General features: G+C 42.7%; 2 protein-coding genes across 3 annotated transcripts in view; both read left to right on the top strand.

Annotated features, from left to right (window-relative positions):
- The first annotated feature begins 14,425 nt into the window (after window positions 1-14,425).
- On the top strand, window positions 14,426-71,004 carry LOC139376140 (solute carrier family 22 member 23-like). 2 transcript variants are annotated; one of them, XM_071118380.1, is made up of 10 exons: window positions 14,426-15,206; window positions 32,753-32,856; window positions 33,058-33,212; window positions 48,852-49,020; window positions 52,233-52,360; window positions 60,938-61,040; window positions 62,003-62,241; window positions 62,934-62,966; window positions 64,863-64,986; window positions 66,134-71,004. In XM_071118380.1, exons 1-10 carry the CDS (start codon window positions 14,760-14,762, stop codon window positions 67,833-67,835), a joined length of 3,204 nt encoding a protein of 1,067 aa, XP_070974481.1. In that variant the 5' UTR covers window positions 14,426-14,759; the 3' UTR covers window positions 67,836-71,004. The 2 variants fall into 2 exon arrangements, with proteins under 2 accessions (XP_070974481.1, XP_070974482.1); XM_071118381.1 differs by lacking the exon at window positions 14,426-15,206 and adding an exon at window positions 16,020-16,043.
- A 962-nt stretch (window positions 71,005-71,966) lies between these two features.
- Window positions 71,967-72,089, top strand: part of LOC139376139 (tubulin beta-2A chain-like) — a 9,418-nt gene continuing 9,295 nt past the window's right edge. The window contains exon 1 of the mRNA XM_071118379.1: window positions 71,967-72,089. This exon is cut by the window's right edge and continues 37 nt beyond it. Coding sequence (XP_070974480.1) covers window positions 72,070-72,089 — 20 coding nt within the window. The 5' untranslated portion in view covers window positions 71,967-72,069.

Here is a 72,089-nt window from a genome sequence, read left to right as displayed (position 1 = left end):
GTATTCTATACCATCTACTGCATCTTGCCTATGCCGCACGCAATCGCTCATCCAGATATTTATTTGTACATATTCTATTCATCCCTTTACATTTGTGTTTATTTGTGTGTAAAAGGTAGGTGTTGTGAATTTGTTAGATTTCTTGTTAGATATTACTGCACAGTCAGAACTTGAGGCACAAGCATTTCGCTACACTCGCATTAACATCTGCTAACCATGTGTATGTGACCAATAACATTTGATTTGATTTGATTTTAAGATACAGATACGAATGTCCATCAATTTGGAAAATTTCAAGAACTTTGAACGTTTCTTCAAGTGCAGCAGCAAAAACCATCAAGCGCTATGATGAAACTGGCTCTCACGAGGACCGTACACAGGAAAGGAATACCCAGAGTTACCTCTGCTGCAGAGGATAAGTTCATTAGACTTAACTGCACCTCAGAAATTGCAGCCCAAATAAATGCTTCACAGAGTTCAAGTAACAGACACATCTCAACATCAACTGTTCAGAGGAGACTGTGTGAAGCAGGTCTTCATGGTCGAATTGATGCAAAGAAACAACTACTCAAGGACACCAATAATAAGAAGAGACTTGCTTGGGTCAAGAAACACGAGCAATTGACATTAGACCAATAGAACTCTGTCCTTTGATCTGATGAGTCCAAATTTGAGATTTTTGATTTCAACCGCTGTGTCTTTGTGAGACACAGAGTAGGTGAACGGATAATCTCTGCATGTGTGGTGCCCACCGTTGAAGCATGGAGGAGGAGGTGTGATGGTGTGGGGGTGCTTTGCTGGTGACACTGTCTGTGATTTATTTAGAATTCAATGCACACTTAACCAGCATAGCTACCACAGCATTCTGCAGCAATATGCCATCCCATCTGGTTTGCCCTTAGTGGGACTATCATTTGTTTTTCAACAGGACAATGACCCAACACCAGGCTGTGTAAGGGCTATTTGACCAAGAAGGAGAGTGATGGAGTGCTGCATCAGATGACCTGGCCTCCGCAATCACCTGACCTCAACCCAATTGAGATGGTTTGGGATGATTTGGACCGCAGAGTGAAGGAAAATCAGCAAACAAGTGCTGTGGGAACTCCTTCAACACTGTTGGAAAAGCATTCCAGGTGAAGCTGGTTGAGAGAATGCCAAGAGTGTGCAAAGCTGTCATCAAGGCAAAGGGTGGCTGCTTTGAAGAATCTAAAATATATGTAGATTTGTTTAACACTTTTTTGGGTTGCTGCACGATTCCATATGTGTTATTTCATACTTTGGATGTCTTCACTATTATTCTGCAATGTAGAAAATAGTCAAAATAAAGAAAAACCCTTGAATGAGTAGGTGTGTCAAACTTTTGAATTGTAATGTACATAAATATTTTGGGGGTAAGCCTGTTTTGCATGTTTTTTTGGCATTAATTCATGTCACATATCAGTTTGTAAACAATATTTTTTTTCCATTGAGTTATTAAAGCCGCATGCAAACATGGTCTCTTTTTTGCTTTCTTGAGGAAGACAGCTCGAAAATGCCGGTGTTTCAGCCTAACTCATTGTTTTCTGTGGTGGAGCAGTCACCAGAAAATACAGAACACAGGGGTTGGTAATGTTTTCTAGTTGCGACATGATTAGCTCAGTATTCTGTCACTCATGGAGACACTACGTCACCGCAAAATCTATGGGGAGAGCTCGAAAATTCAAGCCCCTTGGGTGGGGCCATAGAGTTACATTAGAAGTGCCCATCCAAGAAGACTCAAGATCATTGGACACAGATAAAATGACTAAAAAAACTGTTATATTTACTGTAGCTTTGATTGGACTTGTCAACATCATACTTTCAAAATCTTAGCTAGAAACCTAGCAATTATCGACATGAATCAAGTCGACAATCTACTGGCAAATCCTTTTTAACCCTTGTAAGAAGTTATGAAGATAAATTATAGCTAAAAGGTTTTGGGTGCATACACATTTCCAGTTGGAAATCGCAAATTCAACAATGAGTGGTTTGGAAGGAATCAGTGGCTTACTGCAAGCATTGCAAAGCAATCACTAGCGTGCTATTCAGTGGAGTGGGTGTGTGGTCTTTAATGGTCTATTTTCAAAGCTTAAAATTGTAAACATTCAACATTGACTTCTGCTGTGTTCAAAACAACTGGAAACTCAGAACTGTGAAATCTCAGACTTCAGTGAGTTCAAGACAACTGGAAACTCAGAACTGTGAAATCTCAGACTTCAGTGAGTTCAAGACAACTGGGAAAATACGCTTTGAACGGTCATCCAACTCAGAATTCCAAGTCGGGAACTCAAGCCTCTTTATAGAGCTCCGACCTGAAGATGACTGACGTCATGATTCAACCTTGTTTTTTTTCAGAGTTCCCAGTTGTCTTGAAAACACCATAAATCCATAGAATGCCAGACTTTGATAACACATTTTGATGACAAAATTTGCCTACAAGAAGGATCCCACACCTCCTTCCTGTTCAAGCGAGTACAGCACAACAAGGTAAGTCCAGAAAAGTATTGTATGCTGCTTTATAAATTATGCAATTTACCAGGGAGATATGTATACTGTAGATAAGAAAGTAATACTAAGTATATTTTGTGTAATAAGCTGTTAGTAGCCCATGTGCCTCACCCTAATATTTTGGTCCCTTTCCCCCTCACAACTTGGCCTACTCTTCTGACTACAGTAGGTGGTGCACATGTAGTCTATAGCCTGTTTTAGATAAATGTCATCATCGAAAATTGTAAGAGCTTTCATTGTCTGCTGATAAGCCCCCATTATATCCTATGGTTCTGACTTGGTGTACAGGGAGAATACTGTAAGAACAGCCCATGTTCTTAATTCTGTCACTTTACATTTCAAGAGTGCCAAACAAATAAACTCAGCAAAAAAAGAAACGTCTTCTCACTGTCAACTGCATTAATTATCAGAAAACTTAACATGTGTAAATATTTGTATGAACAACTGAGACATAAACTGAACAAGTTCCACAGACATGTGACTGACATAATGTGTCCCATAATGTGTCCCTCAACAAAGGGGGGGTCAAAATAAAAAGTAACAGTCAGTATCTGCTGTGGCCACCAGCTGCATTAAGTACTGCAGTGCATCTCCTCCTCATGGACTGCACCAGATCTTGCTGTGAGATGTTACCCCACTCTTCCACCAAGGCACCTGCAAGTTCCCAGACATTTCTGGGGAGAATGGCCTAGCCCTCACCCTCCAATCCAACAGGTCCAAGACGTTCTCAATGGGATTGAGATCCGGGGTCTTCGATGGCCATGGCAGAACACTGACATTCATGTCTTGCAGGAAATCACACACAGAACGAGCAGTATGGCTGGTGGCATTGTCATGCTGGAGGGTCATGTCAGGATGAGCCTGCAGGAAGGGTACCACATGAGGGAGGAGAATGTCTTCCCTGTAACGCACAGCTTTGAGATTGTCAGTCCGATGATGCTGTGACACACCGCCCCAGACCATGATAGACCCTCCACCTCCAAATCGATCCCACCCCAGAGTACAGGCCTCGGTGTAACGCTCATACCTCACCCCTGGTGAGACAAAACCGTGACTCGTCAGTGAAGAGCACTTTTTGCCAGTCCTGTCTGGTCCAGCGGCGGTGGGTTTGTGCCCATAGGTGACGTTGTTGCCAGTGATGTCTGGTGAGGACCTGCCATACAACAGGCCTACAAGCCCTCAGTCCAGCCTCTCTCAGCCTATTGCGGACAGTCTGAGCACTGATTGAGGGATTGTGCGTTCCTGGTGTAACTCGGCAGTTGTTGTTGCCATCCTGTACCTATCCCACAGGTGTGATGTTTTGAATGTTCCAATCCTGTGCAGGTGTTACATGTAGTCTGCCACTGTGAGGATGGTCAGCTGTCCGTCCTGTCTCCATGTAGTGCTGTCTTAGGCGTCTCTAGGTACGGATATTGCCATTTGTTTCCCTGGACACATCTGCAGTCCTCATGCCTCCTTGCAGCATGCCTGAGCCACGTTCACACAGATGAGCAGGGACCCTTGGCATCTTTCTTTTGGTGTTTATCAGAGTCAGTAGAAAAGCCTCTTTAGTGTCCTAAGTTTTCATAACTGTGACCTTAATCTCCTACCGTCTGTAAGCTGTTAGTGTCACAGATGCATGTTCATAAATTGTTTATTGTTTATGGTTCATTGAACAAGCATAGGAAACAGTGTTTAAGAAGATCTGTGAAGTTATTTGGATTTTTACCAATTATCTTTGAAAGACAGGGTCCTGAAATAAAGTGTATTTTTTTGCTGAGTTTAGTTATATTGACTCTGTCCGTCCTAGCTCGCTCATAGATGTCTTAATTGAAATTACGGATTGCCTCTTATCCGCTAGTCGTGCCCTTATACTATAGTTCCTACATCTCAATTGTCAGGAGAAACCACATTTGTTTAAACAAGTCAGCCATAACAGCTATGTTTTTTTTAAAGGTAGTAAATGACGCTGAATTAACTGTTTTGCTCCCAGACAAGGCTCCGCTGATTGCAGCAGGCCTACAATGGTAAGGTTTTGGCACTGCTGTTGGGACAGATTTATATAAGCCCTTATAGCTTGTGGGCATCGTTTGCCACCGTTATAATGTATTCTTTAGTGTTGTGTTGTGTTGTGCAGTGCCTTGCTGGCACGCATCTACAAAAATTGGGGGGAGTTTGCCCCACAAAGATTTACATGCTGAAATCACCACTGTGTATACTGTACATTACATCTGGAATGTCTATGATACTGTAGTCTTTTTTCCAATAAATCACCCATGTACCCATTAAATCAAAGGTAACGGAACTAAATGACTATCGCCCCGTAGCACTCACTTATGTCATCATGAAGTGTTTTGAGAGGCTAGTTAAGGATCATATCCACTCTACCTTAAAACTCTTAGGGCTAGGGGGCAGTGTTCGGAAGTTCGGATGAATGACGTACCCAAAGTAAACTGCCTGTTACTGGTAGCGTTGGATAAAAACACTCTGAAGTTTCTAAAATTGTTAAAATAATGTCTGTGAGTATAACAGAACTGATATGGCAGGCGAACAAATGGTTGAACCCCGCCCTGTGCAACTGGGTCCTGGACTTCCTGACGGGCTGCCCCCAGGTGGTGAAGGTAGGAAACAACACCTCCAATTCGCTGATCCTCAATACAGGGGCCCCAGAAGAGTGCGTGCTCAGCGCCCTCCTGTACTCCCTGTTCACTCATGACTGCGTGGCCAAGCAGGCCTCCAACTCAATCATCAAATTTGCAGACGACACAACAGTAGTAGGCCTGACTACCAACAATGATGAGACAGCCTACAGAAAAGAGGTGAGGGCCCTGGGAGTGTGGTGCGAGGAAAATAACCTCTCATTCAATGTAGACAAAACAAAGGAGCTGATCGTGGACTTCAGGAAACAGCAGAGGGAGCATGCATCTATCCACATCAACGAGACGACAATGGAGCATGTGGAAAGCTTCAAGTTCCTTGGCGTACACATCACTGACGATCTGAAATGGTCCACCCACACAGACAGTGTGGTTAAGAATGTGCAACAGCGCCTCTTCAACCTCAGGAGACTGAAGAAATTTGGCTTGGCACCTAAAACCCTCACAAACCGTTACAGATTACTTTTACAAACTTGCACAATTGAGAGCATCCTGTCGAGCTGTATCACCACCTGGTACGGCAACTGCACCACCCCCAACCGCAGGGCTCTCCAGAGGATGGTGCGGTCTTCCCAACGCATCATTGGGGGCAAACTATCATCCAGAAGGCAAGGTCAGTACAGGTGCATCAAAGCTGGATGAGAGACTGAAAAACAGCTTCTATCTCAAGAACATCAGACTGTTAAATAGCCATCACTAGGCAGCCCCATATACATAGACTTGAAATCACTGGCCACTTAATAATGTAACACTAGTCATTTTAATAATGTTTACATATTTTTGCTTTACTCATCTCATATGTGCACTGTATATACTGTATTATATTCTACTGTATTTTAGTCTATGCCTCTCCGACATTAATTTCCTAATATGTATATATTCCTTATTTCCATTATTTTACTTTTAGGTTGTGCGTATTGTCAGATATTACTGCATTGTTGGAGCTAAAAACACAAAGCATTTCTCTACACCTGCAATAACATATGCTAACCATGTGCATGTGACAGATGAAATTGGATTTGATTTAATAACCTTATACCATTATAGCTTGGGGATTGGATTGGTTAGTAGATCTCTCTTCTGCCTTACACACCAATATCACCAACGCTCTAGCAAGATACACATCTGATGTATCTTTGTGTGTGTGTGTGTGCACATGCATGTGTGAGAGATGAGTTAAACCAATGTCAACACGTGTACATTGCTCTCACATGAACTCTGTATTCCAGAGTAGACACATGGCAATAAAGCCTTCTGAGTAATAATAAATGTGTTCATCTGCACCTCTCAGTTGGACTTTGAATTCAGTGATGCGCCTGGACACATCAAAGTGATACTCTGTATGTAAATCTCATACAGTGCCTTGCAAAAGTATCACCCCCTCGGCGTTTTACTACTTTATTGCATTACAACATGTAATTTAAATGGATTTTTATTTGAATTTCATGTCATGGACATAAGTGAAGTGAAAAGAAAAAATAACTTGTTTAAAAAATGTCTAAAAAATAAAAAACAGAAATGTGGTGATTGCATATGCATAAACCCCCTTTGCTATGAAGCCCCTAAATGGTGCAACCAATTACCTTCAGAAGTCACATAATGTGTGCAATCTAAGTGTCACATGATCTGCCACGTGATCTCAGTGTACATATACACCTGTTCTGAAAGGCCCCAGAGTCTGCAACACCACTAAGCAAGGAGCTGTCACATTTGTCATAACGAGGAGACCAAGGCCCAGCGTGATTGGAATACATTCTTCTTTTATTTAAAAAAGAACAATTAAACAAACTAACGTGACGTTATAAAAAACTAGTGCTGACATACAACTACACATAGACAATAACCCACAAAACCAAAATGGAAAATGGCAACCTAAATAGGATCCCCAATCAGAGACAACGATAAACAGCTGTCTCTGATTGGCAACCAATTCAGGCCACCATAGACCTACATATACCTAGACATACCAAATCCCCATAGATATACAAAAAACCCTAGACATGACAAAAACACACATACCACCCTCGTCACACCCTGACCTAACCAAAATAATGAAGAAAACAAAGATAACTAATGTCAGGGCGTGACAAGGGCACCACCAAGCAAGCGGCACTATGAAGACCAAACAAGTCAGGGACAAAGTTGTGGAGAAGTACAGATCAGGGTTGGGTTATATAAAAATATCAGAAACTTTGAACATCCCACAGAGCACCATTAAATCCATTATGAAGAAATTGAAAGAATATGGCACCACAACAAACCTGCTAAGAGAGGGCCGCCCACCAAAACTCACGGACCAGGCAAGGAGGGCATTAATCAGAGAGACAACAAAGAGATCAAAGATAACCCTGAAGGAGCTGTAAAGTTCCACAGCGGAGATTGGAGTATGTGTCCATAGGACCACCTTAAGCCGTACACTCCACAGAGCTGGGCTTTACGGAAGAGTGGCCAGAAAAAAGCCATTGCTTAAAGAAAAAAATGAGCAAACATATTTGGTGTTTGCCAAAAGGCATGTCGGAGGCTCTCCAAACATATGGAAGAAGGCACTCTGGTCAAATGAGACTAAAATGTAGCTTTTTGGCCATCAAGGGAAACGCTATGTCTGGCGCAAACCCAACACCTCTCATCACCCCAAGAATACCATCCCCACAGTGAAGCAGGATGGTGGCAGCATCATGCTGTGGTGTATGATATTTTTTAATCGACAGGGATGGGAAACTGGTCAGAATTGAAGGAATGAGGCACTAAATACAGGAAAATTCTTGAGAGAAACCTGTCTTTCAGAGATTTGAGACTGGGATGGAGGTTCACTTTCCAGCAGGACAATGACCCTAAGCATTCTGCTAAAGCAACACTTGAGTGGTTTAAGGGGAAAGATTTAAATGTCTTGGAATGGCCTAGTCAAAGCCCAGACCTCAATTCAATTGAGAATATGTGATATGACTTAAATATTGCTGTACACCAGCAGGACCCATTCAACATGAAGGAGCTGGAGCAGTTTTTCCTGGAAGAATGGGCAAAAATCCCAGTAGCTAGATGTGCCAAGCTTATGGAGACATACCCCAAGAGACTTGCAGCTGTAATTGCTGCAAAAGGTGCCTCTGCAAAGTATTGACTTTGATGGGGTGAATAGTTTGGGGGGTTTTATAGTTTTTGGGGTCTTATTTCTTGTTTGTTTCACGACAAAAAATATTTTACATGTTCAAAGTGGTAGGCATGTTGTATAAATCAAATGATACAACCCCCCCCCCAAAAAAAAATTTAATTCCAGGTTGTAAGGCAACAAAATAGGAAAAATGCCAAGGGGGGTGAATACTTTCGCCAAGCCACTGTACAGTCTGCATTGTCTTGGAGTCTTGCCTGGCACAGCTACAGTAGCAGGGTGTGGCACTGCTAGTATAACTCAGCAGACAGCTAGGATGGGAAATCCAGTTTAACAATGTCACATAAACACCTCAACTCACACTCTATGACCTAAAGGCAGACAGGGAAGAATTAAATAATTACTCATTCGTTTGAAAGGTGATTTTCTTGCAGCTTCTTCTGTGGGAAAACTATGAGTCTGGTATGTCTGTTTATCCTCTAGCAACTGACAGTTTTGGATCATTTTAAATAATTTGATTGATATGGAGCAATGATGGTGTGCTCACAAAGCTTTGATCATTAGATACAGTGAGACAGAAAAGGGGGAAATGTGTGTGTGTGTGTGTGTGTGTGTGTGTGTGTGTGTGTGTGTGTGCGTGTGTGTGGGCGGGGGTTATCTATTCATTCTATTCAAGTCCACACAAGGATAGTGAAACAAGGAAAATTCTCCCTCGTGGGGACATTTCCCACATTCCCATGAGGGGTTAGGTTTAGGGTTACAATTAGGGTTACAATTAGGGTAAGGGGTTAGTGGTTAGGTTTAGGGCTTGGGTTAAGGTTAAGGATATGGTAAGGGTTTGGGTTAGGGCTAGGTTTAGGGTTAGTGGTTAGGGAAAATAGGATTTTGAATGGAAATGTATTTTAGGTCCCCACGAGGATATAAGATCCTTAACATGTGTGTGTGTGTGTGTGTGTGTGTGTGCGCGTGTCTGTGTGCGAGCAAGAGAGAGAGTGTTCTACACAGCAAAGTTACAATTGACAGCACTGTTTAAGCCTGAGGCAAACCACCAGTGCTTTCCAGCCAAGCATTAATCACCAGCCTAGTGAGTGTTGACAGTTTCCGACGCACACACCTACACACATCTACGCACACACACACAAACACACACAGGTCAACCGATGCACATACGGTTTGGCTTCCCGCCACACCTGAGATTGTTGCCATGGTGACAAAGAAGCAGGTTTGAACAATAACAAACAGTATGGTGAGACAGGGCTTGTTTGAGTGGTAAGGCGAAAGCAACCGACTGTGGACGAAAGTCGAGGAGTGAAGTCGGGGGAGGTGCATCTGCTACAGCCGAAAGTCGGACATTGTTGTGGATTTCCAACAGCAAGGCTTAGATCATCATGGCAGTGTCAACATAGATTGTATTCTTTATAAAAGTCTTTCTAAATGTTTCTATACCCCCATATCACATACTCACAAACTGAAAACATAACGTGTGAAAAAATGTATTGGTTAGACTGGTCTCAAATAGCACTTTTCATTTGTTAAAGCTATCCCTTGTAGCTTTAGAATCGCCCAAAGTTTGGTTCCTGTTTCAGTCACGTATTTGGTCACATTCACGTGGGTCAAACAAAAAACACTCTAATGATTAGTTGACAAATAGTGCCTCGCATGATGCAGTTGGTGAGAAGCAACTGCAGCGACTTGAAGGCGACTTCATCAAAAACTGCATGACCTTTGATCAGTTCATGCAGTCGACATGTCAGGCAAGTCGTACAATTTGTATAACCATAATGCAACACGCTTTGAAAGGCGGTTCACAAAAGTGACCTATTCGAACGTGCCCACAGATAGTGTTGTGGTGTGAGGGCAGGTCAGGTTTTATTGGCAGACTCAACAAAGTGGGCAAAAACTGGTTGAATCAATATTGTTTCCATGATGATGTTGAATTAACGTAGAAAACGAATTGGATTTGCAAAGAGTCATCTACGTAAGGGAATTTTGTATTTTTTGACAACTCAACCAAATGTAAATCAAAACTAGACTTTGAACTGACGTCTGTACCCAGTGGGTTGTAACAGGCTACATTGACAGGACCAGGTTTTGTGGGAAAGGTTTGTGAGCATATTAGTGATATTGCACAATTATAAAAAGTTTCCCTGAAACATTACTGTTAACTCTGTTCAACTAGGACGGGAATAATTGTATTTTTGTAAATCAAATCAAATATTATGTGTCACATGCTTCGTAAACAACAGGTGTAGACCAACAATGCAGAGAGAAAGATAAATGTTTTTTTTATAGAAATAGTGACACAAGGAATAAATACACAGTAAATAACGAATAACAATAACGAGAAAATGTAACATGTATACAGGGACTACCAGTATCGAGTCGATGTGCAGGGGTACGAGGTAATTGAGGTAGCTATGTACATACAGGTAGGGGTAAAGTTACTAGGCAACAGGATAGATAATACACAGTAGCAGCAGCGTTTCTGTGGTGTGTAAGTGTAAGTGTGTTGGGGTGTCAGTGTAAGTATGTCTGAGTGTGTGTGCATAGAGTCAGTGCAGAAGAGTTAGTGCAAATAATTGTTTGTGTGTGTTGGGATGTGCATGTGTGTGTGTGTGTTGGGGTGTTAGTGTAAGTATGTCCAGTGTGTGTATGCATAGAGTCAGTTCAAACGAGTCCAATAAAGGGTCAATGCAGGTAGTCCAGGTAGCCATTTGCTTCGATATTTAGCAGTCTTATGGCTTGGGGGTAGAAGCTGTTCATGGTCCTGTTGGTTCGAGACTTGGTGCAGACACAATAAAGGTAGCCTAGCGGTTAGATCGTTGGGCCAGTAACCGAAAGGGTGCTGGTTCAAATACACAAGTTAATTAGTCAAAAGGTGAAAAATCTGTTGATGTGCCCTTGAGCAAGGCAATTTGCTCTAGGGGTGCTGTACTACTATGGTTGACCCTGTAAAACAATGCATATGACAATAAAAAACTTTCATATTTTTTTACACAATATCTTTTCATAACAACTATGCCCTAAGCCACATTGAGCGTAAGAATAGTACATTGAACAGTCAAATGCTACATGACAGTTACATTTGTAGATATATGTCTTTGATCTTTGCTAAGAGCTGTATAATTCCCACATCAAGGTTGTCAAGAGTTGTTATTCAGGTTTAGCAGTGCAGGTCAGCAGTGTGTCAGTTAAGACAATGGTAACAAGCTGGAACTGCTCCATGGTCTGTTAAGACTACAGTAGGTCTGTATTCTACAGTAGCGGAGAGGAGCTCGGAAACAGTCAGAGAGTTGCATCTTTGGTTGGGGCTGACTGTTACCAAATGGAGCCTATGCTAGTGGTGCTTATTGAAATGTCAAACAAGGAAATAAGTGACTGAGTTATGTGTCATTTGACTATTTTCCATTTACAATCTACATTAAAAATAAATACCTTGTAATTTCTGTACTGTAAAATAAAGTGGTACCAAAATAATAATTGAAAAACATCACATTTTGGGGACAGTTCAAATACCAACAAAACCTCTACCGACAATCCAAGGCCTATGTCAAGGCCTACGTCCTGTAGAATGACTGTTCACACTTTTTTGTGAAAACTAAAAATGGCAATGCTGTAGTGACACACTGTAACCAGCAGAGAGTGCCATTGCCACTAAATAGAAAGAAAAGAGGAAGGGGTGAAAGGGGTGAAACGTTAAATCAAATATATACCAGTCAAAAGTTTGGACACACCTACACATTCAAAGGTTTTTCTTTATTTTTACTATTTTCTACACTGTAGAATAATAGTGAAGACATCAAAACTATGAAATAACACATAGAATCATGTAGTAACCAAAAAAGGGTTAAACAAATTCAAATAGATTTGATATTCTTCAAAGTAGCCACCCGTTGCCTTGATGACAGCTTTACACACTCTTGGCTGGTTTTCCTTCACTCTGCAGTCCAACTCATCCCAAATACCTCGTTTTTTCCCACCCCTTTTTCGTGGTATACAATTGGTAGTAGTTAAAGTCTTGTCTCATCGCTGCAACTACGGACTCGGGAGAGGCGAAGGTCGAGAGCCATGCATCCTCCAAAACTCAACCCAACCAAGCCGGAAGCCAGCCACACCAATGTGTTGGAGGAAACACCGTACACCTGGCGACCTGGTCAGCGTGCACTGCGCCCGGCCCGACACAGGAGTAGCTAGTGCGCGATGAGACAAGGATATCTCTGCCGGACAAACCCTCCCCAACCCGGACGATTCTGGGCCAATTGTGTGCCGCCCCATGGGCCTCCCGGTCACGGCCGGCTACCAGAATCTCTGGTGGCACAGTTAGCACTGCGATGCAGTGTCTTAGACACCCGGGAGGCCATCCGGGAGGCCATCCCAAACTATCTCAATTGGGTGGAGGTTGGATGATTTTGGAGGCCAGGTCATCTGGTGCAGCACTCCATCACTCTCCTTCTTGGTTATATAGTCCTTACACAGCCTGAAGGTGTGTTGGGTTATTGGCCTGTTGAAAAACAAATGATAGTCCCACTAAGCCCAAACCAGATGGGATGGCGTATCGCTGCAGAATGCTGTTGTAGCCAAGCTGGTTAAGCGTGCCATGAATTCTTAATAAATCACAGTGTCACCAGCAAAACACCCCCACACCATCATACCTCCTCCTCCATGCTTCACTGTGTGAACCACACATGCGGAGATCATCCACTCATCTACTCTGCGTCTCACAAAGACACAGTGGTTGGAACCAAAAATCTCAAATTTGGACTCATCAGACCAAAGGACAGATTTCCACTGGTCTAATGTCCATTGCTTGTGTTTCTTGGCCCAAGCAAGTCTCTTGTACTTATTGGTGTCCTTTAATAGTGGTTTCTTTGTAGCAATTCAACCATGAAGGCCTGGATTTCCGGATTGACTGACCTTCATGTCTTAAAGTAATAATGTACTGTTTTCTGTGCTTATTTGTGCTGTTCTTGCCTTGTCTTTTACCAAATAGGGTTATCTTCTTTATACCATCCCTACCTTGTCACAACAGAACTGATTGGCTCAAACGCATTAAGACGGAAAGAAATTCCACAAATGAATTTTTAACAAGGCACACCTGTTAATTGAAATGCATTACAGCATGCATTACCTCATGAAGCTGGTTGAGAAAATGCCAAGAGTGTGTTATTTCATCATTTTGATGTCTTCGCTATTATTCTACAATGTAGAAAATAGTAAAAATAAAGAAAAACCCTGGATTGAGTAGGTGTGTCCAAACTTTTGACTGGTACTGTACTTCATATTGATTTTGTTGTGTTGAATTCAATTAAGTAATTTCCTCGTAATTTACATTATTTTATCTGACCACACAAGACAGTGTAGCTGAGAGTTACAGTTAATCGTTACTGAAATAATAATGTGATAAGATCATAAAATAATGTGGTTGACTGACTGTATTGCACAGGTGATATTAATCACTCTCTCTGTATATCTGTGGTAATAATAAAATACGTATGTGTGTGTGTTAGTATGTGTGTGTGTGTGTGTGAGAGAGAGAGTAGCAACGAACCGTCTACACCCCTACATTTTTCTTCTCAACTCTCAATTGCATTCTCTCTTCTCCTTTCCCTCCACTATGACAGTCCTATTGTCACAGAACTATAAAGGGCAGGCGTATGGCCTACTAAACGTCTCCTACACACATTACAATGGGGACGTTCAACAAAAAGAGCTGTTAAAAAAAGCGACGTTCTTCGCAAACGACCCACCACTAGTATATTATTATGCACCTTGTATGCGACGGACAGGGGTGGAGGGTTGCTCAAAGTCCTGCCTATCTTATTCTGCAAACATAATCCGTGGTACTCCACCGCTGTGTAAATGATTAAAAAAACATAAACTTTCGATATAGCGGATGACTTGACAGGAAAGAGGGAATAGGCTTGTGTTTACAAGAAGTCAGAGCTCAATGAGTGTTTTGTACTCTGTACTTACATCTGCAACCTTGTACATGTGACTATTTAACTCTAAACGCTATAGGCTACTCTAAAGAACTGTATTTGGGCAGGTGTGTTACCTGTACGTGCAACCGTGTAAGGGACAAGGTTGTATTCCCTTCATTGGTTTACTACTTCTTCCGGCACAGCTCACACAGATAGGTTGATCAAATTCTATGCAAATGAGATGTATCCAGCAGATGGGAAACATTGGTGATTAAAAACTTCACTCGCCGCATGTTGTCGCGCTTGTCTGTTCTAATATAGGACATTTGCCAGCCTGCATTTAAACCTGCTTGCTGTCAGCCAAATAAGCTCTTGTCCTTCAGTGATAATAGTGCGGGGACTCCACCTAAACAGGATCACAGGGAGTGAGCAGCTTCCTGGTCATAAAGAAGTGCGTCCTGCTTCAATTTCAGTGATTGCCTACGCACCGCAGTCACCACCAGAGCGGGGTTATTGACGCAGTGTGGAGTCTCCCGGCAGCATTGCCAACTCGGCTGCACTACAGACGCATCCATGAGCGAAACCGCGATGGCCGTGGTACAGCTCGATACCGAGGACCATCAATCGGAGAACGGCTTCGTGTCCCCCGAAACCGAGTCGCCGGGATTGCTCACACGCATTGACAGTTGTGTCTTGCCTTTTCTTGGGGGATTTGGGAAGTACCAGAGACAGCTAATCGTGCTGACATGGATTCCGGCGTTATTTATTGGATTCAGCCAGTACTCTGATGAATTCCTTCTTGCCCAACCGAACAACACATGTGTTCCGCCTATGGCAAACACAACTAATTTGACCAGAAGTCCTATATTTCATGGGGCAAATAATAGTTTTCCGCGAACAGCGGCGTACGTTTATACCAATGGCACCCACAATGATACGGCTAGGCATCTGCAACATTGTATGTGCAAAGAGTGGACGTTTGAGCTGCATACCGGACTCATTCAGAATGTGGTTACCAAGGTAAGTTTCGTGGCCTGACATTGAGCAATTAGGACTGCATTTCCATAGTTTATATTATGTCATATACATTCCTCCCTCTTTTCAGATGAGGTGCATTAGGTCAATTGATTTATAATAGGCTATTAGCATATTGTGGCGGGTTACCCACAGCCATGAGTAAAGGCTGTTACCAGAGGGCTTTGTCGTTTTCACATAGGTTAATAGTCGTACAATAAAACAATTCCATGTATTGTGGTCTCATAATATAATGTTTTGATTACAGACCAGCACCTGGTTTAACCGTCACACCTTCATATGAGTCAAAACATATGGCTGGTTCATGCATTGCAGCCTCCAATATCCTACTGGCGCAACAAGCCCAGGAATGGATAATAAAATGAGCTGCTGCACTGAGTACATTAATAACCTGTTCGTGGGGCTAAGAATAATAATGGTCAATAACTGGCAGTATGTTGGCAGTACTGTGATCTTAATTTTAACATGCCAACAGTATTCTTACACGAGGGATGGCATGACATTACTCTTCCGAGCAGCTGACGAGGTGTGAGCTAAAGTGGAGAGATCTCTGACCACGGCGGAATGTGCCTGTGGTCATAAAGACCCAGACCAAAGTGATACTCGAGTTTTGATTTAGAGCAAAGGGCATGTACTGTCATGATCATTATTGCTCATCCGCGCGCGCCTCTCGAGAATAATGACTTCCCTGTTTTGCTATTGTCACCTGCCATATATTTAACTTAACACGCCAACACTAGTCTGCCTTTCTTTCTTTCTTTCTTTCTGAATTTATATCTGAAAAGTATACAAGACTACTGTATCAAGGACTGTAGTCATCAGGTAATGGGATTTTTTTCCCCGTTTCCATTGTATTTTTAGTTGTTGATAGTTCAGATTAGGGCTGGGAGATATGGCCCAAATATTATCTCATGGTATTTTAAAAAACATTGAACGGTATGACGGTATTTTTCGTTTTTGAATAATGAAAGGTCTACATTTGCTTTGAGTCGTTAGTGATCCTAGGGTGGCAACAAATACATTCTAAGTGATTTCAATGAGTCTTTCTCCAGTCTGATTGTTTTATACTGTTCAATTCAACTTCAACAAAACAAATGTCAGCACTTTTATAATTTCTGAAGTTCCTGCACCAAATTGTCATACTTGAGTAAAGATAAGCTATAGAAAATGACTCACGTAAAAGTGAGTCACCCAGTAAAATACTACTTGAGTAAGAGTCTAAAATGTATTTTGTTTAAAATATACTTAAATATCAAAAGTAAATGTCATTTATACAATGTATTTAAGTATCAAAAGTTAAACTATAAATCATTTCAAATTCCTTATATTTAGCAAACCAGATGTCCTCATTTTAGTATTATTTTTTATTTTACATACGGATAGCCAGGGGCACATTACACCACTCAGACATAATTTACAAACAAAGCATTTGTGTTTAGTGAGTCCTCCAGATCAGAGGCAGTAGATGTCAAGAGAACATCCCTGGTCAAGTGTGTGAATTTAGCCATTTTTACTGTGCTGCTAAGCATTCCAAATTTAATGAGTACTTTTAGGTACCAGGGAAAAAGTATGGAGTAAAAAGTACAATATTTTCTTTGGGAATGTAGTAAAGTATAAGTTGTAAAAATAAAATGACTTAAGTAAAAATACTTTCAAGTACTAAAGTGCACGATCTCACACTTATTTTTAACCAAATGTTGCAATTGCGATTTGACTTGCGAATTAGAATTATTCTAATTCTATAGTTAGAATATAGTTAGAATATAATAGTGGGCACTTTTGAATACAGTTTTAGATGACAACTAATTCAAATGCCAGGGAGGAGTTATTTTGACAGGGTAGGAACTAAAGTGTTGAAAAGTGTTTCCTAGGGGACTCTGTAAGCTTTTGCTGCATTGCATGTTTTCTCTTAGCTTCATGTAGCTAACGTTTTCTTGCTTTGCATATTCCTCTTTGATTTAGAAGATACTTTTGCACAAACAGCATGCTGATTTAGGTCTACACTATCGCTGGTGTTATCAGGCTGTATTAGCTAGCTACGTTTGCTCTTACTCATTACATGTATTAGCTAGCTAGCTATTAGCATATCACAAGATTTAGGGCAACTTGCTAAGAAAAGACAAACTAGCTGTTTGCTGATGTAAGAAACAAACTAATACTGTCATTATAGAATGCTAGTGGATTTATATTAAGAAGCAGAGTGAAAAGAACATTGTTATCAACATTATTGCATGTGCTGCATTGACCATGCAGACTGAACGAACGCAAGTCTCGTGGTTGAGGAACATCAAATGCGCTCCTTGAATGACAGGGGGCGTGGCTAGGTCTGTGTGGAAAGTGGTGCTGAGAGAGATGACTCAAGTAGCGAAGTAAGCTATAAAAAAATGACATTACACATGGCGTGTCACATTTAACAAACCAAACATTCAAATACCGGTGGAGAAGTTAAAGTAAAAACCCAAACCGGGCCCTGCATCAATAACAGTATGTCAGAAAATATGGTATACTGCTTAGTTCAGTTGCTGTTGTAGTTCAATTCCTCTTCCTCTGGTGTTTATCGATCCACACAGGCCTAGATCTAGGCCTCCTGCACCGAAACTCTCATCCATGCCTCCGGAACTTCCTGTTTAGCCTATTGCAACACTCTCCTCACTGGTATCTCCACCAAATGACTTCAACTGAAATCTGCTGCCAGAATCCTCACCCGCATCAGGCCAACCGAACACATCACACCAATCCTAATCAATCTACACTGGCTCCCTGTGCAATCCCGTATTAACTTTAAGACACTCCTCACCCACAAAGCTGTCCACAACCTGGCACCCACCTCCTCCCAGTCTATGCCTCCCACTACTTCTGCTCCTCCTCTGCTGGTCTCCTTGCCACCCCCTTCTCCAACATGGGTGCTCGGCCTTTCAGCTGCAAGGCACCCAGGTCCTGGGAATGCACTCCCCCACACACACAACATGCAGAGAGACAGTCATCTCATTCAACATCCTCCTAAGAACACACCTCTTCAAGGATGTCGATAACATTAAGCCTATAGCAGGGGTAGGCAACCCTGTTCATGAAGTGCCGTAGACTGTGTGAATTTGTTCCAACTAGTCACCACACCTGACCAACTGAGCTAAGGGTTGCCTACCCCTGGCCTATAGTTTAGGATTGATTCTGCCACCCCCCCCCCCCCCCCTTCTGTGTCTTCTCTGTATACCTATGTGTACCCACACCATTACCCTAAACCCGGTCTGTAACTTATTCCCAACCCAACCCCCTAAACCCTTACCCTCTAGTCTAAACTGTATCCTCTACCCAACCCCTCTTTTTATCGGTCCTGTTTTGTCTGGTCCATTAATTTAAAATTGCACTTTGATGCACTTGATTTGATGTAGCCCTACCTTTTAATATAAGATGTTATTGAGTGCCCTGGAAGGTGTCCACCAAAGAAAATTTATTTATTTATTATTATATACTAGGCTTAGATATACTTTTTAAAAAAAAACAAATAGTGACACAAAACAGGATTTTGCACTTTCAAAATAGACCTCACAAGGCCTACTATTTCACAAAAGGGTGTCTTTCTGTGAGAAGATATTGAGAAATCATTTGGCATTCTTCTCATGGACCCCTAGCGGTATAAAAGTACATCCATAGCAGAGATGCCATTTCTGGAGAGCTGCACATCAGCAACAAAACTACGACTGGAGGCCAATGTTGTACACCCAAATTGTTTGCTGGGCTTTGTCGTTACACTTTGTCCTAGTGAGTCCTTTCTAATGTGTAGTAAGTTCTACATAGATAAACTAAACATCCTCTGGACTGAGTTAATGATTTATATTTTTATCAAAAAGGTTGAAAACTGAACTTTAAGGTCACGTATTACTACATTCTAAATGCTATGTCCTGTGTCCCTGTCATTTGTTTTATGTGAGTCAAAGGTGTGTGTTTACACCTGTCGAAAGCAAACTTTTTTTTAAAGTAGCCTAGTATCTCCATCTCCGTGGGGCCAGGGAAGGAAGGGGCAGTAGAGTTTGTTAGGTTTCTGTTGAAGGTACACATTCGTAATCAAACACTGTACTTCAAATACACCAGTTTACCCACAGATGCGTCATCCAGTCCAGTGTTTCTCAACTCAAGTCCATAAGTACACATTTTTGTTGTTGCCCCGGGGACAAACAGTCCTAATTCAACTCATTACATGCTTAATGATTAGTTCACATGTTGAATCAGGTGTGCTTGTTGATGCTTACAAAAAAAAATGTACTCTTGGTACTTGAGGACTGGAGTTGGGCAACACTGTAGTCTGGTCTATATTGACCTAGACCTGACATTTTGCCACTCAAAGGCGTAAGAGGACCAGCTTGATAAAGAGGCTGGTTTTGAAGCCTCAGTACTATACGGTCACTGTTGACCGTATTACCGGCGGCCACGAGTCACAAAGGCAGTCAAATTCCACATGACTGTTTAGTCACGGTAATAAGACTTCTCCAAGCTCTGTTGCTGCTGCTGGTAATTAGTAGCCTACAAAACTTGCCTTGTACTCGGCACTCTATTGTTCATCTAATCACTCTGACATCAATGCAATTGTATTTGAAAATCTAATTCAAACACTTCATGAGAGCCAATGAACTCATGTTGTGCAACATTTCTATAGGCTATGCAATTGCGGGAGGAAACAGAGTTGAAGGCCACTATTAAAAAGAGGATCCCATCAGCTTTCTATAGGCTTACTATATTTATTTCTCAACTTTCCTAATATTAAGCACATTGCTTACCTGGCTGGAATGAAAATGAACCATGGGGAAAAGCGTCCTGCATTCGCTATTTAAGTGCATAGATGACATGTATTTTTTTCCCCTGCCCATTTCGATACAGGTGCATGATAATGCTCCATTCTACATCTAAACAAATGTCACACACAGACTAAATAATATGTAAAGACCAGATTAAATCAAGAATAGTCTGATCGGTGCCAACATTAGCCTATCACTTGTGAGTTCTATATTATCACTTGAATGATACCCTGCATAAGAAACAATGCGTTTTTATTGTCATTTTTAAAAATCCGAGTCACACACCTCATGTTGCCTAGCCCATTGGCCTATGTGTTTTAATAAGGTTTGTATAACTAAAGTGGCAAAATGAATTCTTAAAATGAAGCATAATAATCTGCTTTTACAAGGGGTGTAGAGTCTAACTGACATACATAAGCAGCGTGTGAGTTTCAAGTTTGAGGAAGATCATTTTCACCATAAATGCACCTTTATAATAAAAGCTGTACATTTTATAATTGCATTTCCGGTCACTTTTGATAATGGAGTTTTCAACTAATGGAACATTCGAACTTAAAGCCTACTAACGTGTGCATTGCTGCATTTATTATTTTAGTGTAAGAGCTGTTTGAAAAGACTGCCTGGTTTGGTGGGATGTAGTTTTGGCCTGCATGTCGACGTCATCAGAAGGTAAATTAGTTAATAGACCATTAAGAAACCATCTGCCAATAAATAACAGCTAGTTTTCAGTTTTCCGCTCGACACTCAGAATTCCTGTTTGGGAAATTGCTCTTTGCTAAGAAGCTATTTTTGACAAAAAAACATTTTTTGAAAACAATCACAGTAAGGTACTTAAATGTTGCCCATAAATAATTTGATAGAGATACAAATGTCTGCATTGGAACTTTACATAATTTTTTAAAACAATATCTAACAATGTTGCATCATTCCACCTCCTCTCTTGGACTAAGTAGTAGACACGGCCGAGCAGTTGGTGACAAAAACTAGGTGTCCTTTTCCCCCCAAGCAAGCATTCCACAAACCAACAAGGTCGTCCCCAGAAGGAATTGATTCTCGGGCTAATGGACGAATCCAATCCCACTAAAGGACCTCATTATAAGCCGACTCCCTTTCCCTAGACTCCTGGTCTGACATGCGATAACCAGGAAGTGACACACACGATGACATAAAGTGATGACACCGCAGTCCTTGGTGTGTTTAGATTACATAGGAATAACGGCACATGATTCCGTCTGAAAATTCTGTGTCTCCCTATCCTTCAGGAGTGGAGCAGAGTGCCGACACGATGGAAAGGTGGTGTCGTTTTCCTGTCACAATGTACCGGAACACACCGAAAACGTCTCATCTCAGACTTAACTCTTTCATAAAGAAATCAAAGGAATCACTTTCACAAAGTCTCTTGGAGTAGGCCTTGGCATAGCAATACAGTAAGAGGATATCTCCTTGAATAGTAATAGTACAACATAGTAATAATGCAATGAGAGTTTGGCTATATCGTCTTTAAATATTAATAGTAGAGCAACAGAATGGATTTCCACGGTAACGTCTCCTTGAATAGTCATGGCAAAGTAACTGTGCTCCTCAGTGCAACTCTCCCCCTCATAGCTTTGTTCAGAGAAGGATTTGATAACGCTAGGCTCAGAGGAGGAGCGGATAGGGGCTGATGGGGGATCCAGACTGGCTGGTGTGGATGTGGAGGCCCATCCTAATTGAGACCTTGGGCTCCTCGGGGACTCGGTTAATTGGACTGAGCTGAATAAAATAAAACGAGCCTGGATCATTACAGCGAGACAGAGGGTCTCCCACTCTCCCTGCTTAATCTCATGCCGCTCATATATTCTACCTTACATTAAGATGGGAGCAGCATCACACAGCCAGGAGTAGAGCCATAAAGACTATCATCACATTCTATCTAGACCAGTGGTCGCCCACCGGTCAATCACGATAGACTGGTCGATCTTCAAGACATTCCAAGTTGATCACCAGACATGCGCTCCGCCTACCGGGCGGGCCTGGGAGATCTGTGCGTCTACTGCACTGGCCAATCGGATAGCTCAAATCACAGGTTCCTACAGAGCTTCCACGTCCGTGGCCACAGCAAAGTTTTTGATGGGCTACTAGCCTACGTAAGATTTAATACATTTTAAAATCATGACCAGAGAGAGACTGTCAAACTATACAGCAAAGAGCTGCTGTTTTTATGAGTTCATGTTTAAGTTTTTATTCAGCACTGTCAACACTGTTTTCATTCAACACTATTACAAAACATAAAAGCTGCAATAAATAAGTAGCCAAGTGTATCGATAGCCCTGTGTTTTTATAATTATTTATTATCGCCTCGTCAAGTGTATTTTAATATCGATCCCGCTAGCTAGCTAATGATAGCTAGCCAGCATACTAGCCATGCATTCAGAAGCTAGCTAGCTTCCCTAACAGATATGCAATAAAAAATATGCTCTTACTCAGAGCTGCATCAATTTCTTTAAAGTACGGGCAGTACTGGGGGTTTGAGCAATTTGTTGTTGTTGTGCTTAATGCTCTGTCGATAGTTGATTTGTTCACAGTACTTTGCTGCGTCGCCAAATGTTGACTTGACGACTGGACATTCCTCACACACCTGCTTAAATATTTATTCCCAAACTTTTTATGGTTGTGAATCATTTCCTCAAAATGGCGCTGGAAGCGCAGCTCCCCCAACACAGATTTGAGATATAATGTCTCCTTTCTTGCCCAGTGCCTGGTTTTCTTCGAATTGGGTGCCATATTTTGAATTGCCGCTGCGGTTTCCACGTGTGTTGTGGTAGGCGGAAGTAGTGTGTGACAAGTACATCTGGGAACAGACCAAACATATTATCAAACTCCCTCAGTGATATTTTTTTATTTTGGGGGGGGGGGGAGAAGCCTTATCCCATGCGGATCGTTCATTAAAATCACTGATGTGCAATAGTAAAACGCATATTACCCACATCCTGTAATACTAAATCCGACCGAATAGGGCTCAAGACAACTGGGAACGCTTGGGGAAAAAAACTGGATCCAACTTCCAAGTCAAACTCTTTCTAGAGCTCCGACTTTCTAACGTGAAGATCACTGACTTCATGATTTGGCTTCACATTTTTTGGGGGGTGGGGGAGAGTTCCTAGTTGTCTTGAAAGCACCATGACCATCAGAAGCAGTTAACATCAGTCCAGTAAAATAAAAAAATATATACTGTGATCATGAATTAAGGCTACTGCCCAAACCACATTTCTACAGAACTGTTGTATTAAGTTCATGTTTTTTAAGTCATGTAAAAAATAAAATCTGAGGGTTAGACCTCAGCTTGCTTTTTGACTGTGAAAGTGATCTTGACTTAGAAAAGGTTGGTGGCCACTGATCTAGACTATACTGATTAAAAACCCCCAGTGTGGTCAAGGAATGTTGTGGTTGTCCATATTAATTGCAGAGTTAGTGGTTGAAGGGGGAACAGCACTTCTTAAAATGTAGCTGTAGAAGTATCTAGGTGGGACTGTTGTATAGTAATTTCTCTAGCATAAGCCACCTCCAACATCGTTTTAGAGAATTTGGCAGTACGTCCAACCGGCCTCACATCCGCAGACCACGTGTATGGCGGCGTGTGGGCGAGTGATTTGCTGATGTAAACAGAGTGCCCCATGGTGACGGTGGGGTTATGGTATGGATAGGCATTAGCCACAGACAACAAACGTAATTTCATTTGATCAGTGGCAATTTGAATGCACAGAGATACTGTGATGAGATCCTGAGGCCCATCGAGCATGTTTGTAATGCTCTGTATGTCAGCCTGTTCCATTTCCCGCTAATATCTGAGGCAATTGGTGATCACACCAGATACTGACTGGGTTTCTGATCCACGCCCCTACCTTTAAAAAAAAAAGGTATTTGTGACCAACAGAGGCATATCTGTATTCCAAGTCGTGAAATCCATTGATTATGGCCTAATGAATTTAAGTTGACTGATTTCCTTATATGAACTGTAACTCAGTAAAATCTTTGAAATTATTTTGTTTTTATATTTCTGTAGTATAACAACATGCAGTAATTCCTCAAATTTAATAAGAAATGTTAGAATATACAGCTCCCCAAGCTTGCACCCCTATTCTCTCATACACGTTATCTGTTATGTGTATATGTCCAAGCAGATATCTTTTTCGTTTTTTTACAAAAGTCTTTATTCTTTACCTGTAGAAAAAGATTAACTGTATGTTATGACACCTCACTTTCGTACAAGTACGGCGAGATAAGGTTTGCACCCAATTCCACTATAGTGACAGAGTAGCAGGACTGGATAATGGCCCCCACAATGCCCTGTGAGTGAATACAAGAACACCTAGCCTTTGAGAATCTCTATCTTCCATATACTGGCCTGCCCTGTCTTATCCACAGACCCAGGATCAGGGTGGAACAGCAGGAGACCGACACATCTGTTTTGGATAGACGCATACACACACACGTCAGGTGGGAGGAAAAGAGGCCTGCCTGTGGCACTGAAAGATAAAGCTTTGTACAGGCGTTGTATGTATGTGTGTGTGCTGGCGGGAGTTAGATTCTGATAAGAGGTGTGTTTTTGAGCAGAGAGGCAGTAAACATGTAACTAAATATGTGACCCGGCTCAGCCTTTGGCCCTGGTCACAGTGGTTTTAGGATTCATTGATGTCATGCAAGGATCAGAGGGAAGTAGCTAATCACACCCTCTCTCTGCAGGATGACAAACAGTAAGATTTATATAAAAAAAAACATTTAATTATATGGTTCATCTATATTACCAGAACTGAATAGACTGGAGCACTTTGTGTGTAAGAGACAGAGAGAAGGAGCTATGAGAGTCAGGCAGTACAGTAATCGTTCACTGCATGCCGACACACTACAAGGACAAAAGTCTCTCGTTTCATCCACTATCCGCCCAATAATATTGTCTAGTCTCTCTCTCCACACAGTACATGGTGACTCATACCCAATATGCTATTACCTTAGTGTACACACACCCAAACTGAAGAATGTCTTCTGATCCTCGATGTGTTTGAGTATGTCTTGTGTATACACTTTCAGGATATGGTGAGAATGTCTTGAGTGACGTCATGCTTCCTGCAGAACTCAAAGACGAGTCTTTTTTTTTTTTTTTAGTTTGATCTGATCAAGTCTCTCTCTCTCAGAAAGTGGTCTGACGGACACTGGTACCATTTTTTACTGTGTGCTCTGTCATGGAAACATACACACAGCAGGCCTTCATAAGGAGATTGTGGTGTGGTAGAAGACTGTTGTCCTTTTGCTGTCACTGAGCGTGCCACTGTTCCCCAAGGTTAAAACCATTCATTTCAGTGGAGGAATAATGGTACTTTTCTTCAGACTGTTCATTTATTTGTGCCCCCGAGAGAAAAGGTGCCCCGTTATTTCCATGAATGTTAACAGTAGAGACTTGACCTGAGTTGGTTTCTGAATGGATGTCACCATTGTCTGCTCAGCATGTAAATTGTATGTTCCAGATAGTCCCGTTGAACATTTCTGTAATTTGTTTAACCTTTGTGTAACTTGAGAATTGATTCTGGTATGATATTTATCTGGGATATGATATCAAAATCTTCACATAATAGCTCTAGAATATGGCATTTCTAACCTAGGGGATTTCTCAATGAGTTGCATATTAATTATCAAAATGATCTCACTGATGGTACAGTTGTGGGTTTATATTTTTGGATATTCTTTCTATGACAGATGTATCGGTAATGGAAGGTGTTTGACGTCTCTCTCTGTCACTCACACCTCCACCTACTCTCCTATATTCCCTGATCCCAGAGATGAAAGAATCCTTCTAAATGTATACTGTTAATTAGGAAAGAAAACTGATAACCAAGGTGAGTCTGTTGCTAGGTGGTAACTATGCATCAGTCTCTCTATTCCACTCTCCCTCTCTTCACAGTCCCTGTCAGGCATATAATTTCTCACTCATTTTCCCTTAATATAGTTCCTTTATTCTTTTTTTCTCATTCTTTCTCTTTCCAATCCTCATTCACTGTCAAGCATTTGATTACCTCCCCACCTCCCTCTTTCTACTCCCTCCCGCTCTTTAGTTAGACATGTACTGTACATGTAGCTGTAGTTGGTGCATAGCGTCCTTGTCCGGGCCAGTCCGAATCACTGATGCAGAGTGACCATTGGGGTTAAACGACTCAAAATCACTGATGCAGGGTGACCGCTGGGGTTAAACGACAGACACAGCAGCAGGGTTTATACAGGGAGGCTCCTGTCCCCCTCTGTCTCCTCCCAGAACTGGGGCTGTCACTCGGGGCCAGTGTTCAGGCCCTGATGTCCTCCACTGCTGCCACACACAGACCCAGAGCACAAATAGGCCTTTTGTCCTTCCACTTGCCTGTCAAACTAATGGATTAGTAAGGCATTGCCTTCTAACACAGAGCCTTCAATTCAGCTCTCTGCAATGACCCTTACAATAGTGTGTGAGTGAATGAGTGCACGAAAGGAAGCATGGTTAACATTTTAAGATTAGCTTTAAGACATGCTGTTCCTCTAACTAAGATGTGGTCAGGTTTCTTGTCCGGTCATGTCTTTCTTTGCTGATTTAATGGTTAAGGTTACTTTCAACCTTTCAGTCGTCAACTGCTTTGAACCGCATTAACCGGTCATGCTTAGTCAGTCACCTCGACCGCGTGGTCTGGTTGGTCCCCCATTCTGCACAGTCATGAGTTCTCCATATCCCATGGTCTTCTTCACAGTCCCAGCGCTGAAGCGCAAACACACACACCACACTTTCAACACGCTAGTTTGACACAGACCAAGACAGAGCAGACTTCCTTGGCTTTTTTTTATGTGGTATTGCGCAACATTGAGTAACTTGTTTGCCTCCTGTCTTCGTCTTGATCCATAGTGACATCGATACTGAAGGTATGAATGACATGGCATACATGTGTCTCATGATCACTGCATGGTGGCAATGAGTAATCCTCCAAAAGTTTCCACTCTGAACACAACAGGTCACTATGCCAGAGGTTATAAGAGGTTATAAACCCTGATCGCCTAAAGACATTGAGTTTCAAAGGAGAAGTGCAAACCCAGTCCCCACTTCATATCCATTGTTATATTCCTTCCTCATATTTGTATGCACAGAGGGGGCTCCAGACTAAAGTACCAGGAACCTAGTAACCATCCCCAATAGCCTGCTTCTCAGTTCATTCACAGCTGCATTGGACTCAAATTGTCAGGTGATAGTGGAGTGGATAAGTCAAACAGATTTGGGGTGAAATTATCATCAGTTTTCAAAAGTGAGTTTATTCATCTACTTTATGTACTGTACACATACAGTACTTGTACAGGAGCCATGACTCTGTATACGATTAGTTGTACATCATGTCTAATAAATCTATCTCCTTAATTAATGTTGTGTGAGATTTGTTCAAAGTTGATTTTTGTTCTGTTCATATATGTATGTACCTACTATATCTATAAATAAATCAAATGCAAATCATCTAGAGTGGCAGAGTATGCTTTGCATTCTGGGAATCCCACTGTTGCTGGGGTAGTGGACTACAGTACACAGCCGGAGGGAGAGTACACAGACAGAGGGTATATGTAATTATAGCCTACACACAGAGGGAGATCTAGGCGCTGGAAGAGGAAACGCTGCATTATAGGCTATAGTACATTTACATGGCTGAACAATTCTTAATGGAGGCTTTAAAACAACGTTTCTGTGTTTTGCTGAGTCTCTGGTAAAGGCAGTGTTGGCAAAGTGAGAGTTTGGTTAGGGGAAACTGGATTGGGATCAGGGGTTTTGTTGCCCGTTTCAAATCCCTATAGCAAGGTAGCTAATGCCTTTGGTCCCCATACTGTCTGACAAATAATGTATGTGCTTCATTTAGTTATTGGATGTATTGAGTAACACACTGTGCAGAAAATCCTCCTCCTAGTAATAGTCGGGGCTTGGGGATGGGCTGCCCACTGCTCTTACACCATAACTGAAGAGTGCATACTTGACTGCAAACTCTGGACACTTCTCCTAACATGGTGGGGTGCTAGTGTGTCAATGCGAAAAAATTACAATTATGCTTTTACTTTTACTTCCTCCACTTCCACCATTATCAACACTAGTACTAACAATTCAATGCTGTCTGTGTGTGTGTGTGTGTGTGTGTGTGTGTGTGTGTGTATTTGTGGCAATAAATGAGTTACTTGAGTGTCTCCTGCATCATTGTCCCTGTGATCGGGGACCCGGGGTGATTGTCTCTAGTTTAAACCTGCACCTTTCTGAGTTCCACAACCAACAGGTGGCACTCTTTTAAAAAAAAAAAAATAATAAAAAAAAATAAAATAAATTCATGGTCATTCGAGACGGATTAGAGACGATTAACCCTGCCTGCCTTGCTGAGGCTCAAAGGCAACATCACCACTTCAGGTGACTGCCACTCCAGGAGCTGAGCCAAGTGACACCTCTGCTTCTCATCAGTACTGATTATGTATTGCAGGCAGTCCTGTAGCTGTTAAGACAAAGTTGGGCTGGTTGGTCTAGGGACTCACGGGTCTGCCTTCGCGTGTCTGCTTGCATACGCATTGGTCAAGTTTCACCACTTTCTCAACCACCTCAAGCTGCCTGATCCCCGTCTCATGGCCATCTCACTCCATGACCCAGTGCCATACACCGCTGCCATGGCAGACCTTGAGCAGCAATGGGGCCAGCTACATTACCTTGCCCTGGAGATCTGTCATCATGACGTTGCAAGACATCCGGCCAGGGGACACAAGGCTTCTGTCAGTTTTCTTTTCTCATCAAGACCTTAGTGAGCATGCCCTGTTCACTTTGGCCCAGGGGTAATCGAGTCCTGTGGCTCCAAAGTTGAGTGTCTTCTGGGGAAGCTCTGAATACAGGGCCAATGTCAGTCACATGCATGCATACATACATGCATGCATGCCTGCCTACCTACCTACCTACCTACCTACAAGCAAGCACTTGTACCTAGCACAATGGCTGAAGATGGAAGCAGAGTGCCAGAGCAGCCAGTGCCCTTAAACAATGGGACAAGCCTGCAGCCTTTGAGCAGAAACACCCCGGTGCTGCTATACTATGGGGCTTCAAAGACACCTGCACAGGAACTACCACTTACACAGCCCACAGCAGAGGCCAACGCGTATTGCCCCTGTGCAAAAGCAAGGACCACTACCTCATCAGGTGTTAGAGATTCAACTCAATGACTGTCGAGCAGAGCCTCAAGTGGCTGAAGGACAAGCGCCACTGTCGACGGTGCAGACAAGTTCACCGTGAGGCTCTGTAACTTCAGGAGACTATCTGTGGTGGATAGCACCTCGTTGTACTCCATTAAGTGCACACGTAGAAGTATAGGTCCAAATATCCCGACACCACTAGTGTAGCCTAGTGGTTAGAGCGTTGGGCTAGTAACCGGAAGGTTGCAAGTTCAAATCCCCGAGCTGACAAGGTACAAATCTGTCATTCTGCCCCTGAACAGGCAGTTAACCCACTGTTCCTAGGCTGTCATTGAAAATAAGAATTTGTTCTTAACTGACTTGCCTGGTTAAATAAAGGTTAAAAAAAAATAAAAAATATCCAGCAGTTGTTCAGATGGGTCAGGTGAGCTCCTCAGACCGGACACTGCTCAAAGTGTTCAAGGTTCTCCTGCAAAACAACAAGGACGGGAACCTTGGAGACCTATGAAGTGTTGGAAGACAGGGTTGGAATGCCCTTCCCTGAAGCCTCAAGCTCGGGCATGACGGGACGGAAGAGTCCCTCACCGTCGGACAGTGCAACAAGATGAGGGCTCATCTCTCAGCTTCAGATGCTGTCCCTTGGAGGGACCCAGGAGGGCCTTCTCCAGGCCCTTCTCCATCACACACAAACCACCTTGCTAAGGCTCAAAGGCAACACCACCACCTCCGGTGACTGCCACTTCAGGAGCTGAACCAAGTGACAACTCTGCTTCTTATCAGTGCTGATTACTCACACCTCATCACCCCAGTCCAGCTTGTTCGATCATGTTTTGCAGGCAGTCATGTAGCTGTTAAGACAAAGCTGAGCTTGTTGGTCCAGGGACCCACGGATCTGCTGCATCCACCAGACGAGATTCCCCACAGCAAATGCAGCACCCCCTGCTGTGCTCACAGGGCAGCTATCCAGGCAATGGACACCAGCCTGCAATCACCCTGATCACACAGGGCGGCGCAGCGCTTCTAGAGACAATCAAATTGTATTTGTCACATGAGCCGAATACAACTGGTATAGACCTAACCGTGAAATGCTTACTTATAAGCCCATTACCAACAATGCAGTTTTAAGAAAATATTTACCAAATAAACTAAAGTAACACAAAATAATAACAACCATGCTATATACCGTGTCAGTGTGTGGGGGTACATGTTGAGGTAATTTGTACATGTAGGTAGTAAAGTGACTGCATAGATAATTAACAGCCAGAAGCAGCAGTGTAAAACCAAATGCGACCGAGCCTGGACTCAGAACCCAGTGTCTCTGGTGCCACTCAGGAGGCCCCTTGCTAGCTAGTTAGCATGACCAATTATTAGTTAGACATTTTACGACTTTGGGTGTGATCTTAAAGTCAATCTGTATTGCCAGAGTGCGCTAGTAAATTCAGAGTGTTTTCAGATTGTCCGTTTTTTAAATTTTTTTATTTTTTATATTTTTTATTCAGTGTTTCGCTCTCAGATCGCACACTGACTGCTCGGGCCGAGGAGTAGGGTTGATTTGAGCGTTCTGCCCAGACAACGGCAGTCAAGCACCCAAGGTAGCTTGCTAGCTACTTCCAAACACAAATGAGACCACTGACCATTTTACTCGCCTTAGCAAAGCTGGTTATGTTAGAGCTGGTTTCATGTTATCCAGAGTGTTGGTGACTAACTGTGCTGCTGGCAACAATTTAATGACGCTTTTTTGCTGACGTTTACTGATTCAACGGGTGTTGAGCGCTTGTAAATTATTTATTCTGCACTGTGGACACTCAAACGCGAGTGCTCCGAATTCAGAGTAAATAGCCAGAGCGAATTTATGAAAGCACCCGATTGTCCAATGAGAAGGCAGAACGAATATACCATTTTAGCTAAGCTAAGAATGATGGGAATAATCAAATCAATAAACGTTGGGTAGTTAGTGAGCCTATAGTTAATATACTGGCAAGTTTGATGTTTAAGTAGCCAACTAACATTAGGTAGCTAGCTACAACATACCAGTACATACTGCTATACTGAGACGCTATGTGGTTCGTAAGGACAGTGTAGCTAACAAATTGTCAGCCAATATAACATATGGTAACTTATTTGAAAAGTCATTAGTTTATTACATTGCTCAACATTTTCATAACATTTGTCATAATTAGTTAAAGCAATGAATTCGTATCCGCACTCATTGTACTTCGACTGCATATTTTCTGCCATTTTCTTAAAATCTGGAAACGATGTGAACCATGTCCATTTCATGAAGAATTTAATTATGGTTCTAAACTACAGAATTAGTGTCCTTTGCGTGTGTGCTTCTTATTTTGGGGAATTTAGTACGACATCCGGAAACTTTTGTCATACTAACTATATCCATACTATGACCAATAAACATACTATATACTCAATCACGTCACAGATAGTGCTGTTTAGTATGAGTATTTGAGAAAAGCTTATGACTTGGGTGACTGGAGTCTTTGACAATTTTTTTGGGGGGCCTTCCTCTTACACCATCTAGTATAGAGGTCCTGGATGGTAGGAAACTTGGCCCCAGTGATGTTCTGGGCCGTACGCACTCTGAAAAGTCGTTAGCATTGTCATGCCCTCTTCACGACTGTCCTGGTGTGTTTGGACCGTTTTGACGTTTGTTGGTGATGTGGACACCAAGGAACTTGAAGCTCTCAAACTCGCTCCACTACAGTCCTGTCTGTGTGTTCGGCCCTCTATTTCCTGTAGTCCACAATCATCTTCTTTTGTCCCTTTTTGCCTTCTGTTAGACAGTCATTGTAAATAAGAATTTGTTCTTAACTGACTTGCCTAGTTAAATAAATAGTCAGGGCTTGTTTATTATTTTGTGTTGTAAGCCTGCTGGAGGGAGTCTGGGCTGCTCTAAGAACATGCTAGGACATTTCTCCCAACTGTTGAACCAGCCCACCTGATCCCAGGCCAATGGGCGGGTGAGGCAGGGACAATTACAAAAACATAGTTCCACCCTAACAGGTCTTAGTTCTTTCAGGAGAGATGTGGATACCTTCATTCAAGTGGAGTACACTTTAGCAGAAGATTGCATACTGCACTGCAAACTCTGGACACTTCTCCTAACATGGGTGGGGTGCTAGCTAGTGCATCAATGCAAAAAAATAATAATTGCGTCCACCATTATCAACAATAGTACTAACAATTCAATGCTGTGTTTGTGGCAATAAATGAGTGACTTGAGTATGTCTCCTGCGTCATTTTCCCTGTGACCGGGGACCCGAGGCGATTGTCTGTAGTTTAAACCAGCACTTTTCTGAGTTCACCAACCATCAGGTGGTGTTTTTTTTCCACCTTGGCTGAGATAATTAATTCCAGTCTGAATATGAAATGACTGATGTTAACGTGTTCTTTCTCCCTACGCCGTATTATGGCTGACCTCTCTCTCTGTGTGTGTGTGTTTCAGATGGGTCCGGATAAAGCAGAAACAACACATCTGTTGTTTACATTGGATGGCCAATAGTAGCCTAACCTTCATATGTTCTTAATCTTCCTTTACAGTGGAGTCTGGTGTGTGACTCGGCATGGAAGGTCCACATCGCTAAGTTCTCTCTGCTTGTGGGCTCCATATTCGGATACCTGGTCTTTGGGGTCCTGGCAGACTGGTGAGTTTTATTTCTAACTACTACATAATAAAGTTAATATATTTGAATAGACATTCAGTTCAGGAGTGTTCAGTGTGTTTCTTGCTAATGCACCGAAACAATAAAATACCTTTAGGGCCAGACTCGAAGTCTTTAGCTTGTATTGTTTAAATATGGGACATCTCCTCCCCCCTTGTCTCTCTCCCCTCCCTCCATCCTCAGGTTTGGTCGCCACCCGGTCCTGATCATCTCGGTCCTGTTCATGCTGGTGTTCGGTCTGACCGTGGCCTTCTCGGTCAATGTTCCCATGTTCAGCACCTTGCGCTTCTTCGAGGGCTTCTGCCTGGCAGGCATCATCCTCTCCCTCTACATCCTCAGTAAGTCTTCAGTAAGTCCTGCAGGCCTAGTACACCATGCTTTTCTCCATGCCTTTGCTATGCTGTACAGTCAAATGATTTATCTGTTTTGTGAGAATTTCAATTAGTGTTGGGGTAATGGATGTGCTGCAGTGTGGGCAGTTGTTGGTTTCCATAGCCTTGTCTTTGTGGAGTGTGTTATATTAGACAGACCCCCATGTCTTGAGTTAACGTTGGGATTCTATATATCAACAGATGGTGTTATGACTATGAGTAGGGCCATATTACCTGACTAGGGGCTACATCCCAAATGGCACCCTATTCTCTAGGGCTCTTGTTAAAAGTGGTGTACTATGTACAGTAGGGAATAGGGTGCCATTTGGGACCCAGATTAGGGAAAACCTTAGTGACGAGGTGTAAATATGGTGTGAGGGGTGTGTTCTTTCCAACAGCTGCTGTTCGTTCTAGTTGCCTGTAAACTGTTAGGACAGGCCCCTGTATCACTGCAAGGTTTCCACAGCTCCTTCTGAAACGCTATCGCCCCACAGAGAGAGAGACGCTGCCTTTCCTATGTGGGTTATGTAGATGCTGTTGCAGCAGCTTCCATAGGTCCTAGCTATCGATCTGTGTTGTCACTCATTCCCATTTCCACCATGCCTCTGCGTTGATAGAGATGACTGCAAGTATATGTACTTGTGTGGAAACCTAAGTTTTGTCTAAAATGGCACCCTATTCTTTATATAGTACCCTACTTTGAACCAGGGCTCTGTGTCAGTAGTAGCACGCTATATAGGGAACAGAGTACCACTTCAGATGCAGCCCTAGCCTTTCCAATGTGGGTCATGTTTGTGGAGGGTCAGCAGAGGGTCAGAGGCTGTTGAATATGTACTAAACACCGAGGGAGGCAAAGGTACCTGCAGCCTGTCTGGTCTATTACACGGAACACTGTCAGAGCTGTGTCAGGCTCACCCTTTTGATGGGGTCAGTTACACTAGGTTTGTTTTGGTCTGGGTTATAGTTCTAGGAAAGACGACATCACGTTACTGGTAGACAGAGTGGAAAGTTATCAAAATGTTTTTTTTTTTAAAAAGGTCATCCCAGCTTGACTTTGCCTGTGTTCCTGTGGCGCCAAATACCCTTGATCAAAGTGCCTTTCAGTGTAAATGTAGCCTCGGATAGCATACAGCTTCTATTTTAAAGGGTGTGACCTCCTTCTGAGGAGGTATCAACTGACAGAGAATTGCTGACTTTCCACTTTTTGCAAGTCCCTCCGAAGCGCTCCCAACAAGTGCAGAACAGCTTTGAAATGAGTGCAGTTTTTCTAAATCAAGCTCACTTCCTTGGTTTGTCCTCTCATTACTGTTAACCAATAGACTGAGTGACAGATACTGAGATGGAAACATAGGAGGTGGCTAGGTGATAATCTGTCCGCAACGCTGTACTCGCTGGCCTTGCCCACTGCAGTGTTTCACTGGAACTGTGTGTACTGTACACTCCATAACAGTCAGAGAGATGAATCCTTGTGACCTTTTCTCTCCGCAGTAAAGGTTTGATGAGTGATAATCTGCCCTAGAAAGCCGTTCCAGTCGGTCCTGGCGCTCATTCCCGTTGAAATGCATTTACCCAGCTAGCGAGGAGAGGGTAGGGTAGGGGGGGATGGGGTGAGGAGGAGGAGGAGGAGGAGATGATAACGTCCTGATAACTAGTCTTGTGGTTGATGCGCGGGGGGACGGAACGGAAGGGGGGCAGAGCCAGGGGGCCCCTTGTCATTCTAATTTACTCCACACCGTCTACCTTGAAAAGCCTCGCAGTGTTCCCAAAATAGACGGCTGGGACCTTCTGTCAGTTTGTTTTGTGTTTGATAATTGCATTCAATGGTTGGTTGTTTACATAGCTTTCGCAAAGTCGTCTCACTGTATGCTGACTAGATACTGTGTATGTATGGACACAATTAAATTAAGGCCCACCCTCTTGTCTGTCTCGCCAACTCTTTTGTCCCCCTCCACCCTCTTTTTCTCTCGTTCGCTCTCCAGTCTCCACCTCTCCGCCCTGTCTTTCTCTATCCTGTTTTTCCACTCATTATCAACTGCCATCCCAGTGATTGCTGAGTAAATACTGTAGAGTGTACGTACGCTCTAAGGAGTGCCACTGAGTCACTCCGGCAACGGTGGTAAAAGACTATGTACGAACCTGGAGTTCAAACCGACTGCATTTCATTCTCCGGCAGTGTTGTTGAGGAACACACAGCAGAGAGGCAGAGCAAGGATATGGGGATTTTCCATGAAGGTTATGTGCTGAGAGGATTCATTATGTCGGGACTACATTGGCTGTCTACTTGTTAAAACTATCACACGGTCATCACGCATTTAGAATGATTGGTATAATTGATTTGTAGCATACCCATGGTTTGGCTGTGCGATATTTGCTTTACAGATTTGTCGAGATTATGTCTGAACTCGCATATTCAAGTTGTGCAAATGACAACCAATACAGTTTGGAATAATTACTCTATGGAATGGGTGGAGTTCTCTTTATTTTTTACCAGCTAGTCAAGTCGTTTAAGTTGAGCTATACCGTTGCCTATATTGTTGTTCTTAATGTGGAGGCGGTATACGTCACATTCTGCATCTCCCCTCTGTATTGCCACAACTCTACTAATGCGGGTTCTCTTCAGATATTGGCACTGTTGTTATCCAAACCCTATATCACTAAATTCATAATACTGTTATGTACAGGATAGGCATATTTAGACTTTCCAAAAAAGTTATTTTCACAAAACATCTACATTTTTCAGGGCAAATTGAAGAATTGTGTTTGCCAGGTATCTAGACTCTCATATCAACACAGCTGAGACGTGTGGTGTGGGAAAACCTGGGAAGAACCATGTAGTATTTGGGTCAAGGATAGTTCCAGATGTACTGTTAAGGAGTGTAGGCGAGGCTACTCCTTTATAATGTCCAAGGACTTCATATGTTCGGTTCAGCGGTAACTGGCTCTGGCAACCAAAACTGTCATTCTCAATCTAAACGTGAATCGATTCTCAATTGCCATACGGTTGTAGAAACATAAATCCCTCTACTTTCATATCACATCCAATGTAATTTCAAATTTGCAAAATTCACTGAGTGTACAAAACATTAAGGACACCTTCCTAATATGTAGTCCCCCCCCACCAGAAAAGCCTCAATTTGTCTGGGCATGGACTCTTCAAGGTGTAAACTTTTCCACAGGCATGCTTGCTCATGTTGACTCCAATGCTTCCCACAGTTGTCACATTGGCTGGATGTCCTTTGGGTGGTGGACCATTCTTGATACACACAGGAAACTGTTGAGCATGAAAAACGCAGCAGCATTGCAGTTCTTGACCTAATCCGTTGCGCCTGGCACCTGCTACCAGACCCCGTTCAAAGGCACTTAAATCCTGTCTTGCCCATTCACCCTCTGAATGGCACACATACACAATCCACGTCTCAATTTTCTCAAGGCTTAAAAATCCTTCTTTAAACTGTATCCTCCCCTTCATATTTTGCTCTGTGTATTTTGGGGGGGTATTTTATTAGGATCCCCATTAGCTGTTACAAAAGCAGCAACTACTCTTCCTGGGGTCCACACAAAACATGAAACATAATACAGAATGACATAATACAGAACATTAATAGACAAGAACAGCTCAAAGACAGAACTATATAAAAAAATGTAAAGGCACACGTAGCCTACATATCAATACATACACACTAACTATCTAGGTCAAATATGGGAGAGGCGTTGTGCCGCAAGGTGTTGCTTTATCTGTTTTTTTGAAACCAGGGTTGCTGTTTATTTGAGCAATATAATATACACTTTCTTGAATTTGTTCAGGATTTGGGGATTGTGAAAAGACCCCTGGTGGCATGTCTCGTGGGATAAGTGTGTGTGTCAGAGCTGTGCGTAAATTGACTATGCAAATTTGGGATTTTCAACACAATGTTTCTTATAAAAAGAAGTGATGCAGTCAGTCTCTCCTAAACTCTTAGCCTAGAGAGACTGGCATGCATAGTATTTATATCAGCCCTCTGATTACAATTAAGAGCAAAATGTGTCGCTCTGTTCTGGGCCAGCTGCAGCTTAACTAGGTCTTTCCTTGCGGCACTGGACCACACGACTGGACAAGAACCTGCAGAACTTGCTTTTTGGAGTGTGGTGTCAAAAAAGCACAGCATCTCTTTATTACGGTCAGACCTCTCCCCATCTTTACAACCATTGAATCTATATGTTTTGATCATGACAGTTTACAATCTAAAGTAACACCAGGTAATTTAGCCTCTTTAACTTGTTCTACAGCCACACCATTAATTACCATATTCAGCTGAGGTCTAGAACTTAAGGAATGATTTGTACCAAATACAATGCTCTTAGTTTTAGAGATATTCAGGACCGGTTTAGTACTGGCCAAACATTCCAGAACAGACTTAACTCTTTAAGAGTTTCAGTGACTTCATTAACTGTGCTTGTGGTTACTGATGTGTATATGGTTGAATCACCAGCATACATAGACACACATGCTTTTGTTTAATGCCAGTGGCAGGTCATTGGCCTAGAGAGCGGTACACCACACGTTACATGTTTGACATTAGAGAAGCTTCCATTAAAGAGAACCGTTTGCGTTCTATTAGATTGCCATATCGTGGATTCAGAGCTGAAGTTGAAAAGCCATGACACAAGTTATTTTCAACCACCTGTTATGGTCAATAATATCAAAGGCTGCACTGACATCTAACAGTACAGCTCCCACAGTCTTATTATTTATCAATTTATTTCAACCGATCAGTCATTTTGTGTCACTGCAGTACATGTTGAGTGCCCTTCTCCGTAAGCATGCTGAAAGCCTGTTGTTAATTTGTTTACAGATAAATAGCATTGTATTTGGTCAAACACCATTTTTTTCCAACAGTTTGCTAAGAGCTGGCAGCGAGCTTATAGGTCTGCTGTTAGAACCAGTAAAGGCCGCTTTACCGCTATTGGGTAGCGGAATTACTTTGGCTTGTCTCCAGGCCTGAGGACAACGACTTTCCTCTAGGCTCAGATAAAAAAAAATATGACAGATAGGAGTGGCTATAGAGACAGCAACCATCCTCAGTTGCTTTCCATCTAAGTTGTCAATGCCAGGAGGTTTGTCATTATTGATTGATGATTTTTCCACCTCTCCCACACTAACTTTACAAAATTCAAAATTGCACTGCTTTTCTTTCATTATTAGATTTTTTTTATGCATGAATACAATTGCTCACTGTTCGTTTGTTGGCATTTCCCACCTAAGTTTGTCCACTTTGCAAATGAAATAATCATACAAAATAATTGATTTGTGATGAATAGGCCATCTGATTCGATGAAAGAGTTGAATCTGTCTTTCTGCCCATAATTTAATTTCAAGTACTTAACAAGTGACCTCAATAAAGGATCATAGGTTTCATCTGGGTTCACCACCTTGTCAGTCCATGTCATGGAAAGAGCAGGTGTCCTTAATGTTTTCCACACAGTGTACACTGGTTTTAACCTGTTTAACACAGTGTACACTGGTTTTAACCTGTTTAACACAGTGTACACTGGTTTTAACCTGTTTAACACAGTGTACACTGGTTTTAACCTGTTTAACACAGTGTACACTGGTTTTAACCTGTTTAACACAGTTGCAGCCGACAGCATTACATATTTTTTTTCTGGGATCCTTCTTTCGTTACACACGGGTATTCGGAGATGCTAGATGGCTCATTTAGAACAGGTGGTCACCTCTGTCTTCCGTAAACAAGCGCTCTAGCATGGAAATATGGCCGCGTGGGAACCCTAACCCTATAAAGATGTGTGGTAATTTATCCTTTTAGTCTTAGCCATCACATCAGCAAGAAAGAATTGTCAAGTTACAAAACCGTATCGCAAGCGAGGCATAGCCTATTAACGTTTGGACAGCGCTTCGGGGCAGTGTTGGCGCATCGGTGTATATGGCAGAAATGTAAGTGAATAGACTCTAATGCGCTAGCGTTACATTCAATGAAATGTGCTAGGTCAACGGTACATGATTGGACCAAGGGAGTGACCATACAACAAAGGTATTTCATCGCGGTTGTGTCACCTTGCCTTGCACTCCCAAGATTTCCCACGTCAATGGAATTCTTTCTTCTTCCTTCTCCTAAAGTGTGGCTCTGAGTGCGTAGTCATAATCTTGTCGGTCTGATTTTTGCTTTGTTAATCGTACACAAACGTCAATCTAGACAGAGGGACTGTAATCCAGGTGAAACTTTGCAGGGTTCACTGTCAACAACGGTATTTCCCCATGGAAACCACCATGGAAGCTACTGTCTTTTTTTTTAGTGCAGTTTCATCTTACCTAGAGACAGGACGCAGTGCTGCGCTATATGGAGCTGATTGACATACTCTCTGTGTGACTTGGGTTTTCCGCTGGTGACTCAAAAGGCTCTGGAGTGTGTGACAGTAATTCCCCTTTAATTACGTAGGAAAGGTGCTCCCTTCCATCTAGCTTCCATCTGTCATTCCCTGCCTGAAAGTATTAGATATGGTATGTTTGGGCACTTGATGCTGCTTAGGGGCCTTACTGTACCTGCATGGGGAAACACTGAGGGTATGGTTAGTAAGAGAACATAACCAACCTCCTCTCTGTTTCCCTCCCTTAATGATATCCCCAGTGCCTGCCAGCCAGCCATTCAGTGAGCTCTACGGCAGGCGGTAAGCCCCGGTAGGGGAGAGGTTTGTGTAAATGCCTTTGTTCGCTGCACTGGCCTGTCAGATTCAGCCATACTGCAGGGGCGGACAGGGCTGATGTGAGGCTCCTGACACAACCCCTATCACCACCCAGACAAGGGAGAGGGAGAGCAATGGGAGAAACAGAAAGGCAGCGCGCTAGAGAGAGACTGAGGGTGGGGCAAATGGCGCAAGGGATAGGAATATAGCTCACTATCGATGTGATGACTCATTATTACTCTTTTGGTGAGGATTTGATGTTATCAATCTTTTTTTTATTTTTATGCTGGCACAAGTGTGAATGTTTGCTGTGCTAATGTGTGCATTTACCTGCAACGCCCAGGATGTGTGCTCTCCAAAGCAGTGGGCCATATTAAGACTAGCACATCCATATCCACCCTATTTTTAAAACATAGCAGAATCACTAATGAAATGCAGTGGTATTTCGACCTCAGAGTTCCATCACTGACAAGGCCTACAGTATGTTAGCATTTTTGCGCTGTAGCGTCAGTAGAAATCCGGTATGTTAGCATTTTTGCTAGGGTTATTGTGCTCAGGCGCAGTGGGTAGACTTGGCTAGCTAGATTTGTTTCTTTCTCTGTGTTATTGTTAGCTCATGTCTTGCCCCAGCTATGTAGGTCACTTTTCTTCTCTCCCAGCCTGTGATGCGATTTTCAATTAAACTATTTAACTAGTCTTCATTTTTATCATTTTAGCTAGGTCATTGGATACATTTAGTTGCCTATATTGCCAATTTATTATTTTAACTTAATGAATCGTAAATGTTGACGACCATACTCTTATTCATTTGGCTAATCACAATAGTATACCGTGTGTTAGGGAGATCACAGTATTTTGTATATCTACAGCACATAGAAATCATATCAACCCTGAACATAGGCCTCAGCTTGTTGCTTCATACTGTATCATTCCAGAGCACATGTGATCCTGGGATGTTGAATAGTGTCTAAGCAGGCGATACTTGATGATATCACTCTCTGGCTGCAGTGTGTTCCCCAGGCTTGCCCCCGCCTGCCTCGCTCACGACATACTCGTGTTCTCTCAGGACTCTGGCATCTTGTTGAGAGATGAGCTGGTAGAGCTGATGATGTCACCAAATAGCTAACTAGGAGTGCCCCAGCCCTGTGTACTAGTAGGAATCACAAGTTTGTGTGTGTGTAGAATTATCCAGATTTGACTACATGTTGTTGCCAAATGCCTTACACTTCCTTATTATTGAACACTTCGGTTGTATTTCACAAAGGGTTAAGTTTAGTCAACTTTTACACTCATTAAGAAATAACTTCAAAATAATTGTGATTATATGATTGACTTTAACTTGTCTATACTCTCATGTTTATAAAGATGGAATGAGTTAAGTCAGTTACTTTGAATCACTGCGTCCTCTACGTGACCATATTTGTTCATCTATTCAGAATTCCACACCTCCAGATGAAGGTCATGTGATATTCTCACCGGGAAATCTAGTCTTGTGACATTTTATCAGGAGGTGACTTCATCACGGTCTTGCTCTGTTTGTGCTAAAGGAGCAGGGTTGTATCTTGATCACTGTGAAGTAGTGACATTAAATGAAATGTACTATTGACTATCTGATCAGTCCATTCATTCCAGTCTGACATATTGTAGTCTTTATGCTTCTCAACACTTATTGGACTGTATTGATTATTCTGTGTAGTTACAACTTAGACACTAGAGCCTGCACTCACTTCAACTTAATTACATACACAGTCCTACTCCTAGCTCTAATGTACAGTTAAGAATCTGCTGTACATCCACATTGCTGTACATTTAGCATTGCACAGAGAAACGGAGAAGATGCACAGGAAAACACTTATCTACTCTTAAAAAGTAGATGGATGACTGTTTGCCATGCTCTATCCTGGTCTGTTTCCCCTCTGGTGATGGGATAGTAAAGCTGGTTTATTCAGGCAGGATTTGGGCTCTGTTCCCCTTCCAGTATGTATGGTTGGGTTCTGCTGCTCAGACAGATTGACTGTCGGTCATTAGTGTGTGTGTGTGCATGTGTGTCCGTCTGTATCCAGAAGCTTTAATCTGCCAGTACAGAGGGAGAGAAGAGACTGATGTGCAGACAGACATGGAGGGGGTTGAGTTTGAGTGAGTGAACGTGTCTGTGGTCATGCTGAGACTGAGTTAATGTCGGTGACCATATGTGAATGTAGGACGCTCCCATGGTGCAGAATGTACGAGTCTGGGATCCTTATACTGTAGCTTCCATGTCATTTTATATTTTTCATTAATTGATTGTCTATGGGTCTTAGCAAGCAGTTGCTTATCAACAGATAGTATGTTGATGGTGTGACCATCTGTAGAGCATTTACAGACGGATTATCCAGACTATCCCCATCCCCCAACAATGTAACCGGATGAGTTAAAGCTGAACGATGGAGGCAAGGATGGAGGACCCCGACTTAGCTAGTTGACTATACTAGGATGAGTTATGGTTGCACTAGGATCAGTTGAAGCAGAATGAAGGGGCCACGGAGGACACCGGTTTAACCATCTGACCAAACTAGGATCTGTTTGTGCTGAATGATGGAGGCACAAAGGAATAAAGGCTGAATAAAGGCTTTATAAAGGCTTAACGGAACATGGACCAGTTAGTGATGTATAGCCCTGGCCCACTAGACATTAATGAGCGCTGAGATCAGCCCTATTTCTCAGAGAGACGGATAAGGATGTCTAGGCAGGATAAATGGTGTTTTTTTCTCAGCCAGAAGAGAGGAGGAAATCTGTGACTGGCTGAGAGATTCACTGGGAGGGCTACCACGGAACCCCCTCCGTCCTTCTCTTCACGTCTCCCCCCCCCCCCCTCCCTTCCTCCCCTCTCTCTGCTCTAGATGAGTTATGGTGGAGACTCTGTGCTTCCTCTGAGCAGGGTAAAGTTCACTTTTGTGCTGGGTGTACATTCCCACCGGCTGCTCTGCAAACTTTCGTTCCTTTATTCTTATCTCTCACCCCTAGACCCCTTCCTCTCCCCTGGGGCTATATCCCTCCCTATCAGAAGTCCCAGAGTCATGGATGGATGGGGACTTTCTATCCCATAGCTTGATACTGTAGTAGGCCCATATTGCTGACTCAGTTTTATTCAATGTACAGAGACATGACTCAAACTTTCATGATGTATCCAAAGGATGTAGTCACCCTTTGGATACGTAACATTTGCCCAGTACCGTCCAATGTTCAATACGCACAAAAATCTTATTTCTCTCAAATGTTGTGCACAGTTGTTTACATCCCTGTTACTGAGCATTTCTCCTTTGCTAAGGTAAGCCATCCACCTGACAGGTGTGGTTTATCAAGCAGCTGATTAAGCGGCACAGTCATTTACTCAGGTGCACCTTGTGCTGGGGACAATAAAAGGCCACTCTAAAATGTGCAGTTTTGTCACAACACAATGCCACAGATGTCTGGAGGGAGTGTGCAATTGGCATGCTGACTGCAGGAATGTCCACCAGAGCTGTTGCCAGAGAATTACATTTTCAATTCTCTAGCGTAAGCCTTCTCCAACGTCGTTTTAGAGAATTTGGCTGTTCGTCCAACCGGTCTCACAACCATAAACCACATGTATGGCATTGTGTGGGCGAGCGGTTTGCTGATGTGAACAGAGTGATAATGCACAGCCCCATGTCGCATGAATATCTACACAATTTCTGGAAGCTGAAAATATTCCAGTTCTCCCATGGCCTGCATTCTCACCAAACATGTCACCCAATGAGCGTGTTTGTGATGCTCTGGATCGACGTGTACGACGGCGTGTTCCAGTTCCCACCAATATTCAGCAACTTCGCACAGCCATTGAAGAGTGGGAAGCGTAGCCTAGTGGTTAGAGCGTTGGACTAGTAGCCGAGCCGACAAATCTGTCGTTCTGCCCCTGAACAAGGCAGTTAACCCACTGTTCCGAGGCCGTCATTGAAAATAAGAGTTTGTTCTTAACTGACTTGTAAAATAAATTTTAAAAAAAGGATTGGGACAATATTCCACAGGCCACAATCAACAGCCTGATCAACTCTATGCAAAGGAGATGTGTCATGCTGCATGAGGCAAATGGTGATCACACCTGGTACTGACTGGTTTTCTGACCCACGCCCCTACTTAAAAAAAAAAAAAGTATATCCGTATTCCCAGTCATGTGAAATCTGTAGATTCGGGCCTAGTGAATTTATTTAAATTGACTGATTTCCTTATGAACAGTAACTCAGTAAAACCTTTGAAATTGTTGCATTAACATTGTTAAGTATACAGTTGAAGTCGGAAGTTTACATACACTTAGGTTGGAGTCATTAAAACACAATTTTCTACCACTCCACATATTTTTGGCAAATCAGTTACTTTATGCATGACACAATTCATTTTTCCAGTTGTTTACAGACAGATTTATTTCACTTAATTCACTATCACAATTCAGAGTCAGAAGTTTGCATACACTATTGACTGTTGACTGTGCCTTTAACCTGCTTGGGATAGGGGGCAGCATTTTCACGTTCAGATGAAAAGCATGCCCAGAGTAAACTTCCTGCTACTCAGGCCCAGAAGCTAATATATGCATATTAGTAGTATTGGGTAGAAAACACTCTGAAGTTTCTACAACTGTTTGAATGATGTCTGTGAGTATAACAGAACTCATATGGCAGGCAAAAACCTGAGACAAATCCAACCAGGAAGTGGGAAATCTGAGGTTTGTAGTTTTTCAACTCATTGCCTATTGAATATACAGTGTCTATGGGGTCATATTGCACTTCCTAAAGCTTCCACTAAATGTCAACAGTCTTTAGAACCTTGTTTGAGGCTTCTACTGTGAAGTGGGGGAGAATGAGAGTTGATTCAACCAGGTGTCTGGCAGGGCCACGTGCTGATCATGCGCGCACACGAGAGGTAGCTGCGTTCCATTGCAATTCTAAAGACACAGGAATTCTCCGGTTGGAACATTATTGAAGATTTATGATAAAAACATCCTAAAGATTGATTCTGGTTTGACATGTTTCTACGAACTGTAATATAACTTTTTGAACTTTTCGTCTGGACTTGCCCACGCCTTGTGAGTTTGGATTTGTTTACCAAACGCGCTAACAAAATGAGTTATTTTGACATAGCAAACAAAACAAACATTTATTGTGGAACTGGGATTCCTGGGAGTGCATTCTGATGAAGATCATCAAAGGTAAGTTAATATTTCTAACGCTATTTCCGACTTTTACTGACTCTACAACATGGCGGGTATCTGCATGGCTTGTTTTTGTGTGATTATTGCATGGTTTGCTTTTTCCTAAAAGCTTTTTTGAAATCTGACACAGCGGTTGCATTAAGGAGACGTGTATATATCTATAATTCTGTACTTAATACTTGTATCTTTTTATCAAAGTTTATTATGAGTATTTCTGTAAATTGATGTGGCTCTCTGAAAATTCGCCGGATGTTTGAGGCACAACATTACTGACCATAAAGCGCCAATGTTGGAGATTGTTGGATATAAATATGAACTTTATTGAACAAAACATACATGTATTGTATAACATGATGATCATCAGATGGCATTCAAAGGACATAAAAGGTTAGTGATTAATTTTATCTCTTTCTGCTTTTTGTGACTCCTCTCTTTGGATGGAAAATGGCTGTGTGTTTGATTAGGCTCTGACCTAACATAGTGTGGTGTGCTTTCCCTGTAAAGCCTTTTTAAAATCGGACACGATGGGTAGATTAACAAGAAGTTAAGCTTTACTTTGGTGTATTGCAAATGAAAGTTACATATTTCTAAAAAATATTTTTCCTTTTCAGAGGAATGTTGTCGAAATAAGTTTTAAACAGCTTGGAAAATTCCAGAAAATTATGTCATGGCTTTAAAAGCAGCCATCATACCGCTCAGGAAGGAGATGTATTCTGTCTCCTAGAGATGAACGTACTTTGTTGCGAAAAGTGCAAATCAATCCGAGAACCGCAGCAAAGGACCTTGTGAAGATGCTGGAGGAAACGGGTACAAAAGTATCTATATCCAGAGTAAAACGAGTCCTATAATGACTCAACCTGAAAGGTCGCTCAGCAAGGAAGTGTTCCAATAAGTGCTCACTGCTCCAATACCGCCATTAAAAAAGCCAGACTACGGTTTGCAACTGCACATGGGGACAAAGATTGTACTCTTTGGAGAAATGTCCTCTGGTCTGATGAAACCAAAATAGAACACTTTGGCCATAATGACCATCGTTATGTTTGGAGGAAAAAGGGGGAGGCTTGCAAGCCGAAGAACACCATCCCAACCGTGAAGCACGGGGGTGGCCGCATCGTTGTGGGGGTACTTTGCTGCAGGAGGGACTGGTGCACTTCACAAAATAGATGGCAACATGAGGAAGAGAAAATATGTGTATATATTGAAGCAACATCTCAAGACATCAGTCAGGAAGTTAAAGCTTGGTCGCAAATGGGTCTTCCAAATGGACAATGACCCCAAGCATACTTCCAAAGTTGTGGCAAAATGGCTTAAGGACAACAAAGTCAAGGTATTGGAGTGGCCCTCCAAAGCCCTGACCCCATCCTGTAGAAAATATGTGGGCAGAACTGACAAAACATGTGCGAGCAAGGAGGCCTACAAACCTGACTCAGTTACACCAGCTCTGTCAGGAGGAATGGGCCAAAATTCACCCAACTTATTGTGGGGAGCTTGTGGAAGGCTACCAAAAATGTTAGACCCAAGTTAAACAATTTAAAGACAATGCTACCAAATACTAATTGACTGTATGTAAACTTCTGACCCACTGGGAATGTGATAAAAGCTGAAATAAATCTCTATACTATTATTCTGACATTTCACATTCTTAAATAAAGTGGTGATCTTAACTGACCTAAGACAGGGAATTTTTTACTAGGATTAAATGTCAGGAATTGTGAAACTGAGTTTAAATGTATTTGGCTAAGGTGAAAGTGAACTTCCGACTTCAACTGAATGTCCGTGTGTACTGTATTTAGAAGGAGCGGGCCCTGGGAACACAAATGTGTTACAGACACAAACCCAGTAGCCGGGGTCAGTGAGGCAAGGGGGAGGGCATGAGGAGATCATGTGATTGCTGGGGAAAAGACAGTGGTCAGATATTGTAGTGTTCTCAGAACAATGGGCCTTCTTTGGCTCACTGGACGTTCAGTTCTTGAAGTTGCATGCTCTATTAGGATCCCACACTGTGTTTGTGTTACTCAACTGCTTGTATTGGTAAAGGCAGCAAAAATAAGAAGATTATCACTTTTGTTGGTAAGGCTACCCCTAGTCAACCTTCGATGATATCACCCTGACGTTCAATGACCACCTTGTTGTCACCAAAGCCCTTTATTAGTGCATTTGGTCACTCCTGTCACCCTGTTTTTCTGTGAGTGTTTTGCTTGACATCAGCTGAGTACTTGTTTGTGTCAGCAGGCAGGGAAGGGCCCGAGCTGATGGTTGGCGGTTCGGATCTGGAGCAGGGAATTGTGGGACTGCTGATTTAGGAGGGGTGGGGAAGATTAGGGTCAGCTGGAGGAAGGTGCTTAGGTGGCCCCCACCTTCACCCCTCAACCCCCATTCTGCCCCTTCAGGAGTTTGTTTGTGTGTGTGTGTCTGCATGAGTGTCTTACATGTTTTCATACGTAGTCATTCTGTACAGAATGTTCTGTTAGTGCGTCCGTATGTGTGATCCTCACAACCACAACACCAAACCAATGCTATTCCCATTGACCATGACTTTACTCACAAAACTCCCACTGAGCTACAGGATGAGGTTATTCAATAACCCAACATTCCCTCTCCCCTCCTCTCTTCACTCCTTCAGTCATAGCTTGGTCGTTCCAGCTGTGTTACTGTTAGTGTCAGGTTGAAGTTACACCAAACCCACCCCCCCTCCTCTCTCCCCTCTTCCCCCTCTTAGCTTGGTGGTTCCAGCTGTGTTACTGTTCCACGAACACAGAGCATTATTCATACGAGCTAGGAGGGGGGCAGATCCTAATTGAAATTCCAGGCTTTTCTTTGGTAGTGGAGCGGAGCTACAGCCTGCAGTCTCTGTATTATCCCGGGCCTGTCACCTTGAAAGACCCATCTGGAGCTGGGCCGCGTGCTCCGGGTGCAGAATGCGGCCGCCAGAAAATAAAACACAAGTCAAAAAAGACAGGAGGAGATGTAAAGGAAGAAATTAATGGAGGACAAAAGGCTGAGGGAGAGAAAGGGGAAGAAAGAGGCAAAGCAACTGTTACAATACCAGACACCTTGCCTGCTTTTAATATATTTTATAATCTGTGCTGCTGCAGCGTCTAGCTAGCCAGCTAAGGGGCTGAGTTGTGTGTTTCTTCCGGCTAGCGGCTAGCGAGGTGGTGGCATGCATGCTAATGACTGTATGAATGAACCAGGATCTTTCTTATCGTAGCTGGGGAGAAGTAAGTACAAGTTGGCCATCGTTAGTTCACCGCAATGGGCTCGGTTCAGGGCAGTGACTCTTCAGTGCTCTTAAGACAAAATAAGCAAATATTTGACGTCATATTCTCTGCATGATAATTGCCAATTTATGCCGTGGCGTCAGTCATACAATGTCCCTGATCTTACCTCTGTATTGCATCAGTTCCAGACAAGGTAATTAGACAATGTTCACGATAGTGGCATTGGTATCAGGATACCTCCTCTCCTTCCCTGGGATGGAGCTGTGTGGTGGAACTAGTGCCACTCTCCCCTCTGTCCACTCTCTGTCAAGTTGTGAAAATGTGGGGGTGACATTGTTGACCTTTGGTTTGACTTGTAGGCTAACCTCTCTCCTCTTTCTCTCTTCGTCCGTCCCCCCCCCCCCCCCCCCCCCCCTGCGGTCGAGCTCTGTCTGGAACTGTGACTGTGCCTGGAACTGTGTCTGTATTGTAATATTACTCAAGTCTTCTCTTTCTCTTTTCCAGGGATTGAGCTGTGCCTACCAGCCTGGCGTTTCTCCATGACCATGGTTGCCAGCTTCGTGGTGCTGGGCGGGCAGCTCCTTATGCCAGGGATGGCATACCTCTGTCGAGACTGGCAGGTCCTGCAGGCCGTCATCATCTGCCCGCTGATCCTCATGGTCTCTTATATCTGGTGAGGACAACACCTACTTTACTCCCCATCTCAGGCAAAGCACAAAACAGTTTTGGGACAGGCTATACCCCCACCACCTGCTTTAATTTAGCATCTTTGTATTGATATATTTAGCTGTTTATTATACGGGTGATCCCATTGAGATTGATACTGATTTAATTTACTTGGTTACTTGCTATAGCCTACCACTCCCAATCATCATACACTACAGTTCATGATTGGGTTATATTGTAGGCTAATGTGGGTTCTATTTATCCAATGCTTATATTATGTACACTACCGGTCAAAAGTTTTAGGACACCTACTCATTCAAGGGTTTTTCTTTATTTTTACTATTTTCTACATTGTAGAACTATGAAATAACTATTAAGTAACACATATGAAATCATGTAGTACCCAAAAAAGTGTTAAACAGAGATTTTTAAAATAGCCACCCTTAGCCAGCTTTGCTCACTCTTGGCATTCTCTCAACCAGCTTCACCTGGAATGCTTTTCCAACAGTCTTGAAGGAGTTCCCACATGCTGAGCACTTGTTGGCTGCTTTTCCTTCACTCTGCAGTCAAACTCATCCCAAACCATCTCAATTGGGTTGAGGTTGGGGGGATTGTGGAGGCCAGGTCATGTGATGCAGCACTCATCACTCTCCTTCTTGGTCAAATAGCCCTTATACAGCCTGGAGGTGTGTTGGGTCATTGTCCTCTTGAAAAATAAATGATAGTCCCACTAAGCCCAAACCAGATGGGATGGTGTATCGCTGCAGAATGCTGTGGTAGCCATGCTGGTTAACCTGTTGCGACGACCAAACCCGGATCCGGGATTCTATTTATAGACCTAAGCTCATTACCATAACGCAACGTTAACTATTCATGAAAATCGCAAATGAAATGAAATAAATATGCTATCTCTCAAGCTTAGCCTTTTGTTAACAACACTGTCATCTCAGATTTTCAAAATATGCTTTTCAACCATAGGAAAACAATCATTTGTGTAACAGTAGCTAGCTAGCGTAGCATTTAGCGTTAGCATTAGCGTTAGCATTTAGCAAGCAACTATCACAAAAACAAGTAAAGCCTTCAAATAAAATAACTTACCTTTGAAGAACTTCTGATGTTTTCAATGAGGAGATTCTCAGTTAGATAGCAGATGCTCAGTTTTTCCAAAAAGATTCTTTGTGTATTAGAAATAGCTCCGTTTTGTACATCACATTTGGCTACCAAAAAAAAAAAAAAAAAAAAACGAATATTCAGCCCTCAAAACGCGAACTTTTTTCCAAATTAACTCCATAATATCGACTGAAACATGGCAAACGTGGTTTAGAATCAATCCTCAAGGTGTTTTTCCACATATCTCTTCGAATGATATATCCTTCGTGGAAGCCTGGTTTCTCCTTGCTCTCAAATGGAAAAATAAGTGCACCTGGCTTTGCGCTCCAATTTCGACGCAGGGACACCAGGCGGACACTTGGAAAATGTAGTCTCTTACGGTCAATCTTCTAATGATATGCCTACAAATACGTCACAATGCTGCAAACACGTTGGGGAAACGACAGAAAGTGTAGGCTCATTCCTTGCGCAATCACAGCCATATAAGGAGACAATGAAAAAAAGAGCTTCAGAGATTCTGCTCATTTCCTGGTTGACGCATCATCTTGGTTTCGCCTGTAGAATGAGTTCTGGGGCACTTACAGACAATATCTTTGCAGATTCTGAAACTTCAGAGTGTTTTCTTTCCAAAACGGTCAATAATATGCATAGTCGAGCATCTTTTCGTGACAAAATATTGCGCTTAAAACGGGAACGTTTTTTATCCAAAAATGAAATAGCGCCCCTAGAGATCCAAGAGGTTAAGTGTGCCTTGAATTAGAAATTTCCACCGGTCTGCCCATTTCTCGATTTTCTTGGCCCAAGCAAGTCTCTTCTTATTATTGGAGTCCTTTAGTAGTGTTTTTTTTTGCAGCAATTCAACCATGAAGGCCTGATTCACACACACTCCTCTGAACAGTTAACAGTTGATGTTGAGATGTCTGTTACTTGAACACTGCAAAGCATTTATTTGGGCTGGTAACTCTAATGAACTTATCCTTTATAGCGGAGGTAACTCTGTCTTCCTTTCCTATGGCGGTCCTCATGAGAGCCAGTTTCATCATAGTGCTTGATGGTTTTTGCGACTGCACTTGAAGAAACGTTTCAAAGTTCTCAATGTTCCGTATTGACTGACCATGTCTTAAAGTAATGGACTGTCGTTTCTCTTTGCGTATTTGAGCTGTTCTTTCCATAATATGGACTTGTATACCCCCCTACCTTGTCACTACGCAACTGATTGGCTCAAACTCATTAAGAAGGAAGGAAAGGAAACAAGGTACACCTGTTAATTGAAATGCTTTCCAGGTGACTACCTGGAAGGTGACTAAGCTGGTTGAGAGAATGCCAAGTGTGTGCAAAGCTGTCATCAAGGCAAAGGGTGTCTATTTGAAGAATCTCAAATATAAAATATATTTTGATTTCTTTAACACTTTTTGTTGGTTTTGTTGGTTACTAATTGATTCCATATGTGTTTCATAATTTTGTTTTACAATGTGGAAAATAGTTAAAATAAAGAAAAACCCTTGAATGAGTAGGTGTTCTAAAACGTTTGACCGGTAGTGTATGTATGAAATAGAAGTGGGAATAGCGAGGCATGGGAGAACACTCTGTCTTATCTGTGTAGAATCAGAGGGAAGCTTCTTGGACCCAAGGGAATTTTCCAGTTGCTTCCCCACTGTAGTAACAGTCATAATAGCGTATGATAATTAATAGCTTAACATCCATTCAAATGACCTCTACTGTTCATGTTACTACAGCTGGTGTCTAAGGCCTGGGCAATAAATACTCATTCATTAACCATATTCACACTGTATACCTGATGAGCGGCAGGTAGCATAGTGGTTACGAGCGAGAGTACAGTATTGCAGTTATTAATGCGTTTCAATCAGCTAGAAAGAAAGCATGAATGCACACACACACTCTCTCACACACACACACACACACACACACACACACACACACACACACTTTCCAGTACCCGGGGATTCCCACAGAGCCTGAGGAAGGAGGGATAATATATTGAGGTTCCTTTCAGCCTCTCATTAAATCCCAATGGGGAAAAAGGGACTAATTTAATTGATTCAACGGTTCATATTTTCTTGAGCAGATTGTTCTCTTGTTTCCATGTAGGATCTTCCCCGAGTCTCTGCGGTGGCTGCTGGCCACTCAACAGTATGGCCGCTCCAAGTGGATCATGGGACACATTGCCAAGAAGAACCAGGTTAACACCGAGCTGGACACGGATCACATCCTCACAGGTATAGTACACAGGGGAGAGGTCATCCCTTTCTTAACTGCTCTAGTCACAGGTACACATCTCAGTTTTAAAACTGGTGATATTAATGCTGTGTAACCACTCAGCTCAAACCATCAGTCTTCGGGCTTGAATTTCTTTCTCTGTGTATTTGCTGTGCTTTTGGTTATTTGAAAGTGGATGAGTTTGTCTTCTTCTGAAGGGAAAGGACTTTACATCTACTATTTCCCTAGCAAGATCCGCTGGCTCGTCTCTGAGACAGAAGTGCTTGGTCAGTCTGAATGGATCTGACTGGGGAAATCCCCTTCCTTCCTCTATGCTTGGTTCCCATAGTAACAGTCCTCTCTCCTGGGGCCGAGGGAAATTGGCAGGGTAGTAAACCTACACCATGGCCTTCCGGATGGGACCCTCCGGACCCTTAATTAACTTTATTAGGGCCTTTCGAGGGTGGAGAGGCATTGCTCACAGACAACAGATGGGGCCAGGTCAATCACTTTGGATAGTGACTAGATACAACCATAGGCAGTGCCATACTGTAGGCAATGCCATATTCCTGCAGTGGACAAGAGAGAACTATGGGATTGACAGAGGAAATGGTATAGATGCTCCTTTGAATGTAACTGTTTTTCTGGGTGATGTGTGTGTGTGTGTGTGCGCTCATTAATAGTCAAAAGTTTGGGCATACCTACCCATTCAAGGTTTTCTTTATTTTTACTATTTTCTACATTGTAGAATAAAAGTGAATACATAGCAGCATACCCTCCTGCATACCACTGCTGGCTTGCTTCTGAAGCTAGTCAGTTCCTGGATGGGAGACCAGATGCTGCTGGAAGTGTTGTTGGAGGGCCAGTAGGAGGAACTCTTTCCTCTGGTCTAAAAAAAATATCCCAATGCCCCAGGGCAGTGATTGGGGACACTGCCCTGTGTAGGGTGCCATCTTTCGGATGGGACGTTAAACGGGTGTCCTGACTTTCTGAGGTCATTAATGATCCCATGGCACTTAAGAGTAGGGGTGTTAATCCCAGTGTCCTGGCTAAATTCCCAATCTGGCCCTCAAACCATCACGGTCACCTAATAATCCCCAGTTTACAATTGGCTCATTCATCCCCTCTCCTCTGTAACTATTCCCCAGGTCGTTGCTTCAAATGAGAACATGTTCTCAGTCAACTTACCTGGTAAAACAACGGATAAAAATAAATAGAGACAACTGATAGACAATATAACTCACAGGGCTGAGCATGTTTTTTATCATGCAACTAATAAAACATTTACTCTGTCATCACGACTATGTTGATAAATTCATTCCAATTAATAATTTGGGATATTTATTTATTTCACCTTTATTTAACCAGGTAGGCAAGTTGAGAACAAGTTCTCATTTACAATTGCGACCTGGCCAAGATAAAGCAAAGCAGTTCGACACATACAACGACACAGAGTTACACATGGAGTAAAACAAACATACAGTCAATAATACAGTATAAACACGTCTATATACGATGTGAGCAAATGAGGTGAGATAAGGGAGGTAAAGGCAAAAAAAGGCCATGGTGGCAAAGTAAATACAATATAGCAAGTAAAACACTGGAATGGTAGATTTGCAGTGGAAGAATGTGCAAAGTAGAAATAAAAATAATGGGGTGCAAAGGAGCAAAATAAATAAATAAATAAAATAAATACAGTAGGGAAAGAGGTAGTTGTTTGGGCTAAATTATAGGTGGGCTATGTACAGGTGCAGTAATCTGTGAGCTGCTCTGACGGTTGGTGCTTAAAGCTAGTGAGGGAGATAAGTGTTTCCAGTTTCAGAGATTTTTGTAGTTCGTTCCAGTCATTGGCAGCAGAGAACTGGAAGGAGAGGCGGCCAAAGAAAAAATTGGTTTTGGGGGTGACTAGAGAGATGTATATACATGCTGGAGCGTGTGCTACAGGTGGGAGATGCTATGATAACCAGCGAGCTGAGATGAGGGGGGACTTTACCTAGCAGGGTCTTGTAGATGACATGGAGCCAGTGGGTTTGGCGACGAGTATGAAGCGAGGGCCAGCCAACGAGAGCGTACAGGTCGCAATGGTGGGTAGTATATGGGGCTTTGGTGACAAAACGGATTGCACTGTGATAGACTGCATCCAATTTGTTGAGTAGGGTATTGGAGGCTATTTTGTAAATGACATTGCTGAAGTCGAGGATTGGTAGGATGGTCAGTTTTACAAGGGTATGTTTGGCAGCATGAGTGAAGGATGCTTTGTTGTGAAATAGGAAGCCAATTGTAGATTTAACTTTGGATTGGACATATAGGACATATAGCCAGTCTAGCCAGCCCGGGTTTGAATATAAACCAAATTTGTTCCCATTCACATTTTCTCCTGACACACAAATGGACTATAAATACATAACGTTACCGATTTTGTTTACCCTGACCAGATGGACAGCACACATAGTCTGTATGCAGCTGCTATTATTTGTAGCCTACAGTTGATCAGACTGAAATATAGTCTCTTTTTCATCAAATACAGCAGGTCAGATCTCTTTTTATGTAGCCTAGGCTGCTTTTTCTCGTGTCTGTCCGGAGTGATTGTGTTCTCACCTATGCTAAATAAACACAGAAAGAAAGTGGAAAGCCTACTTAAGCACGTGCGGGGGAAAAAAATGTGCTGCCTCAGCCTCTCTCTTTAATCTCACTTTTAATGGATGATGCGATGGAAGCGATCAAGTCATTCTTTATTGATTTCGACATCCCAGAAAAGACAGTCAAGTTCCATATTTTCAGCAAGTAAAGCATTGTACAGTGCAATTACCGCTGCAAGCTCCTTGTAGTTGCCGTTGTTAGCGGAACTTTCCGGCTCGCCGTGTCCTCTAAAAGCCCATTCTTACATGCCAAAACTGCAGTGGGGTCGATAAGCATTTAAGAATATCCATGTTTCTTATTCCTTTCTCGTGGTGTTGCGCAGTTTGAATACGCAGACCTTGGTCCACTTGATCAGGCAGTTTGATGAAAGGCTCCTTCTTAACCAGCTATGGTTGATTAACCAGCAGGTGGTTGAAGAATGCCTTGCCGTGGCTAAACAAGGAGTTTTGTAGCTAAAGTCTATGTTCATTAAAAGTAGTTAAAACCTACGCCCCGGTTTGTCATTATACAAGGAACAAACATAACATGGTGTCAGATTGGTAGTCCCTATGACGAGACAGAGAAAAGAAAGGAGTTGCGATGAAAATTGAACATTCTACCACAAGTCAAGTGACGTGAGTAGTCGAAGATGCTAGCTTGCAAGAGCGAGGGGCAACGAGCCGCAGCAGCGAGAGTGACAGCAGCGAGAGCAAGGACAACGAGCCGCAGCAGCGAGAGTGACAGCAGCGAGAGCGAGGCTGCATTGGAATCTGTTGACGAGCAAGTTGATGAGCAACATACTGAAATAAGAGATTGACACTGTTCCTGTTCTCCGTCATGGATAGGCTTAGTCCTCCTACTCCTATGCAGTTAACAGCCAATTTAGCTGACAATTGGAAATGTTTCAAGCAGAGATTCAATATCTACCTAGCAGCCAGTGGAGCAGGGGGAGATGATGACAAATTGAAAGCTTCCATTTTTCTGCATGTTATTGGAGAGGATGCATTGGACATTTTACAATGGCTTTCAGCAAGACGAGGCAAACTTGACATTGACTGTGCTAATGGCTACATTTGAGGAGTACTTTGTACCAAGCCAGAACGTCACGTTTGAGAGGGAAGTTTTTCTCTGATGATCAGAAACAGGGAGTCAGTTTTGACCAGCATTTGGCTGAGCTGAACACACTGAGCAAAACGTGGGAATTTGAACATCTGAAAGACTCACCAGTGAAAGACAGGATAGTCTGTGGCCTACTTGATAATGGACTCAAGGAGAGATTGCTGCGTGAGCAAGATTTAACTGTGGATAAAGCAGTGAATATGTGTCGGGCAGCTGAAACCACCAGAGCACAAGCTAAAGAGCTGTATAGAGATGAGACGTCAGTGTATGCAATAAAAAGAGAGGAGCACCACACACAACGCCTTACAAAACAGAAACAAGCAAAATAGAGCAATCAAAACACTACTTGTGATTCATCCACAAGCCAAGAAATTGCCTCGCAAATGGCAAATCATGTAACAACTGGGAAAAATAGTTTCTCAAAATGCTGAAAAGTTGAGGCTACAAAGGAAAAAGGTTCATACAGTCAAGGAGGAGATTGAATAATTCTTTGTTGATTCTGTTGAAGTATGCCATGCAGTAAAAGATGATCGTGGCATCACTTCCTGTGTCTTCCGAGAGAATGGAGCAGATTAAAAGCAAGACCGCAGCTGACCAAACAATGATAGAGTTGAAAGAAACAACACTGATAGGTTGGCCCGTACAGAAAAACTATTCAAGGAGAGTACAGGATTACTGGATGTCCAGAGCAGAGCTCACCGTTGTGGTTGACATAGTGTTCAAAGGTAACAAGATTGTCATTCCCATGACACGACGCAAAGAAATGCTACAGAAAATAGACAAGTGCCATTTGGGTGAGGAAAAATGCAAACGACGAGGATGAGAAGTAATGTACTGGCCAAGAATGAACCAGGAAATCAGCCAGACCACTGCTTCATGTAAACTGTGTTTGTCCTACAGGCCAAAGCAGCAAGCAGAGCCGCTAATGCCTCATCCGGTACCCAACAGACTCTACTATAAAGTTTACCTTTTTGACTGCAATGGCAAAAGTCACATGGTAACAACAGACTACTACTCAAACTACCCTGAAGTAGCAACACTGACAACCACCTCCAGCAAAGCTGTAATCACCTACCTGAAATCAGTCTTTTCAAGACATGGCTTTGCGTCTGAACTGTACTCGGACAATGGCCCGCAGTTCTCAAGTTTCGAATTCCAATCGTTCGCTGACGACTGGGGATTCCGACACAACACCTCAACTACCCAAGGTCCAACGGCTTAGCAGAGTTCAGTCAAAATTATCAAAGGTCTGATGAAAAAGGCACACGATGGAAAGGGGGATTTCCTAAAAACTCTGATCTACCGCAGCACACTTTCACCTGCACAAATGTTGATGGGACGTCGCATCAGAACCAACCTACCCATCCATGAGGACTTGCTAACACCGAGGTGCTCACAAAATCAAACTTGTGAAGGAAAAACAGAAAGACAAACAAAAACAGCGACACAACAAAAGAGCAAGACAATTACCTGAACTGAAACCTGGAGATCATGTACGACTCTGAGACATCACTACAGGAACCTGGATGGAGCAAGGGTGTGTGCAGAGAGAAGTTGCACTGCGATCCTATGAGATCCAAACGGAGCATGGATCACAACTGAGACGAAACAGAGTGGATCTAAGGCTTCAGCCATTCACTCAAGGGACTGAGGATCTGGAGGATACTGCTGAAGCGTCAAATGCCTTTAGAAATGGACAATTCAGTCAGAACACCCTGGCTGACAATGAACGCTGTCCAACTGTTTCAGGAAGCACTTCAACAGAACGACCAAAAAGGACTGTCAGAGCCCCTGAAAGGCTTATTGAGAATTGCTTTTAAAAATTTTTAAAAGGGGCACCTGGACTGAATGTTTTGTTTATGTGAAAAGAAATAGAGCCACAATAGAGTATTGTTGGACAGACTATATTTAGTTGGGGGAAAAAATACATCAGAAATATGTTCATTGCCTTTTAAGTGATGAGAGCAATGTAAAAAAAAATATTGGGGGAAAGAAATGTGTGTTCTTGAAAATTGCGTGTTATGCAGGTTGAGTAAACAAATGTGATGTGACGTGTAGTTACAGAGAAAAGTAGTTTTCTGTTTAAAGGAAGGAAGATGTGTTATGTGTTAATAACATTTTGACTACGTCACCCAGGAAGCTATGCGGATGGTGGGGGGGTGGTATATGTTCATTAAAAGAAGTTAAACCTATTTATATAAGGAACAAACATAACATCCCCAGCTCCCTAAGCTTCTCAACACATAGAATCCCCCCCCCCCCCCCATAATGCTCTGCAGCAAAACCCCAATTAAACGGACTAGATTAATTCTCTGATCCTAATCCTATGATTGGATGGACAACATATCACTTCATACTGCAAAAGCTTTGATTGGTTGGAGGTCGTCCTACGGAACTGGTCATAATTACCATGTAGGTCTATGCCAGGGGGTGAGGCCTACGAGCCTCCTTGGTTTTATATTTAAGTCAATGTAGCCAGATGAGAATGTAAGCTAGCTGTCCTCTGGCTACACCATGGTGCTACCCCAGTGAGTGCTGTTGAAGTTACCATAGACCTTCATTGATAAAATAGTGTGTTTTAATCAATTATTTGGTGACATTAGTATAGTTTTATCTAAAAAGACTAACTTTGTTTCATTATTTTTATTGATATTACATATCAATGAGGAGGATGGTCCTCTCCTTCCTCCTCTGAGGAGCCTGCACTGATTTTGTATTTGTTTACTTATTTATATGTACTGTGTGTGTGTGTGTGTGTGTGTGTGTGTGTAAATATTTTTAGTTTACAGGACACCTACTCATTCTTTTATTTTTACGATTGTCTACATGGTAGAATAATAGTGGAGACATCAAAACTATGAAATAACACATATGGAATCATGTAATAATGAAAATATATTTGAGATTCTTCAAAGTAGCCAGTCTTTGCCTTGGTGAAAGCTTTGCACACACTTGGCATTCTCTCAACCAGTTTCACCTGGAATGCTTTTCCAACAGACTTGAAGGAGTTCCCACATATGCTGAGCACTTTTTGGCTGCATTTCTTTGACTCTTATCCCAAACCATCTCAATTGGTTTGAGGTCGGGTGATTGTGGAGGCCAGGTCATTTGATGCAGCACTCCATCACTCTCCTTGGTCAAATAGCCTTCGGATCATTGTCCTGTTGAAAAACAAATGATAGTCCCACTAAGCCCAAACCAGATGAAATGGTGTATCGCTGCAGAATGTTGTGGTAGCCACCATCTCACCACCTCCTCCATGCTTCACGGTGGGAAGCACATGCGGAGATCATCCATTCACCTACTGTGAGTCTCACAAATACACGGTGGTGGTTGGAACCAAAAATCTCAAATTTGGACTCATCAGACCAAAGGACAGATTTCCACCAGTCTAATGTCCATTGCTTGTGTTTCTTGGCCCAAGCAAGTCTCTTCTTCTTATTGGTGTCCTTGAGTAGTTGTTTCTTTGCATCAATTCGACCATGAAGGCCTGATTCACGCAGTCTCCTCTGAACAGTTGATGTTGAGATGTTTCTGTTACTTGGACTCTGTGAAGCATTTATTTGGGCTGTAATTTCTGAGGCTGGTAACTCTAATGAACGTATCCTCTGCAGCAGAGGTAACTCAGGGTCTTCCATTCCTGTGGTGGTCCCCATGAGAGCCAGTTTCATCATAGCGCTTGATGGTTTTTGCGACTGCACTCGAAGAAAGGTTCAAAGTTCTTAAACATTTTTACAGGTTGACTGACCTCCATGTCTTAAGGTATTGATAGACTGTTTCTCTTCACTTTTTATTTGAGCTGTTCTTGCCATAATATGGACTTGGTCTTTTACCAAATAGGGCTATCTTCTGTATACCAACCCTACCTTGTAACAGCACAACTGATTGGCTCAAATGCATTTAGAAGGAAAGAATTCCACAAATTTACTTTTAACAAGGAACATCTGTTAATTGAAATGCATTCCAGGTGACTACCTCATGAAGCTGGTTAAGAGAAAGTCAAGAGTGCAAAGCTGTCACCAAGGTGAAGGGTGGCTACTTTGGAAGAATCTTAAATATAAAATATATTTTGATTGAACACTTTTTTTTTGTTGGTTACTACATGATTCCATATGTGTTATTTCTTTCTATGATGTAGAAAATAGTTAAAGAAAGACCTTGAATGAGTAGGTGTGTCCAAACTTTTGACTGGTACGGTATGTTTTATATTCTATTATACAGGGTGCATTTTGAAAAGAGACCTAGGTGTCATATCTTCCCTGTCCAAATAAAGATTAGATAACACACACATTATGTAGCCTACTGAATGTAACATAACTAACCCCTGAAAAGGGCCTGCCGTTTGTGGGCCAATTTTATGCAAGGGATTATGGCTGAGCCGCTAGGCCAGAGGATGACTTCAGAGCTCCATGATTGTATAGAGAGCAACTTTGAGTAAAAACTTGGAATGTTGCCCGTCACGTGCATACATGTATGTGTGTGTGTGTGCACATGACCAAAGGTGACCGGAGGTTTGTTTTCATAGCAACACCTCGTACTTCCAAACATCCATGCCCCATGCTATGATCTGCGCTGTCCTGGGGCATTGTCTTCTGAAAACATTCCTCTTTCAATTGTTCATTCATTCACTCACTTGTTCCTCCCCCTCCCCACTCACTCTTTCCCCCTGTCATTCCTGTTTTCTAACAGAGATAAGTGATGAAATGTCTTGGTATGAATCACAGTTTGCAGCTGAAGTTGTCCTTTGTCTCTTAGTCCTTAGTCTCTTATCCTCAGATGAAGCCCTTTCGTTGGCTGTGTACAGCCTGTAGATAAGTGCATTGTGGTCATATTTACCTGATTTCTCTACGTTGTTTCAGAGTTGCAGAAAGCTCTTCAGAAGAAGCCCAAAAAGACATGTATTGTGAAGATGGTGGGGACAAGGAACCTGTGGAAAAACATTGTGGTCCTCTGCGTGAACTCGTAAGTATCTTCGTTTGTGTGTGTGTGTGTTCCTGTGTGAGTTTATGTAGTATTGTGTGCGTGTGTCCATGATGCAGCTGCCAGTCAGACGAGACTGGGTGTTTAAGTGATACTTCTGGATTTTGGCAATGAGGCCCTTTGTCTACTTCCCCAGAGTCAGATGAACTTGTGGATAACATGTTTGACTCTGCGTTCGGTTTGAAGGAAGTTTCTCACTTCCATTTGCACAATTGCTATAGCGCAATGACTTGGAAGTCTATGGGCACAGATAGCATAACAGCTAGCATGCTGGCTGTTCCTGTAGACTTCCAGTCATTGTGGTAACACTTGTTGGCATTGGCTCCTGAAACTACCTATAAACCGGTGTGCCGTGATTATGGGACTATTGACCTGTCAGCTCGATGCAGTGGCCGTCTGCTTGTAGCAGGCCTGTGTCTGTCTATCCATCAGTCTGTCCATCCCTCGGTCTTCCTGTCTCTGTGCTGTTTGCAGTCCTGCCTCTGTCCATTTGTCTGTCCGCCGGTTTTTCTGTCCATTGGCCTTCAGAACAAGCTTCACCTCTCTTCACTCACGTAACCCAGTCATTTGTAGACAGCAGACTTAGACACAGCCCAGGCTATTTCAGTGCACAGTGTCCCTAGCTGTAGTCTGACCATACATTTTTCATGAGCTGTGTTCTTATGAGAGAACTGGAGACGAGCAAGAGGGTTTGTGTGCTTTTACTTTTGTTTCATAGAAATACTTTCCTCTTTGTTTTTTTCCTTCATCTTCTGAACTCTCTGTCTGAACTCATATGGTCTTTCTTTGTCCTCTCTCCCAACATCCCTCTTTCTTTCTCTCTGTACACTCATCTCCTTACTTCTTTCTCCCTCTCTTGCACTACCACACACCCATTATCCCTGTTTTCATTATTTCTCTTTCTTGATACCCTTTTCTCTCTCGCTCTCTCTCGCTATATCCAGACTGACGGGCTATGGGATCCACCATTGCTTTGCCCGCAGTATGATGGACCACCACGAGACCCATGAGTCCACCATGTTCCACAACTTCTACGCTGACTACTACACCATGGCGGGCATCGCAGTGGCATCATGCATTGCACTGTGCCCGGCAGTGTCCCTGATGGGGAGGAGGGGTGGCCTGCTCATGTTCATGATAATCACTGCACTGGCATCACTGCTGCAGCTAGGCCTGCTCAACTGTGAGTAGCCTACAGTATAATACGCAATGGTATAGTGCACACACACACAGCTGCCTCTTCCTATACGCCAACTATGCACTGCGTGTAGGGCCCCGTGGCCACTAGGGGCCCCTGACCAAAAAACATTTTTTTTCTGTTGAGAGTTAGAAAAGTAGAATCCACATTTCGAAACTTTGGTAGTGCATCAGTAGTTTTCCTCCTATGTCAGGCAATCAATTAGCCAGTGTCAGCTAACATTGCTATGTAAGGTAGTCTAGCCAGCTGGTAGGCCTAATCGTCACCCAATTACTGACGGCCGAGCACGCAGGTCATGTGCTCAGGGGGCCCTGACCTCCTGGGGGTGGAGGTGAAATAGTCTTTATAGTTAGCTACTGTATAGTTGTTTTGATGATGATGTTTGAATGTAGGTCTGTGGGAGGTGGCCTCTTTACTGTGTAACAAGGACGGATGTTGTCCGAAATCTGACAGTACCTAGTCCTTTTTTTTAAAGAGTTACAAATGTTGAGGGAACATATATTTAACCTAGACCTACAAAATACACCTTGAGATCATTCAAACAGCAAACATATTGTCTTGTTATTGCTATGGTGTAACCAGTGTGTTTTGTGACTGGAAGTGTGTGTGTGTGTGTGATCATTTGACTACATATTAACCTGTTTCTGTTTTCCTCTCTCTCCCTATGGCTCCTATAGTACTGGGGAAATACAGTGTACATCTGAATATAGGTACAGTACAACCATCGATTTCTCTCCTCTTCATTTTTGTGGGAACTCGGCCCATATTTCCCTGGTTGCAGTTGCTCTACCCTAGACCCTTAACTAATCAATAGCCCATCATTCTGGATCTTAACTGTTTACTCCATTTATAATCCGCTTACTGGAAATACTGCAACTGCTCGATTTTAAAAACCAACAACAAGGTCCTAGGCAGATGAGAGAATTCCACAATAAATGGATAACCAATCTACTGTCTTAAATGTGGTTCAAGCTGTTAGAAACACATTATGATCGCTGGCTAGCTGCAGATGTCTTAACGTGATTTCTTTGATGTGATCAGACAAAGACTGGAGGAACTCTGACATTTGTGTGAGATTGGAGGACACTAAGAAAATGTCAGTGTTCCAACATAGTAGCAGAAAGACAAGGGTGCTTTGCAGTGTGTTTTGTTGTGCAATGGGGGTGGTTTAAAGCAAAGGCTGGTATTTCACCATCACTGCGACCTAAATACTGTGACTTGTCCTATCTCTCCCCTTCTCCCAATCACTCCCACTCTCCCACCCACTCCCTAAGAACAACAAACTCAAACTCATTGCAGAGTTCAGTCGGATCCCGTTAGAGCAAACCATGGCGTGTCGTTTCTGTTTGCCGACTATGAGTGACAGTTCAAACACAGGCACCATGGGGCTCAGAATGCCCGTAGGCATCGAGGAATAAATACGTCTCTCAAGGACAAGCTAGCTGCATTCTGTTTACTGCATAAACACACGTTCAGATCCAGCCTGCTTGTCCTTCACAGTGAAACATTACAGCTAACACATGGAACCAGCAGTAGGCTAGTTGTGCAACTTGGTAGTACTACAGTCCATTATAACATATAAACCTGATGTTGACTGTGTAATAACCACACTACTGCATGGTATTATAGTACGTTATATGGTTCATCAGAACTTTTTTTTGATCTTGCCTGTTCATGTAACTTCTTGCAACTATTAGAAGTCTTCCTGTCTGTGTTTCACTTCCCGATCCTTGCTTTGTTCTGATGATCCTCTATGTTTGGCTCGGTCTCATTGACCCTAGCTAACCTAAGTAGCCTCTAGCCCTCTTCTTCCCCTGTGTGTTTATCTAGCTCCTCTCTTCTTTCTGTTCTCTCCATCCCTAGTCCTCCACCTGGCAGCAGAATTAGCTTGGCCTGTTGTCTGACAGCCAGAGGATTAGAGAGGAGCAGCAAACTGATCTGAGTTCTGCCTCAGATTATCCGCTTAGGGCAACTTAAACATGTCTCCTTCAGCAACAAACTCATCCGAGACCAGTTTCAGATGCTCTTCTGGCAACTTCAAACATGTCTCGTTCAGCAACAAACTGATACTGAGACCACTTTCAGATGATCGTCTGTCAATTTTGAACATGTCTCGTTCAGCAGCACCGTGTGAGTTAGTTCTAGGATTGTTTTGCTGCTGTTTAGCTGAGGATCAGACAGATCAACGTCAGGGTAATCCTTCATGGCTAGTTTAGTTAAATGGATAACATGGTCAGGGTGATGGACAACACACAGGATGCTCAACAACACAGACTCATGGGAATTATGTAACAGTCTAAGTACATTTAATAGGATCATCTTACTACTTTAATAACAAACTGCTCTTTGAGAATGTATTAGATACTGTTCCTCAGTGCACTGAGCCTTCTAATATGAGAAGCATTCATTCAGGGTTAGATATAGTATTTTTCTTTTTGAGTTAATCTCCCCTTTTCTACAGTACATTAGAATGTATTCTCTCTGTATGATGGCTGGATAATTGTTATGTTTGCTTTCTTGGTATGCAGAATACTCGGATACACATCTCAACTTAATAGTGAGTCGTGTTTAATGGCTGACTCGTATGTTGCCGTCTGTCTGTACAGAGCGCTCGGATACGCTGAATAAGAACTTCTCCATCGCCTTCTCCATCATCGGCATGTTCTCCTCCCACGCTGTCAGCAACTTGAGCATCTTCTTCTGCGCTGAGATCACGCCCACCGTCATCAGGTAAGCCCACCCGCGCGCTGGGAACGGACCACTGGAGCGTACCACAGAGAGGGGCCGAGGGATAGGTTTCAGAGGGGGCTGTCAGTCAGGATATGTGCAGGCCAGGGTTGAGGAGAAAGCTTCATGGAAATCAAAAACAGGGTTCCATTTTCTTCCCCTTTTATTCAGAGATGGGTCGGGTCAAGTGTCTGGTTAATTGTATAAAATTTTACAGAACATTCACTCTGTCAAGCTATGAAAAACATACAGTATACACATCTGGAATTGGAGAAAGATAAAGAGGTGTGGAGTTTGAAGGTTGCTGTCATCATGTAGTGTGAAGGGAAAATACCCTGTTTTATGATGCGCACTATCATAATGGAATGTAGTCGCAGTCTTCGAGCTCAATAGAGAGGTTCATGACTCAGTGTCTCTGACCTGCCAGGATATCACCAGAATATTACTACCCTGCTATAAGCACTTACAATGAGTGTGTGATCATGGATCTCTTGTTATATGCACAACCATAATAAAGGTGGTGTTCAATATCCATATTTTTTATATTATTATTAATTTATTTAACCTTTTTATTTTAACAGGGAGTCATGCCGAGACCGAGGTCTCTTTCACAGATCAGCCTGGTTTTGAATTAGCCTTTCCCTCTCTTGACAAACTGACACAGCTTTGGATCATCATCATGATGCTGTGTTGTGTTATGTAAGGTATGGTGCACTGTGCTGCCTGAAGAGTGACTGTGGATCGCCACCTGGTGGCCAGTCACAGAGCAGACAGGAGAGAAATGAGGCTACTGCCTTGGCAGGATGCTGTTACATGGTATTGCAGCAGTCTCTGCTGCTGTGGGCGTAAAATGGCAAGGACATGTCAATAACACAGACCACGTGTGTCTGCATAAGGACATGAGAATAGTAGGGGCTGGAATGTGGAATGTGCTATTGAATGTGAACATAAAAGAAAGCATTGAAATGGAATGGAATGTAACAAAGCAGAACATTGCACTGGAAATGGCAGAGGTTTCAGGGCTCACCTTTTCTACAGGATGGATATGGTTTAAAGACGGTGGGGCTTGGAGGTTGGTTTGGGATCGGGTGTAGTCATGTTCTTCAGAGATAGTGACTTCCTAACTGATGGTCCTTGTCTCTCTCCGTAGGGGTGGGGGTCTGGGCCTGGTGCTCGCCAGCGCTGGCTTCGGCATGCTGACCGCCCCCATCATGGAACTCCACAACCAGAAGGGCTACTTCCTTCACCACATTATCTTCGCCTGTTGCACCCTCATCTGCATCATCTGCATTCTCCTCCTCCCCGAGACGCGCTACCAGCCCCTGCCCGAGACCCTGGCCGATGGGGAGTGTTACACCCGCCAGCCCCTGCTGCCCCCCAGGAGGCCTGGCGAACAGCGCCTCCTCCTGGCCCAGGTGGAGAGCAACAGGGACTACACCCGGGTCCATGACACGCCGCTGCACGAGGCGGCCGCCACCGCCGTCTCCACAATGGAGTTCACGGCGTCCTCCGCTGTTGACCGCGCAGCACCATCGGTTATTGATATTTCGGCGCCCTCCGCTAGGACGTTAATGTCACACCAGCATGAGTCTGATGGCAAATCCACTGAAGACTCCACTGATATACCCCTCATTAGTTCTGTTGCCCCTTCATCCACTTTCAATGTTGATGATGAGACAGCTCCCTCCCCTATTAAAGACATTACCACTGACCCCCTCACAGAAGATACCCATACATCCATCTTGGTCAACACCATTTCCCCTGTCACTGAAACTCTTCCCATCTCTTTATTGGAATCAACCATTCCGCCAGTACTTGATTCAACCCCTACCTCCGCATTGTACCCTTCCACCCCTACCTCCGCATTGTACCCTTCCACTCCTAGTTCCGTAGTGGATCCTTCCACTCCACCTGTTATAGAATCCACCCCCACTTCATTGGATGCTCCAGAAGTAATTGAAACTCCCCTTACCTCCACATCGGACTCTCCCCTTGTCATAGAAACCACCCCTACATTGGACTCTACCACTCCCCCTGTCATAGAAACCACCCCTACATTGGACTCTACCACTCCCCCTGTCATAGAAATCACCCCTACATTGGACTCTACCACTCCCCCTGTCATAGAAATCACCCCTACATTGGACTCTACCACTCCCCCTGTCATAGAAATCACCCCTACATTGGACTCTGCCACTCCCCCTGTACTTGACCTTCTACCCCCCTCTCCAACACCCTCCCCTGGTCCTGTCATCAGTGACATTTTTCTCCCTCCCCACATGGCGGACTGTACGACTCCTATTGATTCTGCTGACCACATAACCACAGACCCGATCATATACTCTCTAGATGACAAACTCCCCACTCCTCCTCCCCCTACATCCGGCTGTACCATTCCCCTTCTCATAGACTCTGTCCATACTCCAGAGTTGGACTCTTCATCCCCATGTGTTAATAATGTTATTGTTTCTCCCACTTACCCTGTCGTAGCTCATTCCCCTGTTCATCCCCCCATCCGCCCACTACCACCACCACCCAATGACTCAGGTCATATCCCCACAACAGTGGACTCTTCCATTCCCCCTGTCATGGACACTGTTCACAGCCCCACTGTGGACTCTACCACTCACCCCATCACAGACATTGTTCAACCCCTTTCATTGGACTCTACCATTCCGCTTGTCATAGACTCTCAGGACCCCAACGTAACAGACTCTGAGACCACAGAGGCGGCCACCGCTTCCACAATAATGGACTGTACCATCTCCTCCCCCATAGACTCGGGAATCCTCCCTATAATGGACTGTACTATCTCAGAAAACCATGTCATCAACGGGGTGACGTCGTCATGATCCAAGGCTCTACCTCTGGAACAAGGAGGTGTGCCACTCCCTCGTGGAGGACGAAGCCCTGGACATCCAGGTCACATGTATGGAGTCACTAACTGGCTGATCAGGCCTCAGACATTTTGGCTGCTCTGTAGGAAGAATGCCAGTGACCGACAGGAGAGGGAACAGCTTGATATGGGGACGAGTGTATCTCTGACACCTTTTACTGGGAACAGCCAGAAAACAGGACAGGAGGACCGTGCTGCGATGACAATAATGAGTGGTTACTCTGCCACAGTGTGGAACTGTAAATAACTGACATCATCAGCGTTTTACATAGTTGTTGTTGGAGGAATCTGTATGTGTCATTTTAGACTGAGATACTGCCAGCCAAAACTCCCTTTGACTTCCTCTGACACTTTATCCCAATGCTTAGTTGGAGATGCTATACATACCACTAAAAACCATTTGACTGTACATTTGCCTCAATTGCAGACTTAGATGTACGCCCAATGTGTTTGATGTACATTTGCCTTATGTAGAAAAAAATATATACTTTAAGAATACAATGCAGAATTTTGAATGTCAACAGTGCCAGATATCTAAACCGAGTTTAGAGTCACCCAATTGTTTTTGTTGTCAGAAACTGAATGGAATCTGTGTAGGGAAAAGAGCAATTTGCCAAATATGAAAAAAACCAAAAAAAGGGCAATAAGTTTTGCCCCAGGTATTGGAGGTGTTTTAATGTATGATGCAATGAGTTAAAAAATGACAAACGAAACATCTGAAGACTTCAGTCCTTAGTGTTATACAAGCATGGGTGTATGAGAAGGTACTAGAGAGAGAATGTCGCGAACTGAAGAGACATGTTCATACGTTTATTAGGACTATGGACTGTTTATGTCGAGAGAAGGAGAGCTGTACCGGTGACGTGGTGGAAGTGAGAGGTCTGTTAGTCCTTTAGGACTATGTTGTTCTTGTTGACGTTGCGGCCCTGTAAGTGAAACATTTGAGAATTTACAGACTATATCAAATGTTTCATGGGACATTTGTTTCGACTCTTAAAAAAAAAACGTGAATGAATTGTACTGTAGGCAATTGGATCTTGTTAATGTGATACTCTAGGTCAAAATGCGTAGTTTGTTGTTGTGCTACTGATGTTGCGCTTGATCACAAAAAAATAAAATAATATTGCCATTATTTCACAGGGGGGTGCGGGGGGGGGTGTCCTTAGTGTATAAAGATAGGCGGCACTGTTAACATTATTTGTGTGAATGTAAGTGGCACTTTAATCTTCGCTACGGGGACTGAGCATGTAAACAAAAATGTGAACTTTTCCATGAAACAAAGAGGTGATGTTCAAATGTTACCTAAAAAATCACAAGAGCTATCTCTGAAATGGACACATGAATGACAAAAGGATTTAGTCTTCATTACAAATACATCTGTCATTGCCACCATCTTGTGTGTGTTTTCTACATGTAATTAGCATATTTGGTGACGTAAAAATATTTGAAGGTTATTTCCCAAATAATATACCAGAAATATTTAAACTTCACCAAAGTATGCAAAATGTATATTTGTGATATTGACTCAAATTCTGTTGCGTTTTGAAATGTAGGCTAATCCCTCTTTTTTTCTCTTTTTTCTTTTTTTTTACTTCAAAACTTAACTACCATTTACTTGAATTACTTTCATTGTAATCAATACAGACATGATAGCAAAATGTCATCATTATTGGAAAAGCTACAAAAAATGTCTCTGATTATTTTAATTAAAACAAAAATATATGAAGAGCTTTCTTTTTCTTTGAAAAACCCAAATGTCTAGTGTCAACGTCATGTTTTACCAACGTCTGTGAATGACTGACTATTGACAATAGTACATACCGGGAAAACTGGCTGTCAGTTCACTGCATCAGATTGTGTTGTTAGGCCACTTTGTTGTGATGTAGAGCTTCTTTCTTTTCAAACATCTTTGACATATTGTCCTTTTCAAATGCCATGGAGTCCTGTCTTTTACAGTGTGTTTAATATATATTTAAAATGGAAAATACAATGGCTTTGGAGGTGACCAAAGTATCATGCAATAGCAGCCACTGATCACTCAACTGTGCACTAATCATAAAGTAGTCATCACAACACACACTGTCATGTAGTTCTGTGGATATAAAAATGACTATGTAAATACTAAAAGTGTAACGACCTACTTTCCGTATATTCTCTGGTTATTTCCTGGTAAATAAGCACACTGTTAAAGAAGATATACTTGTTGCTGTGGTCTTCATTCCTAATACTACATACACCTTGTTCGGAAAATTCAAGCGCGGTAGAGAAAGGATATGTGAATCAAGTAAAACTTCATTACACCCCTGTATGAGCCTCTTAGCTTCTTTTAACATCTAATAGACCTCACGGCTCAAACCATAATGTCTCCTGTACTCCCGTCAAGTCAGATTAGTACATTTGGTTAGCTGTAATGTGAGGACGGTGTTACTAACGCACGATAGTCTATTGACACTGGAACAACAGAGGTTAATCGTACAAATGTTAAGAGCATATTGTCTGCAGCTGTAGCAATACTTCTCACCCCACATTTCTTGAACTGCAACCGCTCTTGTCTTAAAATTTCACAATACAACACATTACGACCTTACATTACAGTCTCCGATTTCATGTGACAGCATCGTCCGCACCAGCGATGGTGTATGCTTGGTCAGAAGTATAATGACACATTCTATTTCTATGGGTAGAGTGGGGTGATGGCTTAGAAAGTGGCTACACTAAAACGGTACAAGTAGATGGACAATATAATACATTGAGTATACAGTGGTAAAGAAAATGCATTTGGAGATGGAAAAGCAGACTGATGTGCAAACTAACTTTGATTTGCTGTGCATTGATAGGTTGTGCTGTGATACAGTGGTCTGGAAATGGTTCTCAACTGATCAAATGGCTCCCCTCATCCTAAATTGTCCCCACTGCAGGCAAACTATATTGCGGAAATGAGAAATAATCCTGATATAACAGTTTCTGTTTTTGCATGATATGAATGAATGAATGTAAAAACATGGATTTTACCAGTTTAATTTTCCCTTTTTTGTTTTAACTTGAATAATGCATTTGTATATAAGCCATACGTGTCGTAATAAACTTCACTATTTATTGATCAATGATGCATTCTGGGTCTTGGTTGAGTTAATTGGTCTGCAGACAATTTTCAAGCCACCTCTTGAATCTTGACGTGTTTTTGTGCAAGGTTCTTGTTTTCTGTTTGTTTTTTACCACTTGATGAGGTCCTCTCTAACCCAAGATCATGACAAGGGCATAAAGTGTGTCAATTCTGTATGTAATGGATCAGTTGTCAATATTCACATTCTTAATGAATTGTGGATTCATGTTGGTGTACTGCTGAGCTGGAAAGTCATCCCCTAAATATGATTCAGTAATTTAGTTATATTGATTAGCACTTCACTACACCCACAATAACACATTTTTTTATGTCAGCAATAAAATTAGATTTGATCTTTATATTTTAAGGCCATGCTAGCTAACCAAAATAACTCACTCATGCTGCCAATAGATTTTTCAGCTTGGAATACTCAGATTTTAACCACTTCCTGTTGTATGATGTCATACAATGAAGCAATACATGGCGAACGTGCTCCTAGGTGAAGGCTTTTCCTGTCTCTGATAAACAAGTGATTAATAAGAACAAATAAGTAACCTGTTTTTGATGGGAACATTGTGGACGGTATAGTTGCAAAGCTCCAAACTGACCTCTATTGGACAAAATGTAGGTTACACCTGAAGCAGATTCAGGACTGCGAGGTACGTGGACAATGCCTTGGTTATATTGAAAGGGGGCGTATTTATCGACAATTAGGCTGTATTTCCTTAACTTGTAAACTAACAGCTAGGCCTATGCGCCACGTATTAGATTAAAAGTGCTTGGCAACAACCCGCATTTTGGCCCGGGACAGGGTGATGTCATGGAGAGTGATGCAGCAGGATCCTCATCCCGTCCACTGCATCAAACCGGTGCCCGCTGATAGGCTGGTGCACACATTTGGGATGCAGCACAGGTGTGACGTCACCCAATCAGCATCAACATGATGAGTCTCCCTTGGTTTACCGATCGCCATAAGAATGTAACAACTGCTGAGAGGCGAGAAACACAGTGGTCGCAACCAGGTTGAGGGCACTGTTGTTAGTTGAGACAAAAGGCTGCTATCTGCGTGCACCCAAAAGGCATCATCATGAGGGAGATTGTTCATAT

Source organism: Oncorhynchus clarkii, chromosome 20, assembly GCF_045791955.1.
Source record: "Oncorhynchus clarkii lewisi isolate Uvic-CL-2024 chromosome 20, UVic_Ocla_1.0, whole genome shotgun sequence".
NCBI lineage: Eukaryota > Metazoa > Chordata > Actinopteri > Salmoniformes > Salmonidae > Oncorhynchus > Oncorhynchus clarkii.
Note: the sequence above shows the minus strand (reverse complement) of the source record. Positions and strands in the feature narration are given on the sequence as shown.

Bases quoted from the DNA above. Each gene is read 5' to 3' on its own strand.
- LOC139376140 (XM_071118380.1), top strand. From the start codon at position 14,760: ATGAGCGAAACCGCGATGGCCGTGGTACAGCTCGATACCGAGGACCAT. The intron at 49,021-52,232 runs GTGAGGACAACA...GTTTCCATGTAG, and splicing joins CTCATGGTCTCTTATATCTG to GATCTTCCCCGAGTCTCTGC. The intron at 52,361-60,937 runs GTATAGTACACA...ACGTTGTTTCAG, and splicing joins CACGGATCACATCCTCACAG to AGTTGCAGAAAGCTCTTCAG.